At 43.1% G+C, this 72089-nt stretch overlaps 1 protein-coding gene across 1 annotated transcript; it reads right to left on the bottom strand.

The window, feature by feature from the left end:
* Positions 1–13145: 13145 nt before the first annotated feature.
* On the bottom strand, positions 13146–65675 carry LOC149280820 (ubiquitin carboxyl-terminal hydrolase 49-like). Its single transcript, XM_089500054.1, has 7 exons — positions 64347–65675; positions 63939–64147; positions 62699–62803; positions 61532–61734; positions 22010–22107; positions 13591–13695; positions 13146–13178 (listed from the first exon to the last, which is right to left on the bottom strand). The coding sequence occupies exons 1-7, from the start codon at positions 65673–65675 to the stop codon at positions 13146–13148; spliced, it is 2082 nt and encodes a 693-aa protein (XP_089356180.1).
* Between the last annotated feature and the right edge of the window lie 6414 nt (positions 65676–72089).

Raw genomic sequence — 72089 nt, 5'->3', positions numbered from 1 at the left:
GGTGCCTCAGCATCAACCTTACCAGCAGGGTCCACCAAATGTTCTTCCAGACACCCTGGAAGATTATTCGGCTCCTTTTTCTGAATACGACTACCAGTCGAATGACCCCCAGTCTTCGGATGAGGACGGGGAAATTAAAGAGGAAACCTTTTTCTTCCCAGTCGAAGAAACAGGGAAGCTCATCTCTGCAGTCAGATCTACTTTGAATCTACAGGATGACATACCAGTCTCAAAACCAGATCCTTTTCAGGGTCACTCTAGGAAACCGCAGACTTTTCCAGTTCATGATTCACTTTCTGCCATGATCACGGAGCAGTGGAGATATCCTGACCGGAGATTCTTCACGTCTTCCAGAATCAAAAAGCTGTTTCCTTTCGATAGTAAGAATTCTGATGCCTGGGAAGTCCCGAAAGTGGACACCGCAGTAGCCAAGGCTACGAAAAAGACAGCCATTCCGTTGGAGGACGCGTCCCATTTCAAAGACCCCATGGACCGGCGGGCTGAGAATGCCGCCAAAAGGGCTTTTGAAGCAGCAGCGGCGAACTTTCGTCCAGCTATTGCGATGGCGTCAACTTCTAGAGCCATTAAAATCTGGCTCCAACAGGCGGTGGAAGACCTTGCAGCTATTCCAGGGACTGAGCAGGTCGCAAGAAACCTGTCCGACACCTGCTTAGCAATTGACTTCATCGCCGATGCCTCCTTTGAATCTGTCCGTGCATCTGCTAAAGCTACGGCGCTTTCAGCGGTTTCTAGACGAGCTCTCTGGCTTAAATCGTGGTCTGCAGATAATGCCTCAAAACACAAGCTGTGTAGCATTCCGTTCCAGGGGAACCACCTCTTCGGCAGCGACCTCGACACGATTCTAGAATCCACCACGGGCGACAAGCACTGGTTACCTCAGAGGAAAGGACCACCTCGTTTCAGGTCTAATTATTACAGAGCTCCAAGAGACAGGGAGTCTTACAGGCCCTCAACCTCCAATCAAGACTACCAGTCCTTTCGGGGTAAACCCTATGCAAGAGGTAGATTCCAGAGAGGAAGAGGCAGAGGCAGGGACGGTAAAGCAGGAAGGTTCTGACGCCAGCAGGCTTCAGGTCGGGGGCAGGTTAACCGGTTTCATTCATGCCTGGGAAGAGATCACCTCAGACCCCTGGGTCCTTCGCATCATCAATCAAGGCTATGCACCGGAGTTTACTCACCTACCTGCCCAGAAATTCCTGCTGTCCATGCCTCCCGCAGATCCTTGGAAAAGAGCGGGATTCTTCTCCACACTCAACAACTTAATTCACGAAAAGGCTCTAGTCCCGGTGCCTCATCAAGAAATAGGAGAGGGAACCTATTCCCATGTCTTTGTCGTGCCAAAACCATCCCGGAAATTCAGGCTAATAATCAACCTACAGTTGGTAAACGCCTGTATAAGATACAACAGGTTCCGGATGGAATCCCTGAAGTCCGCCACAGAGATTATTTAATCGGGGGACTTCATGGTCATTATAGACCTGCGGGATGCCTATCTACATGTCCTCATCAGGGAGGACCACCAAAGATTCCTCCGTCTGGCCGTTCCATTGCCTCAAGGTGTTCGGCATCTTCAGTTTCGGGCTCTTCCCTTTGGAATTGCTTCAGCACCACGGATCTTCACGAAGCTCATGTCAGTGGTCGTGGCCTTCCTGAGGCAAAAAGGCATAAAGGTGGTCCCATATCTCGACGATTGGCTCCTGATAGCGGCCTCGGCATCATTGCTCCAATCCCATCTAGAGTTTTCCCTCAGGACCCTCCACAACCTAGGATGGCTAGTAAACTTACTAAAGTCACAGTTACTTCCAAACAGACGTCGGACCTTTCTGGGAATGATCCTCGATTCACAACTACAGAAGACTTTTCTCCCGCGGGACAAGATCCTCAGATTAAGGGAATTCACGCACACGGTCCTACAGGACAAGTCAGTGTCCCTCAGATCCATCATGTCATTGCTCGGTCTAATGACCTCCTCTATCTCGGCGGTTCCCTGGGCACTGGCTCACGCAAGACCTCTCCAACAGTTCTTACTGGATCACTGGGATCGCTCCAGGACGTCCCTACACAAGAAGGTCCGGCTTTCTCCCTTCGTTCGGGAGTCTCTCCGTTGGTGGCTGTCAGCCAAGAATCTTTCACAGGGACTCTCTTGGCAGACAAAAGATTGGGTGGTAATCTCCACCGACGCCAGTTTGACAGGCTGGGGTGCTGTCATGGGAAGCTATATTACCCAGGGAACCTGGTCTCCTCAAGAATCACGCCTGCACGTCAATCTTCTAGAACTGCTAGCGGTCTGGAGGGCTCTAAGGTTCTGGTCTCCAATCCTGCGGCACAAGTCCATCAGGATCCTTTCGGACAACGTTACCGTGGTGGCCTACCTTTCCAAGCAAGGTGGCACCAGAAGCAGATGCCTGCAGACCCTGACTGCTCAGATCTGCCGATGGGCGGAGTTCAGTCACTGCACTCTCTCCGCGGTTCATATCAAGGGTTCACTGAATCAGGAGGCGGATTACCTCAGCAGGAACTCGGTATCTCCGGGAGAATGGTCCTTAAACAAAAGGGTCTTCGCCTTCATCACGAGCAAATGGGGTACTCCTCAGATAGACCTAATGGCCACGCATCTGAACACACAGGTAAAGGAGTTTTTTTCTCTTTCACCAGTCGGCCCTGGAAGCACTCTCGCAGACCTGGGATTTCGATCTCGCATACGTTTTTCCTCCGCTTCCCCTTATCTCCAGAGTGCTCCGGAAGATTCGGGAAAACCCTCAAAAAGTCATCCTGGTGGTTCCTTTCTGGCCTCGAAGAATCTGGTTCTCGGACCTTACCAGCTTGTCCATAGACAAGCCCATGCTTCTTCCTCAGGTGAAGGATGTTCTCGTTCAAGGTCCTGTTCTCCACCCAGATCTCTCCCGGTTCAACCTCTCAGCATGGCTTCTGAAAGGGAGATCCTGACCTCTAAAGGATTAGCTTCATCAGTGGTGGACACTATTCTCTCCAGCCGCAAAAATACTACGGCTGCTAAGTACCAGAAGGTTTGGGAAACGTTCATCACCTGGTGCAATGTGCATGAAGTATCCTCTCCGTCCATCTGTGAGGTGTTGCATTTTCTTCAAGACGGCTTTGATAAAGGTTTACAACCTGCTACTATCAAGGTCCAGATTTCGGCACTGAGCAACTTCTTGGACTCCAATCTGGCTTCCCATCCCTGGATCTCCAGATTTTCTAAGGGGATGTGTAGACTTCGCCCTAGGCTCCGTCCGTCGGTTCCTCCTTGGGACCTTAACCTCGTGTTGCACCAACTCACCACGTCTCCTTTTGAGCCTCTAGGGGATACCTCTCTAAAGCTGCTCACCTACAAGGTTGTCCTCCTAGTAGCCCTCACCTCCGCTAGGAGGGTGAGCGAGCTCCAGGCTCTCTCCAGAGTGGAACCTTTTCTCAGGATCCTGCCGGACTGCATTATCCTTCGTTTGCCACCAGAGTTTCTCCCTAAAGTAGTCTCTCCTTTCCACTCGGATCAGGAGATCGTCCTACCTACTTTCTGTCCGGATCCCAAGAATCCCAAAGAGCTGGAACTCCACTCGCTAGACCTGCGGAGGTGTATCCTGTCTTATCTCTCACGTACGTCTGCCTGGAAGAAATCCAATTCGCTCTTTCTGTCCTTTGCGGGGACCCGCAAGGGCAGATCAGTATCCAGGGCTTCCGTGGGCCGGTGGCTTAAGGACGCAATCTCTTTATGTTACATCTCCGCGGGAAGAGTACCTCCCTCCGGCCTGAAGGCACACTCGACCAGATCCGTCTCGACTTCCTGGGCTGAACTCTCCGGGGTGTCTCCGTCTCTCATTTGCAAGGCAGCAACCTGGAGGTCGATTCATACGTTCGTAAGGCACTACAGGCTGAATCTTCATCTCTCAGACGAGTCTCAATTTGGTCGTCGTGTCCTGCAGACTGGAATCCTTCCCTCCCCATCTTGCTAGTTCTTCTCATGTGCCACCTGGAATGGCAAGGAAAGAAAGAATTCTTACCTGGGAATTCCTTTTCCTTGTCCATTTCCAAGGTGACACACTTTTTCTCCCACCCATTAAATTTACTTTTGTTTGGCTATTATTTGTCTGAGTCTTTCTTTTTAACCACACTGGGGAGGAAGGGGGAGGTCTCCTTTTTTTATAGTGTTTCCTGCCCTACCTGGTAGGCAGAGCCTTCTCATGTGTCACCTTGGAAATGGACAAGGAAAAGGAATTCCCAGGTAAGAATTCTTTCTTTCCTGCTGATGGTGAGAAGCAAACATGATTTTTATTTGAATGTCTGTGGTTGTGTTAACCAAAAAGGATAGTAAAGCCAGCCCACCCACCCACAAGCACATAAATTTACATGCAAAGGGAATCGGTAGCATATAATTTTGGCTGCTTGGGAATGGTGTTCTATTTGTGCATCTTTTCTATAGGGGCAGGCTACCGATAACACAAGCAGATTAGGAGTAAAGTTCTAAATGCTACTGCAACCCTTACTGGACATACTGAAGAAATACATTTTGTACTTTCAAGTGGTTCTGTTTTTTGAACTGTAGGTGTTTATAGTTTTATAACAATGTTATATTATTTAACATGTTATTAGAATCAAAATATAATATACTCATCTTTATTAATAAAGACCTACTTGCTTTTCAAGAGTAATAAAAAGATCCATCCTAGGGAAAATAAAAAAAAAATACAATCCTTTAATCTTATCATATTCATATAAAGATTTGTACTTTCTATTAATTTGACACATATATGCTGCAAACAATGTCCAGAACCACTGATAAGGAACTTGATTGACATTCAATTAACAGCGAAGTATCTAAAACTAGCAGGAATCATCGCTATAAACCTTTGCTCAGAGATTATCCAGAACTCTATACTCTTTAGGACAGGCCAAGTAAGTTAAGGCTTAAACTAACTGCATGGCTCAGCTGACTATTTGAGGTGTAAGTCGAGATGGAGTGTAGCCACTAAAAGCCTGCCATGCTGTAACCATATGTGTGGACAATCACAAAATGCTCAAGAAAGAAAAATGAGGAAATATACACTATGTGGACAAATATATTAGACATCTGACCATTACACCAACAGGGTGTCAGGCTGCTTATCTCTAGTTTACTCTGTGTCCCTACAGCTCCCCCTTTGCTGTAATCCATTCCTGGATTTCCCTGTGCTCTGCCGTTTACTTCTGATACTTTGTTTCAGTCCTGCTCTTAGCTTCAGCTTCTGTTTCCTTCATAAGGTGTGCCCCACCCATTTGTGATGTTTGTCAGTCAGCAGACTAAAGGTATGTCCTTCTCGGTTCTGTGTTTAGATTAAATGTTCAGTTTCAGTTTATTAGTAATGGCTATGCATACTATGGCCATACGATGTAACTGAATCTCCAATTGTTATTATATAGTCCTTGGCTAGTCCTGTATTTTTGTGTGTCAGTATTTTATGTTAGCTTTGCCCTCTCTTCCCTTTATCATCTGAGGATCTCGGTTCCTCTCTCCTCTCCCCATGTCCCATTTTCAGCTCTAATCATTACATCCAGCTGCGCCTTGTTTCCGGGATTGAATCCTGGCTACTTCATCCAGCTCTGCCCTTCAGTCAGGGCCTTTGCATTGAAGTCTGTGGACCGTTTCAGCAACCTATTGCTTTACTGTGCGTTTGGCCCTGATTGTGCAGGAGATGCGGAGGCTATGGGCACACTCAGGCGACCTGCACAGCCGACCCTAGTCCCCTATGCAGGAACTGTGGAGAATGGGGCCACCTCACCGCTAGCTGTGACAAGTCCAAGCTATGCAACGGATGTGGAAAGCCTGACCATGTATATAAGGACTGTCCTAGTAAGCCCCGGCGGTCCTGGGCAGATATGGCTGCTAGACGGCCTGGGAAATTAAATCCAGGTCCAAGTCAGCCCTCTGCTACAGCTGACCCGAAGGAGCCTGTAATGGTGATGCCGCCACTGGATGATCCTGCTGTGCTGGTTGCAGTGGCATCAGTAATCTCAAGTGATCAGATGAAGGAAAAGGCTGTTTCGGGTCCAATGGATCCCTCCCCAGTGGGTGTTTTTAAATCCCTGTGCAGGTCCTTCTACCAGCCATAAGAGTCGTGTGGGAACCCCTGAGAGCAGTCCTGATGACAGAGGTGTAAAGTCCAGCAGTGAGATCTCGCCATCAAGTCCGGAACAAGCATTAACTACAGCTGTTGTAGAGGAGACCGTCCAATCCCCACTATCCATTAAACCTGCGCATACAATTGCTCTGATGGAAGCGGATGTGGCGTATCCAGCTGGTCCTATGTCTAAGAGGGGGAGGTCTGCTGTTTGGCACCCCTTCTGGGGGCTGATGTGGAGGTCCTAGGAGACAATGCGGAGGAGGAATCCGAAGTAGAGTTTTCCGGGAGCCCTGGAGATGACACAGTTGATTCATCAAAGCGGAAGTCAGAGCAAGGAGACCTTCCGGAGTTATCTGTCCGGAAGGTGGCTCAGAACATACAGAGCTGTGCAGGTGATGCTTTCTCTGTCTGATCCTTTTTTCATCATGGATTACAGCAGTTTATCAGAAGTTTCGGACTCCAAAGGTGAGAGGGACGTTGATAAAATGCACTAATGCTCTCACTGTTGCCTCACTTAATGGTTTTATCGTTGGGGGAATAAAGCAGGCAAGTTAGTGGCCATAATGGCGAACAGTAGACAGGGGAGGCGCCATATTGCTCATCTTCGATCCTCCAGTGGCACTGTTGTTTCTGATCCAGGGGGGATTATTCCGTGACCATTTTCAAAAGTTCTATCGGGCTGACCCTGACGATAAGGTGGATGGCTTGTGAGGAGTATGAGGAGCTCGGTCAGAAGGACATCATTTTCTCACAGGAGTGTGCAATACATCATGGACTATTTTATGGACATTTAAAGAAGGACTGGACCGCGGGGCCCTCTTACTTGTCTGGGTCAAATAATACTAAAGCAGCTGGGGTTGGGATCCTTTTTAAGTACATGTGGTTTTAAATTCTATTATTGAAATTGCTCCCGGGAGAGGTTTTAACCCCTTCAGGACCGGGATTTTGATACTAACGTGTCGCTAAAGGACCGGAGCCGTTTTTGTGTTTTTGCCATGTCTTTCTTCAACTGTAATTTCTCTCTTATCAATTGGTGCACCCACACAAATCATATATTGTTTTTTTCAGCACAAGTAGGGCTTTCATTTGAAACCATAGTAAGCTGGGTAGTACATTGTTTTGTTTGAAAAAAACTGGAAAAAGTGGGGAAAAAATGAAAAAAAACGCATTTTTTTACAGTTTTGTATACATACAAATTGTACACACATTAAACCAATGGGAAAAAATTATCCCAAATATATTCATTAACTTGTCCTGATTTGGAAACCACCCAACATGGCCAGGATTTTTATCTATTTTGACCAGTATAGGGCAAATATTGCAAGGCATGCATCACGTTTTTGAAATGTAATTTTTTCAAATTTGGCATGGTAGTCTAATAACTGCAATAGTTGTCACAGATACTGATTACCCCCCCAAAATTATATGTTTATGAACAGTAGATAAGTCAAGGTGTACAACTAGGGTCATTTTGACACTTTTCAAACAGGGATTTTATCGCCAATTGCTGCCAAATTTTGAGGTATTTTTATATTTTTGTTTTTTTTTTGCATATGTTGCAATGTTGCTTTAGATTTTATATTATATTTTGTATAGAATATGTGCAACTGCAGAACAAAACACCAAATTGTGTTCACCAACATCCCCCGGTTCCAACAAGGCCTCACATGCATGGTTCATGCATTTTTTGAGGAAGCTATGAGGGCAAAACTGGAACATGCGCATTTTCGTTTTCACATTTGGAATTTTCAGAAATTGGTTTCCTGGGCCCATATCCCATTTGGGACATTTTGGAAGCCCCCTGCTGTAAATTACCCCATAAAAGTATATATTTATGAACAGTAGACAAGTCAAGGTGTTCAACTAGGGTAGTTTTGACAGTTTTCAGCTAGCCTTTTCTTCACTGATGTCTGCCAAAGTTCACAGAAAATATATTTTATTGCGTTTTTAACAAATACATTTCAATGTTAAAATTTATTTCTTGCACAGCATATGTGCAACAGTGGAAGAAAAACACCACATTTTGTTCACCAACACCCCCCGGTTCCAACAAGGCCTCACATCCATGTTTCATGTATTTTTTGAGGAAGCTATGAGGGCAAAACTGGAACATGTGCATTTACATTTTTTTAAATATTTTTTTTCATCAGATTACTTGTAAGTGACAGGTTTAGGCCGCTGACATCAATCAGGGAGACCGATCAATAATCAGCGACTTAAAATGTCACCGACAAGTGATCAGGTAATAATTATGATTTTTTCATTTATTAATAATTTGTGTTTTTTCATAATTACCCTAGATGACCCCTATCTCTTTGTAGAGCAGGGTCATCCGTGGGCTGCCATAATGATCCGATCACTCCTATTGGCCAGGAGCGATCTGATCAGCCCAGCATTTGACCTGGAAGCACCCTGGACTTTCAGGTCAGCGCTGTTATTTTTTTTTTAATTATTATTATTATTTTATTAATTTTTATTTATTTATTTTTTAATTTTTTTTTTAATTATTATTATTATTTTTTACATTATTTTTTTTAACTCTTTCAATGCTGATGCTCCATTGAAGCACAGCATTGATTGATATTTAGTCCCCACAAGCTTGTGGGGACTAATATTAACCCCTGCAATGCTGCGATGGGGGTCATACACAATCGCAGCATTGAAGGGGTTAATTGAGGAAGAGGGGGGTAGGGGTTAACTGAGGAAGGGTGGGGGGGGGGGGGGTCTGGTCTCCACACTCATGTGGAGACCAAAGAACCCTGTCTCCCTGTCCCTGAAGCTGCCTCTGGCAGCTGGGACACAATCTCCAATAGACTGGAGATTGTAGGGGAGGAGTCTCTCTGATCAGTCCTACAGGACTGATCAGAGGACTTCTGGGGGCTCGTTTTTGCTGTTGCTGGTCTGCCTGACCACCAGCAGCAGAACCCCCTAAAAAACGGGAATTAACCCCTTCAATGCGGCATTGAAGGGGTTAACGCTGCACTGACGCTCTCATGGAGCGATCAGGCAGCAGGGGGGGTGTTGGATCAGGCCCCCACACTTGTGTGGGGACCCATTCAATACCCCCCCTTCCCTGAAGCTGCCTGTTGCAGCTGAAACCGCGATTGCAGATTTTTCTGCAATCGCTGTTTCTGCCTACAAAATCACTCCGTGGGAGTGATCGTGGGCTTGGGGGCGGGCTTAGACAGGCTGTGCTGTCTGCCCAGGACTCCTGGGCAGACAGCAGCAGCAGCGCCCCCACGATCACCGCGATTGTGGTGATGTGGGGGCGTTTTTTGGAGGAGACGTACCTGGTACGTCCCGGTCTACCGGTGACTGTTAACCAGGAAGTACCAGGTACGTCCCGGTACTGAAGGGGTCAATGTGCGTCTTATGAATGTATATGCTTTACCAGTTAAGAATGAAAATACAGAATTTTTAGAGCATATCTCCTTCTTTGCCACAGGTTCTTCCCTTCTGATAGTTGGAGGTGATTTGAATTGTATACTACCGGGCGAAAACAGAAGTGGAGGGGGTGAGAACCAGAGGGTAGATAAAACTTCTCGCCAGCTTAGAAATGTTATCATTGATTTTAAATTGAAAGATGAGTGGAAACAGTGGATGCCCCATATTGCAGCTTATCCTGGTGTTGGCCTTTCCTTCACAGGCCATAGGTTAAACTGTCCAGTCCTCTTTATCCCTCACCCAAGATTATCCAACAGGACCGTACCGAAGTGTTAACGGGTTAAACACTCCTATTAAACGTAAAAAAGTACTTAACCGGTTGTCTCAATTGAAACCCTCTATTGTTTTCCTCCAGGAAGCTCATTGGAAGGCTGGCGATACATGTACATTACTGGGTAGTTGGATTGGCCAATGTGTTGCTGTGTCATATAAATCAAATTCTCGGGGGTGGCTATCATTTTTCATAAATCCTTACATTATATGATTGAATCCAGCACCGTAGACCCGGAGGGTAGATTTGTTATATTGGAAATTATTAATGTGTGTAAATTTTTGTTGGTTAATATCTATGCTCCCAATGCACCCAACAAGACTTTTTTTGGCAGACTTTTGGAGATAGGGCTGAAATCCATATTTCTGACCATGCCCCGGTGTCGATGTCGGTCTTTCCCTGCTTACTTGTTTTCTGGAGACGATGTGGGGCAATTATCTAGATGACAATGTGCAACATGTGCAGGATCCTCTTCTTTTCTGGGAGACGGTGAAAGCTGTTCTAAGGGGCTCATATCATTTCTTATATGGCGAGACTTCGCAGGGAGTGGCAGCAGAAGTTTGAGTCCCGAACAAACTAGATTAGGATTTATCCAATCCAAGCAGCTGTTAGAAGCTCATTTACTGGAACGGGCACAAGCACAATTGGAATTCACAAGGAATAGGTTTTATCATTGGGGGAATAAAGCAGGCAAGTTAGTGGCCATAATGGCGAACAGTAGACAGGGGAGGCGCCATATTGCTCATCTTCGATCCTACAGTGGCGCTGTTGTTTCTGATCCACTGGAAATGGGGGGATTATTCCGTGACCATTTTCAAAAGTTATATCGGGCTGACCCTGACGATAAGGTTGGATGGCTTGTGTTTACTACAGGCTGCTGCCCTGCCGAAATTGAGTAATGACCAGCGGGAACTGTTAAATGCTCCATTAGAGGTTGCGGAGGTAACTAAGGCCATTGCACGATTGAAAAATGGAAAGACTCCGGGCCCAGATGGCTTCCCGGGGGAATTTTATAAGGTACTTTGATCACATATAGTGGGCGTTTTGTCAGATTTATTCAATGGAATTTTTCTGGGGGTGATACGGACAGATACTTTGACGGGGGCTAGGACTGTACAGATTCCTAAGCCAAACAAGGACCCGAGTGCCCCAACATCTTGTAGGCCGATCACATTATTGAATCGGGACATTAAATTATTAACTACAATCATAGCAGACAGACTTCAGCTTATTTTGCCCCATATGTTGCACAACGCCCAGAGGGGTTTTGTTAGGGGACGACACTCGGTCGTAGGGGTGAGAACGGCCATTGTCTCTATCGCCTTGGCCACACTGGGATCCTTGAACTGCCCGATGGCATGGGTAAGTTTGGATGCATCTTGAAAGGATCCTTAAATTTCAGTATTTTGGGGCTCCATTCCTGCAACTGTTTCGGAAACTGTATTCTAACCCTGTTACCACCATTCACGTTAACGGTCTAGATGCCGAAACAGTTATCATGGAGCGTGGAGTTCGTCAGGGCTGCCCGCTGTCGCCGCTTTTATTTAATATTGCTCTTGATCCTTTGATTAGGGTTTTGCAGCACTCGGCTAATTACAAGGGTGTATTGGTGGGGGACAGAGATGTGAGAGTCTCTGCCTTTGCCGATGACCTGCTGCTGTTTTTGGCAGATCCGCAGAGTTCCCTCGGGGGAGTGTTTGACGTTCTGAGCAGATGGGGTGCAGTCACGGGTTTTGCAGTGAATATTTTGAAAACGTGAGCTTTGTACTTGGGGTCAGGTAGGGCGCCGCCAGGTGTCCAGTCCTTGGACATAGTGTAGGAGTCTGTTGCGCTTACTTATTTGGGAGTCAAGCTGCCTAGGGATCTGTCACTGCTTTACGCCCTTAATATTCCTCCAAAAAATTAGGAATTAATTAAGTGGCTGGGAAGGCTTGTCTTTCCTTTTCGGGTCAAGCCGTGTTGATCAAGATGATCAGCTTATCTAGACTGCTTTATCCTTTGTAGATGCTCCTGATTTGGTTGCCCCCTTCTGATGCAAAGGAACTAGATAGAGTGTTTGCTAAATTCATTTGGCGGGGGAAAAAAGCTAGACTGAGCACGTCCTGGTTACAGCGGCCCATGTCCTCCTTGGGTCTCAATGTGCCTTCTCCAGGGAATTATAATTTGGTGGCATTGATGAGATATGCGGTGGACTGGGTCAAACGTGAGGGTCTGTATACGGACCCTTGTCTGGAACAGGCCATCTGTGGGGACTTGTCTCTCGCGGCGGCTTTGCACACCCCTGTTTCTCAGCTCCCCGACTCGGTTAAAGCTAATCCTCTTTTGTTTGCCACGATCAAGGCCTGGAAGGTGACTAGGCTGCGCCTCCGCCTTCAGTGGCAACATACCCCATTTCTGCCATGGGTGGGTAACCCGGCCATTCAGGAGGCTAGACCTGGTCGCCCTTATACTCTTTGGGGGAATAGTGGCACACCTCGGACTCCTCCTCCGCACGTCTGCGTCGCGGCCCGACCTCTGACGCAGACACACGCCGGCATCACGTACCGGCCTCAATGCCCTCGGCCATGGCGAACAAACACCCGCATTCCGGCAGCAACGGCACCCGACACACGCATCGGCAGGGCCCATGACGTGAGTACCTGTTTCCTATAAATTCTTCAGTCTTGCTGTGTCCTTTGCCCGTTATGCTGCTTTTGGGTATGCTGTTTTCTTGTGCTTTACATTATATTTTATCTTGTGTACCGACCTTTGGCCTGTTCGACTACGAATCTTCTCTGCCTGCCTACTACCCGGACCGTTTAACCGCTTTGCTCCTGTTCTGCCTGCCCTGATCTCGGATTTGTTCAACCTCGCTGCCTGCTATTGCCCTCGACCACGGACTGTGTTTTTGAACTGTCTCTTAGCGGAGCCTATTGCGTCCCCCTGTTGTTGGAGATCAGGTCCCTGTCTGCATAGTCGGATCCACCTCATCTACCTATACCATGACACATACTCACAATGGATCCATTTTGGGACTATGCGGCGCAGACGGTACTCTCCTATGCGGGGATACAAGCTGTGAGACCAGAGTTGCCGATGCCCCTCTTGGTTTACTTTCAAGTTCGTAGCTATATTTTGGCTCAATTATGCCATTTTACTCCTGAGGATTGGATGAATCGAGTTACATGTGCTCTACAGCGATGGTCTACTCTATGATGAGAAGACCACAATACTTGCCTGCTTTACGAGGGGGGCTTGTAGGTGGCTTGAGTGTATGCCCACCTTGGAGGTGAACGATATATACGAGGCGGCTTATGCTACCGGTAGGGCGTTGCCTGCTGCGCTTTACACTGACACGTTATTGAAAATTACACATCATGCGTAATTCTCCCCTGCGTCTCTTTCGTATGGGACTTAGAACTGATACGAATTGTATAAAATGTAATGCCTCAGGCTGATCTGTACCACTGCTTCAGGCAATGTCCGCGTCTCAGGGCTTTTTGGGCAGCTGTGCTTACCTATTGTACACGATTAAAACTCCCTTTGGGACGTATCATGGCCGAGTTGGCAATTTTGGCCATAGTCCCACCAGAGTATAGGGGAAATAGGACTCGACTTCGAGTTCTGTTGGCGGCTGCGAGGAAATCGTTCTTGCAGCAGTGGATCCTGACATCCCCGCCGACTCTGGTATTGCTTAAGTCCAAACTTTTGTATCTCATGAGAATGGACTGGCTGGAGGCGAGCGTGGCAAAGGAAACCCACGTTAGGAAGTTTTTTGATCAGTGGGGTCCCAATATTGGGGATTTGGACGATGTCGCAAAGCTTAGAATCAGGGATGACCCGGTAAGGACTGCTGCCAAGCCGTGACTGTGTGGAGGGTGTGGACATGAAGGGGTTAATAGCACCAGGCCTCTGAATTGACTCTCTCTGTCTCTGTCTCTGTCTCTGTCTCTGTCTCTGTCTCTCTCTCTCTCTCTCTCTGTCTCTCCACATGGCCAATTATATGACACCTTCCCCAAGAATTGGTTCCCATCTTTCATGTGCCAATAAGTTATGGTGGGGTAAAGGTGATGGAAACTACTCCACTTAAGATAGGAATGGAATTCCTATAACTAAGGCTCCTTATCTGTTAGGCCATGAATCACCACAGGGGTCCTGGGAAGATGACACCTCTTGCCAGAACAGATACAGAGGGCATGCACTAAGAAACACATTTAAATCAACCTTCTGGGCACACCTGGGTCCTGTTGGAAATGAAAGTGGGGATTGTTGACGGTGGACTTTAGATGGACTGACGTTTTAGTGCCATGACTCGATGAGAGGGAAAAGGTGAGACTGGTTCTCTCTCTCTCTTTTTTTTTTCTTTATTATTTTCGGTTTATGTTTTGTTTTGTTTTATTTAGTTATTTTTGGAGAAAAATATGACTCTCACAATATGTCGCACTTTATTGGAACATACTCCGTATATTGCTGTTCTCTTCATATTTTTTGTCTGTTCCGATTGCTATATTGCTATGCTACTACTGTAAACCTTGAGTCTCAATAAAAATGTTTTTTTTTTAAAAAAAAAAGAAAGATGCGTGGAGGCATTTAAAACCATCGGACCTTGGATATACATAGTTTAATGGCCAGGTCAGCTCCCGCATTGATTTATGGACATGTTTTTAGAAGATAATATATTCTCAGACCATAAGCTTTTAAAAACTAGCTTTTTAATTCCTAATGAATCCAAAACTAGGAATGGTCTGTGGATACTCAATGTATTATTACTAGAGAATGAACAACTCCGTAATAATTTTAAGGTCTCATATGGGCGATGGCGGCGCCAGAAAGACCCAAGCCAGAATTTTTTGTCCAAGATTAAGAACTTTTTTATTGTTGCTGGCAAGAGGAGGAAAAAAGAGAGCAAACAAGTTTTTTTTATATTTAAAAGGTTTTTATTGACAACCAGGCACAGCATGTGACAGAATAAGCAAATACAGATAAATCAGATCAGACAGGAGCTGCGTCTGGACGCCATTTTTTTTTCTTTCATGTGGTAACAAATGTAGCACATAACAAGTGTAAATACAGTGGAACATCAACAATACCAGTACCTCGAGTGATCAAGGACCACAGCCACACGTGGAGGCGAGGAGAATAAAGAATGAAGGCCCGGAAGTGGTGACATAGCAGATACTGGTACCATACTTGTAAAACAAAAGCATGGTGGCATCTAGTGTAAAAACTAAGGGGAGAGGGACCCCAACAAGTAATAGGTAGTCCCGCAGGCAGAAACCCCATGTGGTCGCGGATTAAGCCGCTAGGCTGCGAGTAGTAGGGGAGGATCGCAGATGACAGGGGACCACCCAATGGGAACGGGAGAGGAAGAGAGTACCATGGTGCAAGGCGAGAAGGGCCAAACAGGTGACATAGTCACAGTAACAAAAATTGCATTGAGCCCCATCGGAACCTCAATCCCCCCCCCCAGATGTGGACTCCCCCAAAAAGATGACAAGAAAGAGAGAGACAGGAAGGAAGAAGAAAGAAAAGAAAAAGGAAAAAAAAAAGGGGGGGGATCCCTCGAAGAGGGTCTAGAGGATACTTCACAGAGCAGCGATCCTTCCTGTGGAGCCGTCAGCGTAAGCGGAAGACATCCAGGGGGTCCACACCTTCAGGAACCGCTCAGTAGTGTTGTGTATGTATGCGGTGAGTTTTTCCATGTGTATAATATGCCAGATTTTGGTCAGAATTTGTGATCGGGAAGGGATGCATGTATTCCAATTTTTAGCGATAGAGAGTCGCGCAGCCGCACAAACTCTGTGAATGAGACGGTGAGTGCACCAGGGGAATTGAAGGTTAGGGTGGTTCTTGTTGAGTAAAGCTGTCAAAGGGCATCTGTCTACGCGTGTACCTCCAATTTTGCTAAGAAGGTCAAAGACCCAAGTCCACATATCAACAACTAGAGGACACGTCCACCACATGTGAAAGTACGAGCCCCTCTCTCCACAATCTTACATTTTACAGTTTTTTTTTTAACTATTTCTTTCTAATTATTATTATTTTTATTTTCTTTTTTTATTTATTTTTACTAATCACACTGTGATTAGAAAGCTGGGCTCCATTGACTTGCATGGTTGAATGCAGTACCTGTATTCAACCTGCAAATGGAGCCAGAGTTCTCTAGAGGGTCTAGAGGCCATCTAGCAAACTTTTTCAACTTTATTCTTTTTTTACAGGGTGGCCGCCATCTTGCGGCTGGCAAAGTCACACACTTACCGTCCTGGGGTAAGTGTTTGGTGTCGCTGAATGCCTGATCGAGGCATTCCAGCGACACCATTGAAGTTTAGGAGGTGATCGTTGATCGCCTCCTAAACTCTTTTAAAACTGGTGTCCGCACCATACAATGTATGGCGGATGTTGACGCCCTGGGGACGGGCCAGACATGGCCTCTAGTGCTGATTGTGGTGTTGCTGAATGCCTCGAGGTCTAGGCATTACAGCAACACCGTTTAAAGTCATGACGGTGCCCGACCGTCAATTGTCATTAAGGGGTTAGAGAAAACAATACAACTGTATCACATCCAATATTTTAGCCCGGATATTTTAACAAATTCTGAGAGGGATCTTGCGTGGCAGGTAGTCCTTTAACCTGTTTTAAAATATGTATTTATTGTACAGTGGCATATAGCTAATAAAAATCTCTGCACCTGTACCGTTCCTGGTTACCTGCTTTGTGTCCTTATCAAGTGGACTACTTGCTTTGTGATCTTATCAGGTGGACTACCTGCTTTGTGTCCTTATCAAGTGGGCTCCCTGCCTTTCGTGCCCTTCCAAGTGGGCTCCCTGCCTTTCGTGCCCTTCCAAGTGGGCTCCCTGCCTTTCGTACCCTTCCAAGTGGGCTCCCTGCTTTTCGTGCCCTTCCAAGTGGGCTCCCTGCCAAAAGACTTATTACCAGTATTTACTTATCCTGCCATACATCCGGTTTCTTGCTAATAGACTATTTAACCCTTATTTGCTTGTCCTGTCATAATACATACAATACATTGCATTACCTAGATTTCTGTTTGTGGTGTCTTTGTTTGTACAAACCGAACCCCAAGTATCCCCTGCACATGGGCTCCTACCCAACCTGATTACCTAAATCAGGTGTGTGGGGAACAATACACACAAAAAATACTACTGCAAACTTTGAAAAAATGCTGGTGATAAAATGTGTGCATGCAAAGAGTTAAAATAGTTTTCAAAAACATATGGCTTTATTGGGCACACTGAAGTTGTCAAGCTATAAGATGTACCAAATAGGGCATGGGCAGTGGATCACCAAATGCCAAAGTTTAACATTGAAAAATGTGCATGCCCCAAATGTGGGGTATCGTTGTACTCAGGAGATGTTGCTGAACACATATTGGGTTTTATGACAGTGACATATACCAGAACCTGGTAATTCATACCTGAAGTAAAATGTATGTGAAAAAAAAATGACTACCGCAAAGTTTGACAAAGACTTGGAATGGAAAGAGTTAAAATACTAGCATTTGAAATACCCTGGGTTGTCTAGTTTTCAAAAATATATGATTTGATGGGGTAAATTGCATTGGCTGGCTTCAAAGATACCCGAAATGGGGGGAAGAATAACCAGATTTGGAAAAAATGGTTTTGAAATAGTAAAACGCTTCCTCTATTTATTGCCCCATAACGCGCAGAAAAAAGCAAAAAAAACCCCATAAAAACATTGGGTATTTCTAAACTCAGGACGAATAGTAGAATCTATTTAGCGGGTTTTTTCATTACCATTTATAGATGAGTGAAAGATTTTTCAACTAAAAGTTCAACTAAAAAATATGCCCCCACGTTGACACAATTGTGGTGATTGCGGGGGCACTGCTGCTGCTGCTCTCTGCCCGGGTGTCTGAGACAGTACAGCCACCCAGAGCCCGAGTCTTCAATCACTCCTACGGAGAGATTTTGTCGGCTCAAAATCCGTTTTTCATAAAAAGTTTAAAAATTGAAATGCGCACGTTCCAGTTTTGACTCCACAATGTCTGAGAAACATGACTTATCTATGCATGTGGGGTATCGCTGTTCTCAGGGGGTGTTATTGACAATCAAGACCTATTTTGTTTTTTTCACACATCTACTCAGAAATATGGTAAAACAGATGTGAAAAATGGTGCCAGTGTGGAATCAGTTGCATGGGACAGGCCAATATGCCCCTAACTAGATTCCCTGAACCGTCTAGTTTTAGGAAATGTATAGTTTTAGGGGGTTAAAATGAAATATGGGATGCCTACGTGTCTCAGATGAGACCTGGACCCTACAAACTGATCTGTCAAATTTCCATGTTTGAAAACTGAAATGTGCCAATTTTGAACCCACGGTGCCAAAGAGACATGCCTTACCCATGTATATGGGGTATTCCTGTACTCAGGGGGGTGTTTCTAAATACAAATCACAAGTTGTTTCAGTCATTTTATGTACCCATGAAAAAAAAATACTGAAATACTGTGTTTGGATTGAATGGGTTTGTTAAAAATGAAAATTTACTGCAATGTTTAGGACAGACTGGCACTAAAATGGTTAAATAAAAAGTGTCAAAATGCCCCTAGTAAAATACTTTGGGATGTCATCTTTCAAAAAATATATACTTTTGTTTTTCCTTTTTCTGGCCGCTATTGGGGCGCATTTAAAAAAATCTTGTTTAGAAACAGCGATGCGCGTATCGTTCATATTTAACCCTGTAAGTGCCAAAATAAATGAAAATACTAGGCATATGAGGTGTTTCCAAAAACAGGACAAATACCCAAATACACTTTTGGAGTTTTTTTTTTCCCATTTGCACTGGTTATATTAAGTTTTTATAGGTGAAACTGTGAAAATATTTCCTTTTTCCTAATTTCCCCCACATTTTTAGGTATTCAGTTAATGATGGTTTATCTATATCATTATTATTTCAAAAGAAAGCCCTACTTGTACTGAAAAAACCCAATATATGTGGGTGCAGGTGCACTAATTGAGAAGAGAGAATTTACTGTTGAAGAAAGGCAAAAACTGCTTTGGTCTTTTAGCACAAACTTAGTAACAAAAACCCGGTCCGGAAGGGGTTATACTTTTTTTTAATAGTAAATAATATGTTACAATCAAAACAATGTCATCTAAAGAAAGCCCTTCTTGTCCTGAAAAAAAACAATATATAACTTGTGTGGGTTCAGTAAACGGGAAAGAAGAAAATTACAGCGAAACACGAGCAGCGCAGAAGTGTTAAAACAGCCATTGTCACGAAGGGTACAAAAAATAAAATCAGCCTTTGTCAGGAAGGGGTTAAAGGAGAAGCATTGGAGGATCTCAGCTCCTCACTCCATCCCCTGTGTTCCTTGCCTTGTTCCCTGCCCTATGTTGTGTCCTGTACCATGTATGCTTTCTCTCGCTATGTTTCTTGCTCAGTCTCCCTATTCCTTCCTAAGTCCCCCTTGCTTGCTATGTTTCTGCTGTTACTCTGCTTAGCTTCCCTACTCGCTGCCTGCACCATCCTGCACATTTCTCTGTTGAGCTATGTCTCATGCCTGCTCCAGGGTGCCTGCAGGATATCACTTTATTTTGAACTGGACAACATCCGCTGCTACGTCAGGGCCCTGGTTGTGGTCGCACAACCCTAGGGGGAGTGTAGTCACCCGGCACCAGGCCCTGTCTGACTTTGCTAATGCGCAATAACTCCTAATTAGCATCATTGGGCACTCTGGGTCTTTACAGTCATCTGTATGGACCCAGGACCCTGACACAGGGACTGTGTTGACATAGCATTCTAAATACATAGACATTAATATGAAGATGCCTCCCCTTTTGCAGCTGAAAGGTTTTTCAGAAGATGTTGAAGTATTTCTGTAGGAATGTTTGCCCATTCATGCAGTAGAGCAGTTGTGAAGTCAGACGCTGATGCTGGACAAGAAGGCCTGGAAGCATAGCATTGTCTAAAGTGTCTTGGTATGTCCCGTTCTGCATACCAAGAAATATTGGACAATGCTATGCTGCCAACTTTGTGTTAAACAGTGGAGGGCCCTTTTGTATTTTTTTGTTTGCTCTCTAGCTTGATTGCTATGATGTTATTGTCCAACCAGGTAGTGTCAATGATCTCCACCTTTTTAGTTTGTGAATCTCCATATCCTAGAGAAAGACATGTGAGCTATTGATGGGTGTGTATAGTCAGCATCAGTAGAATCTACCCACCAGATATCATAAAGTGCTTCTTTGTTTAGAGCTTTACCTAGTTGTTTAGCTTCTTTTATAATTTTTAGGTTAACTTGTTTTTTTTTAATTACTTTTTCTTATCTATTTCGAGTTAGATGAATGTTTGGGAGAAATAGGTTTACCAAGATGAAGAGGTCGCTATTTAATTTGCATGTCAATATAATAAATCGTTCTTGGGGATCTAAAGATTGGTAAATATTTTTAAATTGAATATTAGATAAGATCATCACTACTCCTTTTATTTTCTTAGATTGATCTGATGCGTGTATTATGGTTGGGAATCTCTTTCCAACCCATGTAATTTTGTCGGTAGCTCTCCAGTTTCTTGTGCAAAGTTTAGATCAATTTTTTTTTCTTGTGGAAGCGGTTATAGCTGCAAAGGAGGGGACCAACTTCATATTAATGTCTATGTATTTAGAATGCAATGTCATCAAAGTCCCTGTTAGTGTAATGGTTTCCCAATACTTTTGTCCTTAAAAATTATTCGTGGCATACTTTCTACAAGGGGCTGTAAATTTTCCTCAGAGATGGTATTCGGCATACCTTGGTTATAACGAGTGGTTATTCGAGTTACCGTTGCCTTTATGTCATCTCGAACCACTCTGCCCATTCTCCTCTGGCATCATGAAATTCAGCAAGTTGTCTTGACCACGTCGAAATGCCTAAATGTAGGCATGAGTTGCTGCCATGTGATTGGCTGATTAGCAATTGAACAGGTATAACCTAATAAAGTGGCCAGTGAGTGTGTGTGTATGCAGGGCTGGCCTTAGGGGTGTGCGACCTGTGCAGCCGCACAGGGCGCCATAGCAACAGGGGCGCCTGCCTGGGACTTAAATTAAAACAGTTTTTTTTGTCTTGTTTTGTTTTAACTTTATTTAAATCCTCCATGTTAAATAAAGTTTTTTTTAAAGAGGGGGGGAGGCAGTGAGAAGGGGCAGAGGTGGTAGATAGTGAGAAAGGGGAGTTTTGTGACAAGATTTTTTTTCCTTTCCTTTTATATATATATATATATATATATATATATATATAGCAAAAGAAAAATGTATTGTTTGTATAAAAACTGACTGTTCCTGCAGCAGAAGCTTATTGTGGATGGACCGTCATTATGCATCAACTTCCCCTTTCATGAATAAACCTCATTGTCTTTTGGATCTTAAAAGGTTCCTATATACGAGCTAAAAACTTAGTCCACAAAGAAAGTGTTCCATACCAATTTGTTTTATATTTTAAGTGATGTGCCTGGAATGCTGAGCAGTCTTTAGCTTAGTGCAGAGTACAACTTTGCTTCATTTAAAACCCCAATAAATAAAATGAAGCACTGCTGCAACTACACCATGAATAATGTTAAGCTGCACAACATGAAGACAGACAGTAACTGAAACTTGTGAGAGCATCAATGAAGGAAGTAACTGCTGTGTTAACAGATTAAAGTGGACAGAGTCTGGTTTCTTTTTTGAAATAAACCCTTTATTACTTGTAGGACTGCTATGAAAAGCAGACCCCTGAAACTATCCACCAATGGTAGGCTACTTGATACAGTCCTTAGTTAGGTAAACATTCAGATACGGCTTATAATGCAGCTGCTGTAGATGTGTTTGTAAAACAACAGATCTTCTGAAAAGTAGTTGTCACACTCCAGTTATAATAAATTCATACTGAGCTAGATATAACCATACAGCGCATCCTTAGCAGTGACAAAAGTGGGGAGGACAGTGCTAGCCAATCTCAATTTGCCCTTGTGAGGGTCAAAATACAAGCCTTCTGTTGCTACTAACAAGATTAATAAACCACAGCTAAGAATTGGTCAAAAGGGAAAAAGACTAGTATATATTAGACCACTGCTGGAAATATCAAAGGATAATATTCTGCTGTCTGCAATCTTGGGGACTGCATGGAGCCTCAGATGGGGATGGGAGCTCAGGGATCCCTGCATTGCTAGTGTTGTGGTTTTGCACAACACTCCGCTGAGTGTAGAAAAGGATGTAAGCCTGCGTCCTGCATACTTCCTCCACAGTGCACATGTTCAATTTGGAATCATTGCAGTGAACCCAGAACCCTGGAATGAGACAGAAAAGAGAACACTTACTGCACCACTATCATCTGTCAAAACCATTAAAAAAACAAGAATGTTTCAAACACAAAATTAAGCAAACATACATAGGGTACTCAGTTTTTTTTGAGCAGCAAATATGAAATTTGACAGTGGATCAACCAGTGAGCACTCAACTCAATATTTTTATTCCAGATTTGAATGTACAAAATTCTAAATGCCAATACGTTTTTGTACAATACAATTAGTAAGACATTAAAACAGAATTGACAACTGTTACACAGTCTTTGCAAGTTATTAGATGCACAATCCAGTTGCATAGTCTTCCAAACTTTTATGCCTAGGTGTGTCGCAGTCACATTATCTCACCAGTATCACAGGCACCTGTCAGTACCAAAATCAAATCTCCATTGGATAAAGAATCAAAATTTAAAGAAAAAAAGAAGAGAAGACATCACTCAAAACTTTAGGAACAACAACCTGGACAACACAAAGTTTGCCATGGTACTGATTCCCTCCAGCCATGTTCTCCCCAATCAGCTAATAGTAAAGGCCCAGCTAAGTCTCCCCATTCTACCAGATTCTCCTCCACTAGGAGCCTTCCCATGTATTATGAGGTCTATTCAAATTTATAATTAATCTGTTGAGGGATATGTAATGTAAATTCATGAATTGGCATTTGGTACGCAATATAATGTGTTTTTTGTTTGCTGTTATAGTCATTAACAGCAAACCACTGGTTTGTAACACCAGGCCTATGCCATAAAATGTACTTAGAAGATAAGGATCACCAGAGCCAAATGTGTGGGGGGGTGTAAAGTATGACCCAAAAGTCAGAGCATAACCACATAAAATGAAATATTGAGATCATGTGTATGTATTGTGAGAGGGTCCAATATGAATGTATATTTAGATTGCCCAGGTCGTATCCTTTTTTTGGGTACCAAACATGCCCAGCTGGTGTATTTCTCCCCTGGGAGATGAGAATGGCTACTTTCCAAAATAGATAAACCAAGCGTGTTTGGTATCTAAACATTCACAAAGATATGAGAAATATGATCATATCAAAATTAGAATGGTACATTGTAAATGGCTAGTTTTGGGAAGACTTCTGCATTCTCAGGTAGAAGTCTGCACTGGGCTCTTGACAGGTATGATGGAGTGGACCATAAACTGTGAAGGCCAAACCCCTCTGACCCACCTAGGGGGGCTGGTCATTTTAGGAACAACAAGGTCCAATATAAGAAGATTGTAGATCTTGAGAGAGAGTTTTTCTTTTAACAACTGCAGGGAGAACCTGAATCTCCCACAAGGATTATATATATCGGTAATTATATATATATAAGGATTTCTTGTGTTTTCTCCTATTTGATTTATGGACTGTTTTGTAACTTGTACTCTAATTATATCAACTCACTCTTCTGTGGGATACGTTACCAAAGGATTAATTGTATATATGTCTGATTAGTAAAGTAAGGTTGGTATACTATATTCTAATGTGTTTGGGGTAACCTAAGACACCCGGATATAAAGTATTGGTGGTGGGAGCAAATACTAGGGGTATAGTGTAGGAGGGATTGCTGGGGTTAATTTAGTGGTTGCTGGGACTAGCAACAGGTAACCAGGGATCTGGTGTCATTAACCCTTTCACTTCTACACGCTCCCCACTGTCTCAACCGGGCCAATAGCTTGTGTTCGTGACAGGATAGTTCCATCTAACGTTCTTACATAAGGTCTCGAGAGGTAAAATAATTTCTTGGTTTTGACTTTTTAAGCTTTGGTATACTACAACCAGTCTATGAAATAATTTAGCCTTGAATAAGGCCAGGAATGGAGGTTCAGGGTTCACTCAGTGATGAAGTATTTATTTCCTAGCTGCAGCCAGTATGATTAAGAAAGTTCACTACCTGTTGTGTGTTATGACGAAAGGCCAAAGACAGCTGTGTGTGGCTGCCATGGCAAAACCTCCAACATCTATTAAAATACGTTTATACTTTCCTACCAAAAGTTTTAACACTAGCGCATACTCACAGTTGTGCACAATGTGGGCAATTGTTAGTGTTTAGTGTACAATAAACATCATGTGATATCTTATACGCCATTTTTGTATATCTTGCTTGTTTGTAGGTGACCAAATACTTATTTTACCGAGGAATTTACCAATGAATTCATTAGAAATCCTACAATGTGATTTCCTGTATTCTTTCCCCCCATTCTGTCTCTCATAGTTGAAATGTACCTATGGTGAAAATTATACAGGCCTCTCTTATCTTTTTAAGTGGGAGAACTTGCACAATTGGTGGCTGACTAAATACTTTTTTGCCCCACTGTAAATCAAGGATGGCAACACCCTATTAATCATTAACGTGGCTTTCATAATTTATTTCAGGTAAATATTAGGGAAGCACTGGGCCCATAAATGAATGCCTAAAGATGAAGTGATTGTTTGACATTGCCGGCGAATAAAATAATACAGTATACTGGTAGAGCTTGTCCGTCCTTGGTCTTTAATAACAAGGGTGACTAATGAATAAATCCAGGCTGGGTAAAATGTTTAATAACTTGACACCTACAAACATAGCATTTGTATGGTAGAAAACCTATATTGTTTCAATATTAAAACACTTTAGAGATGTTTAGAAAATGAGGAAATTGTCTGACAGCCCATGTTATTCCACTGTGAGAAGGGAACCTAACCTCTAGGTTGTACACAAGGTCCAAAATAATTTCACAAATGTATTGTTTTGTTTTTTGCTTTTTCATTTTTGACAACTAATGTTGTTTCCTGCCCTTTTGGTTCTGAGATTCGGGGGGAAAATGTCTCCCCCAGTCCTGTCTGTGCCCCCTTCACACTCCCTCTGCCTTGTACCCCTCTCCTAACTGCTCACTTACTTTCTCCAATCATTTTCTGGTCTCAAGAAAGAGGAGAAGGGGGTGTTAGTATTCAGTGTCCTGCTGCATAGAAAACCACAAGAGAAAGGGGAGGGACGTGTAGCGCCCACATGCACTGTGCCTGTAATAGAAACTGCCCTAAATTATAATTCTTACTTAGTCTGTAGAAGTATAATAATGCAGAGCTTTCCTTACAGGCACTGAAATGGTTGTCATTTGCATATTAAACTCCTCTAGAGTATGTGGAACAGCATCCTACCAGAAGAAGCTTGAGGTCCACAGAACCCTTAAGATTTGTACGGTTATTTAATCCCTTCAGGACCATGTATTTTTTTGGAGAGGGTTATCATGTTTGGGCTAAACAGCCAGAAACGTTTTCGCTATATCTTTATTCAACTGTGATTGCCTACTAATTTATTTAGTGCAACTCTACAAAATTTTTTTTTTTTCAGGGCCAAGTAGGGCTTTCTTTTGAAATAATAATTATATACACTCACTGTCCACTTTAATAGGTACACCATGCTAGTACCAGGTTGGACCCCTTTTTGCCTTCAGAACTGCCTTCATTCTTCGAGGCATACTTTCTACAAGGTGCCGGAAACATTCCTCAGAGATTTTGGTCCATATGGGCATGATGGCATCACGCAGTTGCTGCAGATGTGTCGGCTGCACATCCATTATGTGAATCTTCCACTAAATCCCAAAGGTGCTCTATTGGATTGAGATCTGGTGACCGTGGAGGCCATTGGAGTACAGTGAACTAATTGTCATGCTCAAGAAACCAGTTTGAGATGATATAAGCTTTGTGACAGGGTGCATTTTCCTGCTGGAAGTAGCCATCAGAAGATGGGTATACCGTGGTAATAAAGGGATGGACATGGTCAGCAACATTGTCCAATTTTGGTGAGCCTGTGTGAATTGTAGCCTAATTTTCCTGTGGTCTTCTGCTGCCGTAGCCCATCTACTTCAAGGTTCGACGTGTTGTGCGACAGGAGTGGCACCTGGTGTGGTCTTCTGCTGCTGTAGCCCATCTACTTCAAGGTTCGACGTGTTGTGTACTCAGGTATTCTGCATACCTTGGTTGTAATAAGTGGTTATTTGAGTTACTGTCATTAACTAGTCTGCCCATTCTCCTCTGACATTAACAAGGCATTTTTTTCGTCCACACAACTGCCGCTTCCTGGATATTTTCTCTATTTCGGACCTGTTATGAAAATGATTTTCCTAATTTGTGATTTACGTCATAGACAGCAGAATGACAGCAGAATTAATTTAATATAAAGGCTGAACTATTGACCTACTGGTCAATAGTTGTCCTAGGATCCCAACAACAACAACAAAGTTGCTATACAAGCTATCCTAGCCTGAGGCGATAACAGCCAGTTCTTGTGTGATTGGTGTTGCTTAGTTACATATAGGCAGAGGCACATTTTGTTTTATTCACATGTGTGTAAGTATAGGATGTGTTAGTGATTCCAGTGTGCATGGTTACAACCGAAATATTGTGCACCTTTCAACCGAAAAAACTGTTACTAGTTTACAATTGATACGGTTGCTATTTACATAGCAACCTATCAATACTATAGTAAAAAACACCTTAAAAAGAACCATACATCATGTGCTAGGGGAACTTCAATCCAGGGCTTGATGGAGCCTGGATCCAGAGGGCTTCACCTGTTTGTAAGCGCCCTGGGTTATAGACCGGAATCCTTCCAACATTTCATCAAGTAGTCGTTATGACCAACGGAGTTCCACTTGATATTGTTTTGCTGGGTTTCTTCATCATCTCAAGTATTATTGTTATGTTATTGCAATCTATTAAGACTGGTGTGTGACTTTAATTCTGCTGATCATTCACCACAGTATTTAAGTATTTCTCACCATATGATCGACTGGAATAAATAATTTAAAGTTAGAATCAGGCCACAACCACAACAATTGGCGTAGTCGGCAGGATTCACAACAATTGGCGTAGTCGGCAGGATTCACAACAATTGGCGTAGTCGGCAGGATTCACAACCATTCTTTGTAAACCCTAGAGATGGTTGTGCGTGAAAATCCACAGTAGCAGTTTCTGAAATACTCATACCACCAACAACCATACCATGTTCAAAGTCACTTCCCCATTCTGATACTCTGTTTGAACTTCAGCAAGCTGTCTTGGCCACGTCTTGGCCACGAGTTGCTGCAATGTGATCGGCTGATTAGCTATTTGTGTTAACAAGCAATTGAGCAGGTGTACCTAATAAAGTGGCCAGTGAGTATATATAAACCATCATTTAGTATGAATAATATCTAAAAATATGGGGAAAATTATATAAGAAATACAGTCAAATCTTTCATGTTTTCACCTATAAAAGCTACATATATAACCAGTGCAAGTGGAAAAAAAAACTCCAAAAATGTAATTAGGTATTAGTTCAATTTTTGGAAACACCTCATAGGCTTGGTATTTTAATTTATTTTGGCACTTACAGGGTTAGATCGCCGTTTCTAAACAAGATGTTTTTAAAAAATGTGGTATGCTATGAGCTGCGCCCCTGTAGCGGCCAGAAAAAGAAAGAAACCCTAAACGAGTATATATTTTTACAATGTGGACATCCCAAAGTATTTTACTAGGGGCATTTTAACACTTTTTATTTAACCATTTTAGAAACTGCAGGTTCAAAATGGGAAAATATGCACTACAGTTTTCAAACATGGAATTTTGATGACACAGTTTGCTAGGTCCACATCTCATTTAAGACACAGTAGAGGTTGCATATTTCAATTTAACCTCATAAAACTATATATCTGCAGAAACTAGACACCTCAAGGAATCTGGTTGGGGCCTATTGAGCTGTCTCATGCAGCTGATTCTACACCAGCACCTTCCAAAGTTGGTGTAACAGCAATGCCCTACATGGATGGATAAGTCATGTTTCTCAGACATTGTGGAGTCAAAACTGGAATATGCGCATTTCAGTTTTCCCAAATATCAATTGTACCCCATTAAACTATATATTCAAAGACATCCTACTTTGCTTTCTAGTTGGCCCACAGCAACCACAAATCTAATGGCAACACAGGAGTTTGAGGTTTTTCACACGCCATAAACATTTTGGGATAGGTGCTTCACATTGGGTTACCTGAAATAAAATAAGAAAACACAATAAAATAATTTTACATTTCCTCTGAGCACATAGATACCACATGTGTGTGGTATGTCAGCATTACACAGTCACGAGAGACCACCAAATCATGAGAGTGCAAAGAGATTTCAACTTTCTTACAGCTAAACCAGGAAAGTGCCCCTAAACACCAAAAAACCCCTGTATATTAGGCACATCACCTAAGCATTTCAAAGATACCCCACTTACCCTTTTCACTGTGGGAAAACAGATTTTGTGATTTTTCCTTTACTTTTTCTGATGTCAGGCATATTTTGGGACGGATGCTGCATGCTAGGCTATCTAAAACAAGAAATAAAACACAAAACAATCTCCCTCTTTTCCTGACATGTAGATACCACATATGTGGTGTCACAAGACACCCCCAAATCATGAGAGTGCAAAGTGTCAACACCTCATGCTTTTGGAGGTAAAACTACACCTAGACAACAAAATAACCCCATAAACTATATATCCCCTGAAAGCGCAAAGCCCAAGGACCTCAAGGTCACCCTCTTACCTTACAGTTTAGTGAAAATACCTAGGGGTTAGGATAGGGGTTAGCTGATGGCATAAGGGGTAACACTAGGATCCTGTTGGTGGATAGGTACCGTCAGATGTTAGGTATAGTGTTAGTGTATGGATGATGATCAGTGACAAGTTTAGGCCACTGACATTTATCAGGGAGACTAATAAGTAATCAGTAACAAGTGTTCATGTAATAATTATGTATTACATTTTTTATTAAAAATGTGGGTTTTTTGTTTTTATTATTATTACCTTACTATGACCCATCGCTCTTTCTAGGGCAGGGTCATGCAGTGGCTGCCATAATGATCAGATCCCTCCTACCGGCCAATAGTGTTCTGATCATCCTCAGCCCACTTTACGGAGAGACTGGTGGATATGTGGAACTGTATCCCAGCAGAAGTAACCTGAGGTCAACAGAACACCTGAGATTTTTTTTTATTTTCCTCATATTTGCACCTGTTTTTAGTTTGAGTGATCTAAGGTAGGATTTCTTTTCAGTATAGATAACTCTGGCATTTCAATGGTTAACTTTCTTTTGCTCTATGTAACCTCCTCATCGATTTGTACGAATCCAAATGCACGAGTCTACCAAGCTATACCTGCCTGAAATTCCATGTTGCGTAAGAATGATAAGTGTATTGAATATCTCCAGTGGAGTGTAAGTCTTAGTCTAGTGACCTTCCTGGCTTTGAGTGTTGAGTACATTAAAGGGTTATTCTTTCATTAAAGCATATGGTGTGTATATGGTAAAACAGGGTCAGAGAATATTGTAGGTTCCAATGACATGTTGGAAAATTTAGTGGAACCTTTAATCAAACCTTGGAGATGTAAGCCCAGGTTAGATATTAGTTGTTGCATCTTATACAGACTAATTCTAGATTGTTTATTGTGCCAAATAAATGACCCGAGACATTTCTCATCCACGCGGTTAAGTATTAGGGTAAGGGTTGTATCATGAAAAGTAATTTCAGGAAGCTAATCCTTTTGAGTAACTGGCTCCTACCTGTGAATCTCAGGTGCAAAGTGTCATATGTCTTCAGTTCTATTTAAGATAACTTTTGAGAGTACTATTTATGGAGGGGTTTTGGCCAATTTCATGCCGAAATAATCAATATGCGAGGACACTGTAAATTAAAATGAGGGGCTTCAGGCAGTCATAGTGCTGTGCTCAGATAAAGTGCCCTGGATGTTCATTAAATGTATTTTGAAACTGATATTTCCACATTTGTTCGGTAAATTAGGGGGTAGAAATTGTCTGCTTTGAAATGAAAAGGAGAATATTGCCTGCAAGTGCTGTATTTTTTTTATTCAAACTGACCAAGAGGAATTCCTGTGAAATTTGACAAAGAAAAAAAGCAGCCACAACAAGTGTTTCAAAGTCAGAAAAGAATTGGGGATGGTGGGCAACCCTGTCCTTGCTCCAATATCACTGGACTGTAGTCTACGTCATTGTCAGGACCCGGGCAAGCAGGTCTGGTAGAAGCCCAGTTGCAGGGGGTACTAGGGGGTCTGTACCTACCTGCATCAAGGGGTACAGACAGGCATACAACAGACAGAAAAGCAGGACTGGATTCAAAGAATAAAGGGGAACTGTAGCGAGGACAGGGGAACTCAGAATGGCAGGGCACACGGCTGGTATGCAAATCTTGATCGTGAACATAGCCAATGTCAAAATCAGGAGATCAGAATGTAGTACACGAAGCTTTAGCTGCAAGCAGACTAACAGGAACCCAAGCCAAACAATGCAAAGTCCCAGACTGAAGGGCAGAGCAGGTTTATAAGGGCAGGGCTAAACTCAGGTAACGTGGCTCAGCTGTCCCAAGTAATTTGAAAGGGGTGTTCCAGAGAGAGAAGGGAGGCCACTAGCGCCTGCAGGTAGACATGGAAATGTTATGATTATCACATAGTCCAGGCTGGTAGGGTGGAATTAAGGATTACTTAATATAATATAGGGTGGAGCAACATCATGCACCACATGCACAGCCTCTCCCCTGTGGGAAACATAGCTGTGGGAAAGGAGACAGAGACATGGATGCATTAGGTGGAGAAGATAGGGAGAAAGTGTGTGAGAGAGTAAGAGTGTGATAGTGTAAGTGGTTGTGTGTGTGTGTATGAATAAAAATCAATGAAATGCAAACAAAAAATATTATGGGATATGGGCATTATGCTTTACAACCATCAATGTTTAGCTCAGTGTATAGCAATGGGAGTTATGGTATACCACCATAAGTGGTATATATAGATAGGAGCTGTACCACCTTCTGTGTCTGGATCACTATATAATAATAGGCATTATAATGTATACCCATCTGTGTGTGATTCATTATATAATGATGTGAATTTTGGTCTACTACTGTTATCCCCTTTAAATATTGATGGTATTTATACTGTACCACCGGCAGCCTCAGTATATAATCATGGGAGTTATGCTGTATCAGCCTCACTGTCTGGCTTACTATTTATTGATGGGAGTTATGCTATACCATTGTTAGTGTCAGGTGAGTTGAATTAGTGGTACGAAAAGAGGCTAATGTCATATGTGCATTTGTTTTCCTTTTGCTCTCATTTTGGCAAATTTCATTTGCTTTTCTATTATTCCAATCTGTACACTCTTGTTCTATATCTTTTATTTATCAAAAAATATGCTTTTTTGGTATATTCACTCCTCAATGTAATTCGTTTTGTGACAATGTCTGTTCTGTGGTGTAGACAAGATCTTAATATATTTGTACTTATTGTGACAGAAAGCAGGGGGTGATAATGGAAGGAGTGTATATATCCCCTTATATTTTGCAGGGTGGTTACCCACAATAGGTTTTCTAGCCCCAGGGAAATGTACTGTTAATATTGGACTTATTAACGTCTGTTGTTATTTGTGTGTTTTGGGTCCCTGGGGTGGAGCATTTGGAGAGTAGGGCGGGCCAGTGCTCCACTCCACAGTTTATGAGCAGCCGAAGACCAGCAGGTGGGAATCCAGTCCGGAGATTATCGTATACTCTCCTAGTACTCACCTGGTTCCACTAATTAATGGGAGAGGCAGTTAAGTAGCCTCCTGGTCTCAGTGCAGGGGAGAGATCATTTGGCTCCCTGAGAGAGAGGGAGAGAGCTACCAAAAACACTGACTGCTGCTATTATTGCATATACTCTGTTGTTTTGTTTGTTGGGAACGGATAAGCCGTCCAACTGTAGTTAGGTTGGAGAACCGTGTATTAGTTAGTGCTCACAAGAGCGAGGTTTTTGTTTTGATTTTTTTATTTTTCCTGTTATGCCTGTGACGAAAAATAAAAACAGGCCCAGCCTTTTATTTTACCCTCCTCGTGTCTGAGCCGTCTCTGCAGCCTGGAAGACTGTGTGTAGGTAAAGATTCCCGGACAGAGTACCAAAGTGAAGGGGTATTCTGTCACATTATACTGTCACCGCTAAAGGCGATAAAGTTCACCTGCCTGATTTAGATGTTGTGCTACAAATGTATCTACCGCACACCAAGAATGTATGGTAGTGTTGGTGGTAATTTGGTGATATAATGCATTCCTTAATAACTAGGCGTAGCTAAATTATGCTGATCATGTGGGTTAGACATTTGGTGGAGCTAGTGTTGTAAATTATCAAGTAAGTAGTCAATCTGTGCTGCAAAGCATTCCTGGGAATTTTAGCAAATGTTCGCAACTATGTATGAATACTACTTAAGTACACTACTTAAGTATGAAGATACATATTTTCCCCCGGATACTTACTTTAACAGACCTAGACAAAAAAAAGTATACCCCTTCTTCACTAAGGGTATTTTGTGACCCAAAATCTGAGACTTTTTCAGCATTTTTACACTGTTTCCTGTCAAAGTCCACCATATACGCCCAATTTAAAAGAGCTTAGGAGGCGATCAACGGGCACTCCAGAGAGCGGTTACAAATGCCAACGCGAGAGATTTTGCCTCTCGCAAAATGGCGGCGCTGATTAAAAAGTAAACATGTTTCCAAGAGGGTCTCAAGTCCAGAAATATAAATAAAAAAAAGTTTATTTTTATGAGCAAGTGCTAACATCTGCTAAAGCACTGAATCTTCCCAAAAATTCTGGCATGGAAAAAGTTAAAATACTAGCATTTGAAATACCCTAGTTATGGTTTGATGAGATAAATTCAATCCCAGGTTCAAAGATGTCCCAAATAGGACATAAGCTTCTCACCTATCTGAACCTCCGTAGCAGCTGCTACAGAGGAGAGGAGACCCCCTCCATCAGCCAGCAGCCGCCACAGAAGAGAGGGATACCACCCTCCATCAGCCAGCAGCCGCCACGGAGATAAGGGAGACTCCCCCCTTCATTGGCCAGCAGCCACAGCAGCCGCCACGGAAGAGGAAGACCTCCATTCGCCTTTAAGTGCCCTCTGGTGGTGAATCATAGTAATGTAGGTTCCTATACTTATAGGTTATGGTCATGCCACACACAAGATGGCCACCGTAATCCCTGAACAGGAAGTGACAGACTTTTCAAATATTTTGGCGCCAAAACCTGTAACTTCCCATCCTATATCAACCCTCAATAGACATCAGAGTATGCTCTGATGGTCTTGCCTATGCTACATTGTGTCCATTCCTCACTGCGTGTTCTGTTATTTGACTTCAGCTTGAGCCGAGGTCAGAAATCCAGGAGTAAGAATAAACAAGGGTTTATTCTTACTCCTGGATTTCTGACCTCGGCTCGTTACTGATTTCTGGCACCCCAACCTCGGTTTGACTTTGACCTTGTTCCAGCCCACTCCTTTTGGTCCTACCTGCATCAGTGTCTCCAAACCTCGCTGTGTGTGACTGGACTGTTAAGACAAAAAATGTGCACCTCGCAAATGATCTTTTAGCCCCCAAACAACCTGACAAACCCATGCATTGGTGGTATCACTATACTCAGGAGATATTGCTGAACACGTATTGGGGTATTGTTTTTCAGTGATGTATACCAAGAGCTGTAAATTCATACCTAAAATAAGCGTGTGGAAAAAAATAAAACGAGTTACTACCACAAACTTTGACATCATGACTAGATAGTTCACAGGATCTGGGCCCTCTTCTCCTGTTGTACCAGTTTGTTATTGTTGAAAAGGTTAAAAAATGCTAGCATTTTTTAAAATATTTTATTATAAACATACAAAACAAAGAATGGATTATGCATTCAATTTCTGTTCCATAAGCATGATCTTAAAATTACAGTGAAGACGTTAAACATACATCTTGTTGTCTGGGAAGGGCAGAGAACAGGTATTTTCATCCACATATACTTATCTTTGGATAAATGGAAGAGCTTTATGAATTTCTACTCAGCTTCGGTAATTTCTATAATTTTCTCATATTCATTATCTTCGATATTTTTTATCCAGTTATCCATTCCCTTTTCCATCCTCAATTGAAGGATAACTTGTTGCTTTATCATTCCCCAGTCTGGGGTATTTATGGTGTTCCAGTTTCTTGCTATTGCTAATAAAGATGCCATAATGATATGTGTTGCTATCTTGTCTTGTTCCCGGGACAGTTTGGGCCACTTCGTCTGGATTAATACTACTTCTGGTAGCTGATTGATTTTTTTCCCCTATTATTTTGTATATGTTCTCTAGAACCCTACTTCACATAGATTCAATCATTTCACATTTCCACCATAAATGTAAATAGTCTCCCTCAGATCTATCTCCAACATTTTGGTGAACGCTGCTGGAACATCTTAGCTAGTTTTTTTGCCGTTAAATACCAACTGTGTGTCACTTTATAGAAGGTTTCTAGAATATTTAACCTATGTATATGTTTCCTTATTCTATTCATTGGTTTAATCCAATTTAATTGTGATGTTTCTTGACCCAGTTCCTCATCCCATACGCGTATAACCGGAGATCTTGTGTCTGTATTCAAACTTGATATAAACTCCTCGTATTGGAGGAAGGAGAGGTCTATAAACTATTATCCAATAGTTGTTGTTTTTTTATTCTGATATAAGGTATATGCCTTATACCCCCTATATGCCACTGTGTCCCTTGATATGCCTTATACCCCCTATATGCCAGTGTTCTCCCTGATATGCTTTAACCCCCTATATGCCACTCTGCCCTTCAGATATGGCACTCTGCCCCCAGATATGCCTTATATCCTATATGCCACTCTTCCCCCCAGATATGCCTTATATCCCCTATATGCCACTCTGCCCCCAAGATATGCATTTGTGCCCCCCAGATATGCCTTATTTCCCCCATATGCCATAGTGCCCTCTGATATGTCTTATACCCCAGATATGCCACTCTGCCCCCGAATATGCCTTATACCCCTTATATGCCACTGTGCCCCTGATATGCCTTATAGCCCCCAATATGCCAGACTTCCCCCCCCCTGTGCTCCAGATTCTTTGGTGTCTAGTAGGGGCAGCCGGTGAACGTCTGCACGATGCGCGTAGACAATCTCTGCTGGTGACCGGCACTTTCGCGTCTATAACTGAGCACCGGAAGATCATGTGACGCCGGTGCTCCATCATAGAAGCCCCGGTGGAAGGGCTGGCAGTAGTGGAGGATATCTGCGCATCGCACAGACGCCCACCGGACACCAGAGAGGAAGATCCAGGTCCCCTGCAGTGCTGCAGGGTATCCTCCTCTCTGGCAGCCGGCGAACGTTGCACAATGCGCGCAGAAAACTGCTGCTGTGCTGGCCGATACTTCCGCTGGGGAGCACTGGAAGGTCATGTCACGCTGGTGCTCCATCATAGAAGCCCCGGCGGAAGTGGAGGACAGTAGCGGAGGATGTCTGCGCACATCACCTCCGGCTGTCAGAAAGAATGGTCCAAGTCCCCTGCAGCGCTGCGGGGGATCTGGATCTCAGTGTTATTATCCAACCTCTATAAGACAATGGGTATTTTTCAGAGCATTTGATAAAATCGATTCAACTAATCAATAATGAAATTTGTGTCAACGATTTTCGTTATCGATTTTATTGATTAGTTGTTGCAGCTCTAAACTGGTCCCTGATAGATATTTGGAGGGTGTTTCATTATTATTATTATTATCTACTAGAACCAAACTTCACATGTTTCTCTAGGACACATCTGTCGTACTCAAGGATAGACATGTTCCTGGGAAATAGATCTCTAGCAAACGTAGTCAAAAAGGTTCTTATGGGTGATATCCCCTGGTCGGTTCACAATATGCTAATTATGGAAATAGAACCCACTAAAAAGAGTTTAAAAAGATCGAATTGGAGACTAAATGGAGCACTATTAAAAATACTAGATCACCTGAGACAGACCACAGGCTTCTTTTTCAAATAATATTATAATGGACAGGTACCAGATATAGTCTGGTGCACATATAAAATCCACAGCCTGAAGTGCACCCATCCAGTAAATTCACCAATGAGACTCTATATTCCTCAAATTCAGATAGAGATTAGGATCTCCAGACGATCTGGTCTTTCCAAAGCAGTGGAGGTGTTGGAAGACTCCTTCTTCCCTGTGGATGAAGCCGGTACAGTTATGCCTGCATTGAAGTTGGAGGAAGAGAAACCCCAGGACAAGGTGGGTTGTTTCTTCTTGGGTGCAAATAAAAAGCAGAAAACGTTTTTCAGTTCATGAAGCATTGCAAAATGTTATTTTAGAGCAATGGAAGACCCTGGAAAAGAGGCTGTGTATATCAAGGGTTTTTAAACCTTTTTTCTTTCCCGAGGGAGTTCTCAAATTGATCTAAGGGGCACAGCATGTTCCAGTAGCCAGAGCCACGAAGAGATTCGCTTTTCAATTAGAGGACTCCTCGCATTTTTGGGATCCCATGGACAGAAAAGCGGAGGGGTGCTGCCAAGAGAGCCCTTGAAGCATCCTCTGCAATTTTCAAGCCAGGCACTGCAGTGGCCTCTCGCTCTGACCGGATTTGGTTACAAGTGAAAGAAGATATTGCTGCCGCGAAGTAGATATCCTGAGGGGCCTTTCTGACATTAAGGGGGAGCTGATTTTTTATACAATGTGTTTTTTAAATTTGAATCGTGAATCAATTTATTGTCTACAGGAAATTCAAGATCATTAGATCACAGGTAGAGATCCTCTCTCAGGGAGATTTCATGGTGACACTACACTAGGATGCCTACCTTAACATACCCATACAGAAATCTCAGAAATTCCTAAGGATGGCAGTTTGTTTTTCTGCGGGGATCCTCCACCTACAGTTCCAGGCTGTACCCTTCGGACTTTCATCACCCACAAGAGTGTTCATCAAAATCATGGCAGCAGTTTTGACTATTCTCAGAAAAGAGGGTATAAAAGTAATTTCCTATTTGGACAACTGGCTGCTGACAGTGAGCTCTGTATAACACATACAGAGGGCTGTGCCCCTTCTTCAGAACCTGGGATGGATTATCAATTTCCAAAAATCATGTCTACACCCAGCCAGAACAGTAATCTTTTTAGGCCTTATGATAGATACAACCCTAGAGAGAACTTTTCTCCCAGAAGAGAATGTACAAAAACTGCACAGGTTTACAGTTGCGGTTTTTAACTATTGCAATTGCCGTATGAGTTTACTAATGAGACTATTAGGTCTAATGGCCTCACCCAGGCAGGCTCTCCCATGGGCATCACCTCATATGCATCCTCTTCAGTGCTTCATCCTTAGGGTATGGGACCGGTCGGTTACCTTTCTAGAAAAGAAGATACTCCCAGAGGTGGTGGTTGCACAGAAGATTCACGGTGGACCAAGCCTAGCTGGTCTGTCATGTACATGGATGCCAGTCGCCGGGGTTGGGGTGCATACCTAGAAGGGCAATTCCTACTAGGTCAGTGGTCTCTCAAGACTCACATTTTCACATCAATTTTCTGGAACTGCTGGTGATCTGGCGGGACAGGCTTTGTGGGAAAGCGGTAAAGGTACTATCCAACAACCATACCGTGGTAGCATACTTGAACCATCAGGAAGATACAAGAAGCCTTCTTCTGGAAAACCTACTTCAGAGCACAGGAAGTTGGGCAGAGGTCAATATCTCTCAACTTCTGGGAACAGAGAATATATCAGCTAATTATCTCAGCAGACAACCTATCCTGCCAGGCGAATGGAGTCATACTACGGCTTACTAGAGATAGACCTCACGGCCTCTTCAATCATCAAGAAGGTGGATCATTTCTCGGCCCTTAGCCATAGATGCATTTTCTCAGCAATGGATTCTAAAGATGGGCTACATCTTTCCCCCTCTACCTCTCATAGCCAAGGTTCTGAAGAAAATCATCGATTGACCCAGGAGGATCTGTTACCCAGAGCTCATTCGTCTGTCAGCATAGGAACCCATGACCTTGGAAGTCACTCCAGATCTTCTTTAACAAGGTTTGGTCTCTCTGAAAAAGTCATCAGGACCTTCATGCAAAGCTGGAAGAAAATTACCTACTTATGTTACGGTAAAGTATGAAAGAGCTTCAACTGTTGGAGTTCTTTGAGGCAGATTCAGCCTGAGGGAGTTTTTGGAATTTTTACAGAAAATATTTCAAGACTGTCTCTCTCTTGCCTCTCTGAAAGTTCATGTGGCAGCATTGAGTGCCCTTTTCAATAAGTGTCTGGCTCTTAATTATCGAGTCAAACACTTCTTACGTCAGCCTTTAGAGTTCAACCCTTCAGAAAAAATCTGATTCCTTCCTGGGATCTGAATTTGGTCCTTAACAGTTTAGTTAAGGCTCCATTCGAACCTTTAGAAGACATTCCTCTGAATCTTGCTAGTAGTCTGGACATCAGCCAGGAGAATCAATGAGATTTAGATCCTGTCAGCCGTAAATCCTTACCTTCAATTTTTTTGTTGTTCTACGTACCCCACCTGAATTAATTCCTAAAGTTTTCTCGCCTTTCCATATGCAACATGATTATTATTATTATTATTATTTATTGTTTTATATAGCGCCATTAAATTCCATAGCGCTGTACAACAGGACATAACAAGTAGCATGCAATATAACAAATTGACTAACAGAGACAAAAGGTGAGGAGGGCCCTGCTCAAACAAGTTTACAATCCATAGGGATTTAGGGTGTATTACACAATAGGTAAAAGGTAAAAGTGCCAATGTAAGGGATAGACCAGCCACACTAGTAAAAGTATTGCAGGAGAGGGACTAGGAAAGGTGAGCTAAAAGAATATGGGATGACGTTAATGTGCAATGTTGTAAAACGTCCTTAAAGAAGTGGGTCTTGAGGGATTTTCTAAAGGAATAAAGGTACGGAGAAAGACGGATAGGCTGGGGGAGAGCATTCCAGAGGATAGGGGCAGAAATCTTGTAAGTGTGCATGAGAGCAAGAAATCAGAGGAGAGGATAGAAGGAGATCACTGGATGAGCGGAGAGACCGGTTAGGAAAGTATTTAGAGATGAGTGAGGAGATGTAGGGAACCGCTGTGAAGGGCTTTGAAAGAAAGAGTGAGGATTTTGAAATGAATCCTGAAGCCCACAGGCAGCCAGTAAAGAGACTGACAGAGGGGAGAGACGTTAGTAAAGCGATGTGAGAGGAAGATAAGTCTGGCAGCAGCATTCATGGTGGGTTGTGGAGGGGTGAGACGGTTAAGAGGAAGACCAGCTAAGACAGAGTTACAGTAATCAAGACGGGAGAACGTGAACGTCGTGAGGAGCGAGTACTAACTGGTGCTACATGCTCAAGAGCAGAAGTGAGAGTGGAGTTATAGACAGAGGTAGCGTTGTTAGGGCACGACATGTTTGAGATTGGAGAGAGGAGAGGGAGTAAATTAGTTGAGAAGTTCTGAAGGTTAATAGAGCTGAGGTCTCTGGTTAGGCGGGGTTGGGGTGCAAGGGAGCGAGTATGAGGCAAGGTTAGAGTTTAGAGAGCAGGAAAGGAAGTGGTGGTCAGAGAGGGGCAAAGGGGAATTAGAAAGGTTAGTGAGCACATGCTCGAAAAAATAAGGTCCAGTGTGTTACCAACATCATGAGTAGGGGAGTTAATATGTTGTTGGAGATCAAAAGAGGAGGTAATAGAAAGAAATTTTGAAGCTATGGGACTCAATGGTGTGTCAACTGGGATGTTGAAATCCCCAAGGACAATAGCAGGAACATCAGAGGAGAAGAAGAGAGGAAGCCACGAGGAGAAGTGATCAAGAAAGATGTTAGCAGGGCCAGGGGGGGGGCGATATATAACAGCAATGCATACGGAGATGGGATGAAATAGTCGGATAGCATGGACTTCAAATGAGAAGAAAGAGAGTGATGGGGCAGAGGGAATAGGTTGAAAAGTACAAGAAGAGGAGAGTAGGAAGCCTATTCCTCCACCCTTCCTGTCATCAGGTCTGGGAGTGTGAGTGAGGTGTAGGCCACCATAGGAGAGAGCAGCGGGAGAGGCAGTGTTAGAAGGGGATAGCCAGGTTTCAGTTAGGGCGAGAAGGTGTAAGGAACTAGAGACAAAGTGGTCATGTAAGGCTGTTAGTTTATTACAGACAGAACGTGCATTCCAGAGTGCAAAGGTAAACGGGGGGGGGGGGGGTAGGAAGAGCAGCAGGGTATGTGGACAAGATTGTTCAGGTTTCTGGAATGTTGAGTGGGAGAGGAAGCGGAAGAGAGCACCAAAGGAGGCCCAGGGTTTGGGGAGATATCCCCAGCAGCTAGAAGTGAGATTTGTGGGGGAAAGGGAGGAAGTGAAGTTGAGAAGTGCTTGGGATGAGAGAAGGGGAGAAGAACAATGATATTGTCTTACCTGTATTTTGCCCCAATCCCATGAATAACAGGGAACGACAATTTAATTCTCTGGATCTACACAGATGTTTAAAGATCTACCTTCTAATCTAATCTTCTTCTGGGAGAAAATCAACCAATCTGTTTGTGGCCTTCGCTAGACCTAGAAAGGGGTCAGCAGTTTCCAGAACTTTGATCGCACGACCGTTTGTTTTTCGCTATTTCAGAAGCATACAAGGCAGCTGGGAAAGAACCTCCCAGAGGACTTACAGCTCACTCCACACAAGGGCTATCTCGATATCTTGGACAGAGGCAGCCAGGGTTTCGATGGATCAGAGCTACAGAGCGGCGGTATGGAAGAGCGTGCACACATTCATTAAGCAATATAGGCGCCAGATTTCCTTTATGGATGATGCTAAATTCGGAAGGAGTCTTGCAGTATGTGTTTTTTATTTTTTTTTGCTTTATATTGATTTGGTCTTGATATTCACTGGTGAAGCGGGGGAGGTTCTGGGAGTTTTATTTCCTGCCCTACCTGAAAAGATTGAGCCTTCTACCGCGATACAGGAAGTGACCAAGAAATGAAATTCTCTGGTAAGAATTTGCTCTCTTTCTTGAACATCCCCATTCTCCTTTCCAAACTTGAGATTTTCAAATTTTATAAAGCCTATGTTTCATTTGGGACTGTTTAGCAGCATACTAGCTCAAAATATCCCCACAAAAGTATGTACTGTTGCAGAGAGAGTAACCCAGGGTATTTAACAAGGAGCATTTGGACACTAATCATGCAACCAGTTGGTCATCAATCCCGTAATGTTCATTTTTGTTGCTTTTATCACCAAACTTTCCATGTTTTTTATGATTGTTTGCACAGATTACATGTACAGTGGGGCAAAATTTTAGTCAGCCACCAATTGTGCAAGTTCTCCCACTTACAAAGATGAGAGAGGCCTGTAATTTTCACCATAGGTACACTTCAACTATGAGAGACAGAATGAGACAACAAAGTCCATAAATCACATTGTCTGATTTTTAAAGAATTTAATTGCAAATTATGGTGGAAAATAAGTATTTGGTCAATAACAAAAGTTCATATCAATACTTTGTTATATAACTTTTGTTTGGCAATGACAGAGGTCAAACGTTTTCTGTAAGTCTTCACAAGGTTTTCACACAGTGTTGCTGGTATTTTGGACCATTCCTCCATGCAGATCTCCTCTAGAGCAGCAATGCTTTGGGGCTGTCGCTGGGCAACACGGACCTTCAACTCCCTCGAAAGGTTTTCTATGGGGTTGAGATCTGGAGACTGGCTAGGCCACTGCAGGACCTTGAAATGCTTCTTACGAAGCCACTCCTTCGTTGCCCGGGCGGTGTGTTTGGGATCATTGTCATGCTGAAAGACCCAGCCACGTTTCATCTTCAATGCCCTTGCTGATGGAAGGAGGTTTTCACTCAAAATCTCACGATACATGGCCTCATTCATTCTTTCCTTCACACGGATCAGTCGTCCTGGTCCCTTTGCAGAAAAACAGCCCCAAAGCATGATGTTTCCACCCCCATGCTTCACCGTAGGTATGGTGTTCTTCGGATGCAACGCAGCATTCTTTCTCCTCCAAACACGACGAGTTGAGTTTCTACCAAAAAGTTCTACCTTAGTTATATCTGACCATATGACATTCGCCCAATCCTCTTCTGGATCATCCAAATGCTCTCTAGCAAACTTCAGACGGGCCCAGACATGTACTGGCTTAAGCAGGGGGATGTCACGAACGCACTCTACTCCAAGCGTGCACGTGACTTGGTTCTGGTGGCCCTAGACCAGAAATAGTGATAAAAATACAAATATCCACCCTTAATACCACCCGCAATTAATTCTAATGATATAACTAATATCAAAATAACGCTGCCACCACCAAGACAATTTTTAAATGGGGTGCCTTGGTCCCCCAAGCGAATCAGACTAAAAACCCACACAATATATTTTAACACAATAATTATGTGATTTTAAATTACCGATAAAATGGTCTAATCGGGTAACGTGAGTCTTTACCAGAACAAGGCAGAACTTAATAAAGGAATATTTATTATGAACAAAAAAATCACAGTGCATACAAAAAAGATGATAAACAGATTATTTACACCAACAGATAAAATAAAAAGGAGAAAATTACAGAAAACCTAACTACTCACTTGAATGGTAAAGTAACAGTTTTCCTGTGCGTAGGGCTCCGGCAAGGAAAGATGGCGACTTACTCAAAATTAGATCTTGGCCCCTAGTAAGCACAATGACCAATCTTCTTCATTAACTTTATACTCTTTCCCAGTTCATCTCGAGTTTCCAAGCCGGCCCAGAGGTGGTATAAGCGGAGGGAAGGTGTACCATAAAGTGACCTCCCCCTTGTGTGGTGGAAACATGTCAGTCCAAATAACTTATTTTCATTTTACCGTCCCTCCTGTGCTTGCCACAGCCATAATTCATGCATTTATAAATTTCCTATAAATTGTGAAGTCCATAGATATGTCACACTTGCTACTTATGACTGAACATCATAGACTTCACAATTCCTTCCAAACTGTTTAAGTGGCGCCGCCATGTTTGTACTCTTTTTGTAGGGTGCGCTTTCCCCATTCTAGGTATGCACACAAGGAGGTATGATAATGAATATATGAGTTATTATTAATATGTGTTGGATATGACCTGGATATGAAATGCTTTTCCTGACTGCTAGTGGTCACTTAGCATATCAAAGAATCCAGTATCTATGAGGGGATACAGGCATATGGTCATCTACACTTGATCCTAGACAAAGCGGCACCTCCACTGTAGGATTTCACACCTTGTAGAAGGCCCTGGTTGGAGTCCGAGCTTCAAAAGACAAATTTATCTTACAAGACCTTTTGGCACCACATGCCTATACAATCAAATTAACCCCTCTCATACTGAAATTGGCCATACCATCTCTACCAGGTAGAAAGTCCATGTATGCACTACACAAGTTGGTGTGACGGGGACACGTCTGGCACTGCATGATTTGAGTCCCTGGCGGCGTAGTGCGTTACTGATGGTAGCCTTTGTTCCTTTGGTCCCAGCTCTCTGCAGGTCATTCACTAGTTCCCCCTGTGTGGTTCTGGGATTTTTGCTCACCATTCTTGTGATCATTTTGACACCACAGGGTGAGATCTTGCGTGGAGCCCCAGATCACAGGAGATTATCAGTGGTCCTGTATGACTTCCATTTTCGAATAATTGCTCGCACAGTTGATTTCTTCACACCAAGCTGCTTGCCTATTGCAGATCCAGTCTTCCCAGCCTGGTGCAGGTCTACAAATTTGTTTCTGGTGTCCTTCTACAGCTCTTTGGTCTTGGCCATAGTGGGGTTTGGAGTGTGACTGTTTGAGGTTGTGGACAGGTGTCTTTTATACTGATAAGTTCAAACAGGTGCCATTAATACAGGTAACGAGCAGAGGACAGAGGAGACTCTTAAAGAAGATGTTACAGGTCTGTGAGAGCCAGATATCTTGCTTGTTTGTAGGTGGCCAAATACTTATTTTACCGAGGAATTGACTAAATACTTTTTTGCCCCAATGGTGATTTAAAGTGAGTTGGTATTGCATGATGCATTTGCAGGCACCTTATAGTGCTGCATCGGCAGACATGCATGGTTTTTAATGTGATTTATTTATGTATTTTAATAATAAAAGTATATAATGTTTATGTTAGGGGTTAATACTTGGGAACATACTTGTACTGTCACTTTAAATTTTGCACATTTGCCATTTGCAGTTTGCACATTTAACTTTAATTGCACATTATTAGCACTCTTTGATAGCATGTCTGGCAGACTTATATTTACTACACTGCACATTGTAAATATTTGTAATTGTTTGCACATTATAGCATTTAATACAATGAGGGGCGTGGTCTGCTTGGCGTTCTAAGCAGACGTGTTCGGTGTGAGCTCCACCACTCGAGAGATCTCTTGCCCGCTATCTACATTGATCCGCAGCATCACTTATCCTTTTTTCCTCACGGAAAGATTCCCGATACATGGCTGGCTCTCGCTCCCGCAAATTGATTGCGATGCCGAATTTTTTGGAGCCGAAGGCCCGCAAGAAGCACCCTCCTAAGGCCTCGGGCCTACCACGTGCGCCTGACGATGATACCTCCGTGGGCCTGCACTCTCCTTCATGGTCTGACCCTCCATCACACAGACCATGTCTGACGAACAAGACGAACAGGGACTCACCTCTCGAGTATTCAAATCTCTTCTGCAAGAAATGCGGTAACAGATAAAGCAGGACCTGCAGGACATTGCTTCTTCTCTCCGCCGAGATGTCGATGATTTGGGTGAGCGCACAGACCATATAGAAAGGAAAATGGACGAATTTTCAGAGGCCCATAATGCCCTTGCAGACGGTTATATCTCTCTACAAGCTGATCTAGAATTGCTCCGCACTAAGGTCATGGACCTCATATCGCTGGGGATACCCTGTTCGTCTAATTGTCACCAGAAATGGTTCCACGTTCACCATTTCTTCACCTGTGGAGGGCCTTACTCTACTTAATTCCTGGGATCTTTCCCCTGAGCAGTCCCTCGAATCCATGCAACATACCACCACACGCAAACACACATCCCCGCCGAGGTTTGGATACCAGTTTAGAAAACTTGAACGCCTATCAACACTACTCACGTTACCAATCTCCATTTGCACTCCCAGCTACATCAAACAGTTTTTTTTCTTTCCCTCCACTTCCAGTCTTCTTGCAATCCATCGACTTGGAGCTCATCTGTCGCTCTCCGGAATGCACACCACATATCGTCCGGCACACAACTACTTTTGCCGATTCTCTCCCCGCATAAGCAAAACCTCCTATGGGGAGAAGCTAAGTCTTCCAATGCTGATATCATATGTGCCCAAGAAACCCAGGGGCGGGTATGTCGTCCTGACCTGCATTATCAACTCCTTACCATACACCCTTGCAGCCTTTTATGCTCCTAACACTGACCAACTCTGTTTCTTTCGGTCCTTGTTGGAGAAACTTGATCAGTGTAAACAGGGCCAATTACTCTTGTGCGGTGACCTCAACGCTACCTTGTACCCACCTTGATAACTTGACAATCCCTACGTCCACTCATTCTAAACGCATTCGAAAACTTGGCCTTGACTTAACCTCTCTACTCCATTCCTATCAACCGTTTGACTCATCTTGGCTACTCCTTCACCCATTAGACAAAGATTACACTTATTACACTTTCTTTTCCGCCCCTCACAGATCATATTCTCGCATAGGTTATTTTTTTTAGATAAATCAAATTAGACCACCCAATCGCGGGTAGGGGCTCTTGGAGACTGAATGACTCACTCTTCCACTCTGATGCACACAAAACCCAAATCAATATTTTCAGGACAACCAGTCCCCGGACAGCTCTATTGAGACTCTCTGGAACGCTCATAAGGCAGTTCTCCGTGGATGTCTGATCAGTTTAGCCGCACACATCAAAAAACAAGCCACTACTTCCCATGCTGATCTGCTTATCAAACTATATGACTTGGAAACTCAAAACAAAATTTACCCCACGGATTCACTTATTGCTGACATTAAATGACTTCGCCTACGTCTTAACGATCTCGACTCCCAACGCACTTCTTCTTTGTTAATGAAACTTAAACAACGCTTCTATGCCAAAAGGCAACAAAGCGGACACACTCTTGGCTAGGAAACTGCGCCAAGTCATGGCGACTTCTAGACCCCAATACGTCCATGACAGTGACGGTCGCAAAATCTCTGACTCTTCCGGTATCGTCGAGGTTTTTGCAGACTTTTATACCCACCTTTTATAACCCCCGACATGACACCACGAAACATCACCCTTCCTCCTCCCACATTGACTCGTACCTTTCCTCGGTCGTCTTCCTCTCTATCTCTCCCAACGTAGCGGAATGCATTAATGCCCCCATAGAACTTAAGGAAATTGAGAAGGCTGTAGCTCAGCTTCGCAAAGGTTCTACCCCTTGCCCTGACGGCTACACCGCCTCCTACTACCAGACTTTTGTACCCACTCTTGGCCTGTTCATGCTTACACTTTTTCGCTCCTACATGTCCTCTGGTTTCATCCCTTCTGAAAATCTCCGTGCCCAAAACCGGGCAAACCCACTGATAACTGCTCCAACCACCGTCCCATTTCTCTCCTCAATAACGATCTTAAAATGTATGCTAAAGTTCTTGCAAACAGATTGAATCCCCTTCTACCCTCTCTCTTGCATTCCGAACAGGTGGGTTTTGCCTTGGGCAGGCAGCCTTCTGACAACACACGCAAATTCATTAATGTCATCTGGGATGCAAACAGACGAAACTTACCCTCTCTATTAATTTCATTTGATGCGGTCAGAGCATCTGCTCTGACCCTCTCATCTTAGGCTTCCCCCTTACCACTAACTCTTCTTGCACCTTGGGCCTCTTTGCAGATGATATACTGGCTTCTATAACATCGCCCTCTACTACACTACCCGCCGTCCTAACACAACTAGACCATTATGCGTTAGCTTCTTATCACAAAATTAACGTTTCTAAAACTCAGGCTCTCTGTCTTAATTTAGACAGCTTGCAGAGGCACCACCTCTCCACAACCTATCCTTTTGACTGGAGAGACTCTTACCTAACTTACTTGGGAATTAAATTACCCAAACACACACACACACTCTTAACACAGTCTCTACATGGCAGCAGATCAAACAGGAAACGCTTTGAACTCTCATGGTTGGGACGCATTAATGCTTTGAAAATGACCACACTCCCAAAACTTCTTTATGTCATGAGAACTATACCTGTCCAACCCCCTCCTTCCCTATTACAATCCATACAGACATTTTTGTTAACTTTACCAAAATTCGATCTTGCGTCGCCAACTGCACTAGATTCACCCCTCGCTTTAAAGGTGGACTGGGGATACCCCACATCCACTCATATCACAAAGCCTGTAAACTTTAGCAAACCCTGATGTTCCACGCACACTCAAATCAACCGGTCTGGGTTTCTCATGAAAATGGCCTTCTCTCCCCTTACACGATTCCCCACTTTCTTTGGACTGAGCGTACACATCATCCTCCCTTACCCCCTCTCTCCCACCCACGACATGGTACATGCTCTTTACTTGGGCTAAATGTCAGCGACGGTTCCCTTCCCTTGCTCGTCTTTTCCCTTTCTTACCACTGGACACGTTAGACTTATTCATACCGGATTTACATATACGCAAATGGCTCCGTCCAACTATGATGGTGATGGGGACCTATATTACGAAGGTGCTCTGACGTCCTTCTCACATCTACCCATCACATCTCACATCACGACTTCTTTAAATTTTTACAAACCATATGAGATACATCCGATCCTCTCCCTGTTTCGTAAAGTTCCGGATATCAAGGGAGCGACCTCTCACTGGTACTCTCTCTTGGTTTCCAAATTTTCCGCTCGCAAATTGCCCCACATGCGGGCCTGAGAGAGAAAGTTACAGCAAACCTTTCCATCAGACTCTTGGTTTGAATCTAAAACTATGATGAGAGGAGTGTCTGAATCATTTAGAACTTAAAAAAAAAAATCAGCTGTAGATGGCACTTGACCCCAATGAGACTCTCTTATATGGTCTTTGTTGGAGGGGATGTGGACAGGAAGGATATATGCTACACATATGGTGGTCCTGCCCAGTTCTATCCCTGCTGTGGCAACAAGTATTTTCCACCATACGCCTCATTCTCCATCTCCGATTGGACCCAGTACCCGAAATTGCATTACTACATATCTTTACAATAGATATTAGGTTCGCTCAGTATGTATCTATTGACAGAGAATAAAAATTGTATATATACACAACCTGTGTGTGATTCTGAATGATATCTTGATGTAATATATCTTAAAATGAGACAAAAAACAAAGCACATAATTGTGTAGTATGTCGGAAAACGATATATTGATCAGACAACCATTGCGCTCACATGCTTCATGGTAAAAGCAGGCTCCTCCTAAGGTCTTTTTCGGGGGCTTGGTCTCCCAACGGATTGTACAGACTCCATTTCGAAGAACAGCTTCCCACATCTCCACACCTCTGTGGTAAAAAGGAAGAAAAAAGACCGTACTCGGGAATAAAAAGTAAATAAATATTTATTCCGAATTGTTTAAAAAGTTTAAATTCCGTCCGCTACGCGTTTCACTCCGTTGAGCTCCTACCAGGCGTTGAAAACGGAGTGAGACTTGCTGTTCTATCCTTGCTTGGTCTCGCACACAGAATGTATTTTTATTGTCGCGGATGTGCTCCTCATTGTATGACATTTGCGGTTATACCCTTTGTACCCGCTGTTTTTTTACATTCGCTCCTGCCAACACTGTATGCCATCCTCTGTTTCTTATTGGTTGATTTTGTTTATTGGTTTTGTTATTATTTCCACTTTACACTACACATACTCATAAACGCCTGTACGGCTGCACATTTCCACTCCATTTTGCCTTATCTACACATAGGCGTTCTCTTATACAAGATATTCTGCATCCAGACAACTTAAACATAAAACTCCGGATCCTTTTTTTCTGCCGCTTTGGATCTCAGCCCACCATGACATATAACCCGCACTGCTCCCTGCAGGTCATGTTCACCATATTTCCTTCGCAGAATCCCATGTATTTCTTCTAATGGCTGCTATCCACTCGTCCAGATGTGTTTTCTGAATAAAAATCTTTTTTACCTTCGGCTCTGAGCCTTCATACACTCCAAGCTCCGCCATCGAGAGTCACCGGTTGGAAAGAGTGACACTAAATCAAAGGAGAGCTTACACACTCCAGCCGCGGCTCAGTCTTGAACCTCCGATCCCTGCTTCGCGCGGATGGAGTTGGATGCCGGCCGGGAGCCCGTCAGCTCCCTGTGAGAGTCCGGAGGAGACAGGCCTGGAATCGGCAATCCCGGGTCCTTCCTGCTGCAGCCAGCCCTTCGAGGACGCCCAGAGGCCGGTAATGCTTACCCGCACTCCCCAATACCATCTGTACCATTTCGTGAGCGGATAATAGGGGTCCCTCACATCATCCACAACCCCAGTGGCCTATTGCGGCCTAGTCCAGGAAACACACAACTCACCATACTCCTTTCGCAATTATTGTTCTCTTTTTTTTTTTGGGAATACTTGATAACCACACCAACACTTCCTACACTATTTTTTTTTCATTAATTTTTTTATTTTTCTCCATTTTTCCTTTTTTTTTTTTCAAATATCCGTTTATTAAAAAGTAACATTGCATAGGCAAAGGACAGGATACATCAGGCATCTCAGTAAGGGAGTATACATCAGGCGATATGCATTCAGGGAGGAGACATAAGAAATATACTGCATAAGCTTCAATTGATATCGACCGATACAAGGAGTTACATAGCGATGAGTATCACGTATACAACATTACAGGATATATGAACATACAGTTCTGTCTCGGAGAGTTGCCGAGAGTAACAACAAGTACCAAAGAAAATAAAACAAACAAAACTAAGATAACAGTGCACGGTAATATTTCAGGAATTGTACCAGAGGATTGGAGGAAGGCAGATGTGGTTCCTATTTTCAAAAAGGGTTCAAACTCTGTGCCCGGAAATTATAGACCTGTGAGCTTAACTTCCGTGGTTGGGAAAGTATTTGAAGGGCTGTTTAGGGATAATATTCAAGAATTCCTTGGGAAGAACAGTATTATTAACAAAAATCAGCATGGTTTTATGAAACATAGGTCCTGTCAAACTAATTTAATTGCATTCTGTGAAGAAGTAAGTAGAAGTGTCGATCAGGGTGTTGCAGTGGATGTAATCTGCAAATTCTTGTTCTTGGGTAGAACATTGGCTTAGAGATAGCGAACAGAGAGTTGTCATAAATGGTACATTTTCAAGCTGGTCAAAAGTGGTAAGTGGTGTCCCTCAGGGTTCTGTTCTGGGACCAATTTTATTAAACATATTTATAAATGACCTGGCAGTAGGCGTTGAAAGTCATGTTTCTGTGACACTAAACTAGGTAAAGTTATACAGGGCGAGCAGGATATTACTGTGCTGCAGAGGGATCTAGATAGACTGGGGGACTGGGCACACAAATGGCAGATGAAATTCAATGTAGATAAATGTAAAGTTATGCACTTCGGGGTAGCGAATGCACAAGCAACCTACACCCTAAACGGTAGTGAATTAGGGGTAACGACAAATGAGAAGGATTTGGGAATTGTTATAGACAACAAACTAGGCAACAATGTGCAATGTCAGACTGCGGTTGCTAAGGCCAGTAAGGTATTGTCGTGTATAAAAAGGGGCATCAAGTCGCGGAATAAAGATATAATGTTGCCTCTGTATAAATCAATGGTAAGGCCGCACATTGCATATGCTGTGCAATTTTGGGCACCTAAAGAAGGATATCATAGCACTAGAAAGGGTGCAAAATTAATAAAAGGAATGGAGCACTATAGTTATGAAGAAAGGTTAACTAATTTAAATCTGTTTAGTTTAGAAAAAGGGCGCCTCAGAGGGGGATATGATAGCATTATATAAATATATTCAGGGCCAATACAAACCATTGTGTGGAAATCTGTTCATAAACAGGACTATGCATAGGACACGTGGTCATGCGTTCAGACTGGAAGAAAGGAGATTTAGACTAAAGCAGAGGAAAGGGTTTTTTTACAGTAAGGACAATAAGGATGTGGAATTCTCTGCCTGCGGAGGTAGTTTTATCGGAGTCTGTACAGACGTTTAACCCCTTCAATCCCAGGGGTTTTTGGTACCTCAAAGCCCAGAGCAATTTTGCCATTTTTGGGGTATGTCGGTTTAGCGATTATTCTCTGTTCCTGTGAATAGTGTACCCATGTAAACTATATATTCAAGGAGAGATAGAGCTTTCGTTTGATACCATAGTTGGATGATTAGCTGAAAATTTAGAATGAGAAATTTAGTAAAAACTAGCGAAGATTAGAAAAATAAACTAATTTTTTTTTTACATTTTCCCTCTGAATCCTCACAAAATTAGGTAAAGTGATGGAAAATCCCCTCCAAGTTTATCAATTCAGGTGTCCTAATTTCAGAAATACCTAATTTATATAGATTTTCCAGACTTTCCCAGCACCAGGGAGCATACTATTAGGTGTACAATTATGTATAATTTTTATGCCTATGGCTTAACGGGTTTGGGGGTTGTGAACGGGGGCAGGAGGGTTATACTGGCTAGATGTTATGCTAGGGCAATGGGATGTAAGGTTTTTTAAGAATTTTTTTTATTATCTTTTTTTATATATTTTTTTTTATTTACATTTTTTTACATTTTTTTGTATTTTTTATATATTTTTTTTTTTTACACAGTAATGGTAAGAGGTCCTCCTAGGGACCTCCTGAACATGCCAGTGATATCACAGCTCACATTATAATTTTTTTTAGTATTATTTATATTATTATTTTAATGATTTATTTAATATTATTTTTAAATCACTAACAGGTTTTTTTTTCCAGCTTTTCTGTTACAGGACGGGAGGGGGAGTGAGAGAGATGGTTTCTCACTCCCCTCCCCGTGATCCCCCTGCACCGATCACACTGTGATCTCTATGCAGGTCCTCACAGACCTGCATAGAGATCGTAGCGCCTCTGTGCCTCATCGGAGGGCAGGATACCCCCGACAGCCGGCTTCTGCTGTCAGTCGGGAGTCCAGGCTGTCAAACGACAGCCTGGTCTCCCGTGCAGCAGCAGGGATGTGTCCCTGACGCTGCACGAAGGGCTGGACGTACCGGGACGTCCATAGGGGTTTCTTTGTGGGCGTTTTTTGGACGTCCCGGTACGTCTATAGGGGAATGAAGGGGTTAAACTGCAACTGGATGGATACCTGGAAAAACATAATAATCAGGGATATAATCTTTAATTATGGGGAAACAGCTTATTGATCCAAGGAGAAATCTGACTGCCATTTTGGGGTCAAGAAGGAATTTTTTTCCCTGGTTAGTGCAAAATTGGAAAGAGCGAAACCGCAACAACAGCAACAAATTAACAGATATAGGAAAGGCTGAACTTGATGGACGCATGTCTTTTTTCAGCCTATATAACTATGTAACTATGTAATGTATGGATGGATGGATGGAGCGCCGTCTAACGAGTCACTCAAATAGGAAGAAAAAGGAGGTCGGTGCGAGTAATAAGACTACTGAGGTTGGTGTCAAAATGTATGCGTATCATTCAAGACGTGATGGCTAACTGCCAGGTCAACTGCCGTCAAGGTCGGGGGGGTGTGATGAGGGAGATTGGGCAGTAATTGCCGCAAATTTCAGGGTCCTTGCCAGGTTTCGGGATGACCGTGATGTGAGCGGTATTTGTTTGGGGGTCAAGGGGCGTCCTGGCAGCCAAGGCGTTAAAAAGGGTCACCATGTGGGGACCCAAGGTCTGTATAAATTTACTATAGTAGAGCAGGGTGAAGCCATCCGGGCCAGGGCTTTTACCCTTTGGTAGGGATTTAATTGCTCTCTCCACCTCTTCCAAGCTGATGGGTGAGTCAAGGCAAGCCCTATCCTCCACAGTTAGCCTAATTTTAAGGTGTTTATCAAGGTATTCTGCCATTCGAGTGAGTGTCAGTGCATCAGGATCTTTCCCCTCTTTTAAATTGTAGAGTTTATTATAATAGGCAGAAAAGCAGCGGGCAATATCTCTCGTGTGGTGGTGTAGTGTGCCGGACGCGTCCCTGACCTTGGGGATGTACGTGGCTGACCTCTTGGCCCGGAGAGCTCTAGCGAGTAATTTCCCAGGCTTGTGCCCCAGTTCATAAAAGTGTTTCCTGGTAAGGAGAAAATTTAGCTTGATCCTGGAGTCCAGAAGAGCGGATAAACGGGTGCGAAGGGCCTGAAGTGTTCAAGGAGTTCATGGGATAGAGTCAGCTTATGTCTAAATTCTAGAGCAGCTATTCGGCGTGTCAGGGAAATGAGGGAGAGGTGATCCAGACGTTTAAGTTTGGCACCAAGCTGAATTAGGTGGCCTCTCATGACCGCTTTGTGGTCCTCCCAAACAGTCGGGACCAGGGTGCCACAGGAGGAATTGTCGCTAAAATAATTCTTTAAATGCTCCTCCAATTCCGGGAGGAAGGTGGGGTTATCAAGTTGGCATTGAGATGCCAGCACCAAACCTTGGGGGGATGTGAAGGGAGTCGTAGAGTCATGTGGACAGGGGCATGATCGCTAATTGCTGGGGAGCCAATGGTAGTGGATTGCAAGTAGGAAAGGTGGTGGTGGGATAGGAATAAAGCGTCAATACGCGTGTAGCGATTGTGAGGGGGGAGTAAAAGGTGTAGTCTAGAGTCGTGGGATGTTGGGCCCTCCATACGTCCACTAGTTGGTTAAGGAGGATCATTCGTTTCACTTTTTAATCTTTATATAGGGGAGATGGGACGTGCCCGTCGAGCAGTCAAGTCTAGGATCTAGTACCATATTAAGGTCGCCCCCCGAAAATCGTCACTCCCACCTGAAAGTCTGCTAATTTGGAGAGGAAGCGGACCAGAAAAGGGATTTGGTCCCTATTGGGCGAGCATAATCTTGTGCGAACCTAGATACCCCTTAACAATGAGACTCCTGCCCTCCGTGTCCCTGCAAACATCAAGGAGCTGAAAAGGAAGGCTTTTGTGTAATAAAATGGCAACCCCCTTGGTCTTAGTAGTAGCAGAACTGGAAAAGTATGCGGTTTGGAAATGTCTGTTTGCCAAGTTAAATTCCTTCGTTGCGACAAAATGTGTTTCTTGAAGGAAGGCGATATGGGTTTTGAATGAGTGGAGGAGGAAAAGTAATTTTGACCTTTGCTGAGGTTTATTCAAGCCTCTGACATTCAGAGACGTACATTTAAAGTGAGTGGCAGCCATAAGACAGTAAAATCCAGAAAGAAGCATTAAATGGTGACAGCGCACCATACCATCCAAGAAGACACAATACGGCAAAGACCATACATAAAGTCGTGTGCAATAAAACAAGAACAAATTCGAACTGGGCAGCGCTAAGCCCGATGAAACAACATCGAATATTGAGTGGTCAGTGACCTAGTACTCATGCCCAAGGGGCAAGGTAGGTAGGCTCTGGTGGGGGTGGTGGAGTGGCGCGATTGGCGGCGTGTGAAAACAAAAGTAAAGGTTGTAACGTTGTGGGTGTGTGGCAGAGGAGCAGGATGCCAAGGCACCCTCTCCGTGTCAGAGAAACAACGATAGTGTGTGTATTAGCGTGTGTGGGTAAAGGAGAAGAGTCCCGGGAGGAGGGAGTCTATCTAAAGTGGAATTAGGACTGCGGAAGGGGAGTACGCCTGTCAGTGTAGTAGGAATGCGACAGCGTGGCGTAGAAACCGTGCCCAATTCACAGGCATCGGGGAGAACGAAGAAACCGAGAAGCACCGCTGGACGGTGGTGTGTGTGGGGGGGAAATCGACCGCAGGGTGTGGTAGAGATAAGTGTTTAGGTAGTGGGACAGGGGACATCGTATGAGGGACATTAGTTTAGCTATGGATCATAGTAAAAGTCGCATGCAGGGCGAGGAATGTGTGTCAGTGTGGGAGCTCAGAGGGTGGGGCAGGCACCCCAAACGTAGGCGGCTTAGTGATGGCCATAAGAGCTAAAAGGACAGGGCATCACAGGGATGTCCGGTGCCCTAAAAAGGACATGAGGGCGTAAGCGAGAGGTCCGGGGCGTAATGTATGTGTTGGTGTGTGAGTACAGGATGAGAGAACCTCGCAAGAGCAGGAAGAATGAAAGAGAGGATGGCCCCGGAAATAGGAACGGACTGAGGTGAGTGAGGATTTTTCTTTGCTCCCTGATGGCTTATGAGTGCCAGGGGCTTTGTTTGGTTTGCCCATTTTAGTAGAAAACACGCTAAGTTGAAGAAAACACGGAGAGGGTCTGCAGAGCAGAAAGCCTAAGCAGCCATCTTCGTCAGATTTTAGACATCCTCATTTCCGATCACGCTCCAATTTCATTATCACTCACATTCCACCCTCCCATGCTCTCCTCTTTCATTTGGAGGATGAACCCTCTTCTATATAAATAAATAAGATTTTTGCACCAGCCTTAAGTCGGCATGGGCAGAATACGAAGAGAATAACAAAAAGCATAGGAATATGCCGATTCTTTTTTGGGACGCAGCGAAAGCCACTCTTAGGGGTCACATAATCTCCTATGTTACACACACAAAAAAAAAAAAAAAGAGAAACTGACCAATCTCAATAAACTCAGTGTTAATTTGTCTAAAGCCAAGAGGCGGCTTATAGTTGACCCTTCTCCCTCATCCAAGGGTCCTTACACAAAAGCCAAAATGGCCCATGACACTTTATTACACACCGCTTCACTATTGCGAATATTGCAGGAACACTTCTATCTAAACTGGTTAAATCAACAGCGGTTCATTCAAACATAGCAGCTGTTAGGCTTGTCGATGGCTCCTTAAGTACCTCCTCTCAGGATATTAATCGAACCTTTGAGGCCTACTACAGGATGTTTTATTCCTCCAATGCAGTTACATCTGATTCAATAGAGGCCTTTTTACACCAAATAGACCTCCCCTGTCTCTCACAATCCCAACAAGACCTCCTAAACAGGGACATAGTGCAAGAGGATGTTGACAGGGCTGTTGGGGGACTTAAGTTGGGTAAAGCCCCTGGCCCGGACGGGCTCCCCGCAGAATTCTATAAAACATTGAAAGAACAAATTACCCCCGATCTTACCATGGCTTTTAATGCCTCTTTCACTACACCAGAGATTTCCCCCTACCCTAACATTGCTCGTATAATTGTTCCCCACAAGGAATGGAGGGATCCCTACTCTCCAGCTTCATACAGACCAATCTCATTGTTAAATTCTGACTTTAAAGTTTTGCACAAGATATAGGCGGACAGGCTTGCCTTCCTTCTCCCAACATTAATTTCTCCAGTACAAAAGGGATTTGTAAGGAATAGACATTCGGTCACTAGTGCCAGACATATAATCGCTGCCATTCATGAAGCAAAATCCACTCCGCGTGTCCCTCATCTCCTCTTAAATTTAGATGCGGAAAAAGCATTCGATAATGTAAATTGGCAATATCTTCTCTCTCTTCTCCGGCACCAAAATTTCGGCTCACTCTTGAATATATCACGACCATTTACTCCACCCCCAAAGCTTTCATAACGACCAACAATTTAAATTCCCCCCTCTTTACTCTGGGCAAAGGCACCAGACAGGGCTGCCCCCTATCCCCACTCCTCTTTAACCTTGCTCTAGATCCCTTTCTACGTCTCCTGTTAGATTCACCATTTTATCAGGGAATAATGGTGGGAGATAGAGAGATGAGGGTGACAGTATTTGCAGATGATATGTTACTCTTTGTGGGGGTCCCCAAATTATATTAAATACTTGGGGATTATATTCCTGACTGATTTGACTAGATTATAGGAATTAAATATGCTCCCCATCATTGTCAAAGCCTCGACTGATTTAAAATCCTCATTAAAATGGTCATCTTTCCCAGATTCCTGTACAGCCTCAACATGTTACCGCTATTATTGTCAACAAGTGATATACGGAAAATACACAACTCATTCTCTTGTTTTATATGGCGAGGGGGGCGGCCTAGGATTAGCTTTCAAAAACTAACCCAATTGAAATCAAATCCAGATCTCAGATTTGAAAATTGGAAGGCCAAAGGAATCAAGATATTAGCGGACATATACAACCCCACTACTGGAGAATGTCTTCCATTCCCGATCCTTAAAGCAAAGTATTCCTTACCCCCTTCCCACTTATGGCCATATATGCAAGCAAAACACTATCTACAAAAGATGTTACGCAACGTGCATCCCACTCAAAGGAACCATGTTTTAGAATTGTTGCTCAATCCCACATACTCGAGTAAGGTATCAATTTCAACATTATATAGGGCGCTATTTCAACCCTTAGATTATTCTACCTCCACAACGGGCCTTGCGAAATGGTCTCTTATTCATCTTATTCATATACCCGTAGGCTGAAAAACCTACAGGCCTCCTGGTTCCATGATACCACACTCAAATTACTTCACAGAGCATATATCTCTCCCAGTCAGCTATCCGCCTATCTTCACGATGACATCACTTAGCTCACTTTATTATTTTTTTAAATTATTATTATAGGTCTTCAAGATGGTGCTGACCATCCTTTGAGAGTGTTTTGTATGGAAACTGCTGGTTACTAGCACCAGATTTGGAACATTTGGAATGGTGTGCAATGGACATTTATATATATATATATATGCTCAAAATAATAAAGGGAACACTAAGATTACACATCCTAGATCTGAATTAATGAACTAATCGTATGACATACTTCCGTCTTTACATAGTTGAATGTGCTGACAACAAAATCCCACAAAAATTCTCAATGGAAATCAAATTTATCAACCCATGGAGGTCTAGATATGGAGTCACACTCAAAATCAAAATGGAAAACCACACTACAGGCTGATCCAACTTTGATGTAATGTCCTTAAAACAAGTCACAATGAGGCTCAGTAGTGTGTGTGGACTCCACGTGCCCATATGACCTCCCTACAACGCCTGGGCATGCTCCTGATGAGGTTGTGGATGGTCTCCTGAGGGATATCCTCCCAGACCAGGACTAAAGCATCCACCAACTCCTGGACAGTCTGTGGTGCGACGTGGCGTTGGTGGATGGAGCGAAACATGATGTCCCAGATGTGCTCAATCGGATTCAGGTTTGGGGAACGGGTGGGCCAGTCCATAGCATCAATGCCTTCCTCTTGCAGGAACTGCTGACACACTCCAGCCACATGAGGTCTAGCATTGTCTTGCATTAGGAGGAACCCAGGGCCAACCGCACCAGCATATGGTCTCATAAGGGGTCTGAGGATCTCATCTCGGTACCTAATGGCAATCAGGCTACCTCTGGCAAGCACATGGAGGGCTGTGCGGCCCCCCAAAGAAATGCCACCCCACACCATTACTGACCCACTGCCAAACCGGTCATGCTGGAGGATGTTGCAGGCAGCAGAACGTTCTCCACGGCATCTCCAGACTCTGTCACGTCTGTCACATGTGCTCAGTGTGAACCTGCTTTCATCTGTGAAGATCACAGGGCACCAATCCTGGTGTTCCCTGGCAAATGTCAAACGTCCTGCACGGTGTTGGGCTGTAAGCACAACCCCCACCTGTGGACGTCGGGCCCTCATACCACCCTCATGGAGTCTGTTTCTGACCGTTTGAGTGGACACATGCACATTTGTGGCCTGCTGGAGGTCATTTTGCAGGGCTCTGGCAGTGCTCCTCCTTCCACAAAGGCGGAGGCAGCAGTCCTGCTGCTGGGTTGTTGTCCTCCTACGTCCTCCTCCACGTCTCCTGATGTACTGGCCTGTCTCCTGGTAGCGCCTCCATGCTCTGGACACTACGCTGACAGACACAACAAACCTTCTTGCCACAGCTCGCATTGATGTGCCATCCTGGATGAGCTGCACTACCTGAGCCACTTGTGTGGGTTGTAGACTCCGTCTCATGCTACCACTAGAGTGAAAGCACCAACAGCATTCAAAAGTGACCAAAACATCAGCCAGGAAGCATAGGAACTGAGAAGCGGTCTGTGGTCACCACCTGCAGAACCACTCCTTTATTGGGGGTGTCTTGCTAATTGCCTATAATTTCCACCTGTTGTCTGTACCATTTGCACAACAGCATGTGAAATTTATTGTCCATCAGTGTTGCTTCCTGAGTGGACAGTGTGATTTCACAGATGTGTGATTGACTTTGAGTTACATTGTGTTGTTTAAGTGTTCCCTTTATTATTTTGAGCAGTGTATATACACACACACACTTTTTTACATACATATTTATCTATACACACTTATACATTTACATTCATTTTTATAAATAATTTCATTGGTAAATCGACAGAAAAACTTCTAAATTCTAATCACTAAATTACCGTATTTTCTCGATTTTAAGACCCCCTCGTCTTATAATCAGACCTCAAATAGAGGTCTGGCTATGAGACTAGGATCCAGATCCCCGCAGTTCTGCAGGGGACCTGGATCCCCCTCTCTGGTAACCTCAGCTGTCTACAAGTATCTCGCATACCTTCCCCGGCTGCAAGAGAGGAGAATTCCCCGCAGCACTGCAAGGAATTCTCTTCTCTGGCAGCTGGCGAACGTCTGCTCGATGGACACAGACAACCCCCGCTACTGCTGGCACTTCCACTGGGCCTTCTATGACGGAGCACCGGCATCACATGACCTTCTGGTGCTCAATTATAGACACCAGGGAGTCAGAAGCACTGGTTAGTTGGGGGGGGTGTTATATGGGGGAGGCATAAGGCTTTTCTGGAGGCAGAGTGCCCCACGATATATGCCACTCTGCCTCCAGAAATGCCTTTTACCCCCCTATATACCGATCTGCCTCCAGAAATGCTTTATAACCCCTTAATGCCACTCTGTCCCATGATATGCCCTTTAATCCCCCCTATATGCCATATATATGTTTTATATATTTTTTGTCAGTTGTCTAGTAATTTACTTCATGTCAGCACACAAATTTTTTTTTTTTCATATAAAGCAAATAGTTTCCATACCATGGGCACACTATGGTCCAAAAAAAGCTGATTTTGGATAGGTCTTTTATGTCAATTGTTTAAACTGTACATTTTGTATTGTTACATCATGGACTATATAAAGTGTACTGTATTATTACAAACAGATATTCACATGATACAACAAAGTGAAGCGCAATATTCTAATTAAATATAAATACTACACCTTCTAGTGAGGTGGTGCTGCAAAGACACAGGAACAAACTCCCCAAAATGTTCCAAATTAAATACCATCAAAACCACACAAGTGTCTGCGCACCCAAATAATAAGTGAATAAATGATATGTTCCCACACAAAGTATCCTAAAGTAAATGGAAAAAAATAGTGTAGGTCTCAAAAAAAACAAAAAAAACACGCTATGAAGCAAATCGGACCCTTAAAATTTAAAGGGCATAAATATGCCCACATTTAGAGTATGATGATCCCAAACTGGTACTTGTAAATAAAGAAGGTAGGCAGAGGAGGGGAGTAGATAAAAACGGTAATTTTAATTTATAAAAGAAAGGCATACTTGTCCTTCGTTTCAGATTTGTTACAGAGTCCAGGCTTCAAACTTCGTAGCAGCGCTACCACAAAGACGCCATCTTAGTCCTCTGATCCACTTCAAACTCCTCCAACAGCACCAATCTTTTGGGTCTTGGTTGTGATGGGTTAAAAAGTGAACAGGAACACTATGTTTATCGTATCGGTTTCTGATTTTTCTCTGACGTTCTTCCACTCTCTTTCTTTTATACATTAAAATTACCGTTTTTATCTACTACCCTCTTCTGCCTACCTTCTTTATCTACAAGTACCGGTGTGGGATAAAGAAACTCCTAAGGAGATCATCATACTCTAGATATGGGCATATTTATGCCGTTTAAATTTTAAGGGTCCGATTTGCTTCAATAACGTTTTGTTTTTTTTTAGACCTACTTTGATATACTACGCCATCATTTTTTCCACCTTTCTTTTATATATGAGCCTTTTGGATACTTTGTGTTGCACATATAATTTATTCACTTATTTTGGTGTGCAGACACTTGTGTGGTTTTGAGTTATTCACATGAGTCAGAATGGTTGTGCTTCAGTGTTATGGAAATAGCTTACAAACATTTTTTGTGGCAATAACCACAACTCATCCTGTCACAATATCATGCACCACCATAATGTGTGGCCAACATATAGATTGCCATCTGTTGTGGAACATAACCTTCCATATTGCCATAGCGCAATCAATTTCAGAATACTAGCTGGGCATTACAAAAGTTGCGCTATTACAACATTAGAAAAGAAAAAAGAACTGTCAGTTAAGATTATAGCATTACCTAGGACTATAATAGAACAAATACAAGTAGAGGTACATTGTAGGGGTATTCTAAACATGCTGGGTCTTTTTAATTTACATGATGTATCTTTAACTATTACAGTAGCTATTAGAAAACAATTCATCTGTATATGGTGATACATGGTAAAGTTAAAATATTGTGCAGTGCATTCATGCTGTGAAAAAAGGTGTCGAGCGTGCATACTGATCCATACAACTGCTGGCAAAATCAAATTTAAATGTAAACTTTTTGAATGCGCTACTAAGCTTGAAGGCTTGCTTACCTCCCTCTGTGTTATAACAGAATGCAGTGTAGTGCCCTGAGCCAAAGCCTTTACCGTGATGCATCACTACTGCAGAGAGGTCATAAAGGTAGGACCCTGTGTCCGATGATGGCAGCACACCTTTACAGTATGGCTCCATGTTTAGCACCTGGTCAAATAAAACATGGACTCCAATCTTCTCTCTGTGGTTCCGTCCAGACCATCTGTATATTAAAGTGTAAATTCAGGGCTCACAAAACATGGTTTCATCAAATTAAGTGCAGTATATTGATGAGGGACATAAAAAACATCATTATTCATTTAACAGGACTCAATCCTGTTATAGTATGGTTTGTTCGTGTTATGAACAGTACGTTGTATCACTTTTCACAGTATTGTTTTTCCCTACTACCTGGTCATCACATTTAAAATTTAGACTTCTTTCTAGTCACCTACCTTCTGATTATGTAGATATTTGTTGTCCTAATCTAAATGGTCAATGTATATTGGTTATTGTTCTTCACTGTGAGTTTAAATTGATTTGTCACCAAGTATCCGAAGCCAGTTGGCTGGATGTAGCGAAAAGCAATTCAGTTTCTAGGTTTTTCCATAGATAACATTGTTTTGCTGACCACAAAAGTACTGGTTTTCCCCAACAAAGTGTGTTTGTGTTCTGCATACCGACTGGCATGCTGTGTCGTTTTTGGTGACTTGGTTTGCAGGAAACTTTCTTCAGAGAACCAAAGAGGCAACCCACTTTTAGCCACCTGTCGCTAAGAGGAATCCAACAACAAGCAGGGACCGCCCAGTCGACCTCGTTCCGTTACAATATATATAAACCGACTCCGTATCTTAGACAACAGCTTTTGTAATGGTAATAATATCTAATTTTGGAGAATCCCCCCAAACGCATTTGCCCTTTCCCCCACTCCCAGCCAAATGTCGTGATGTACTCGCTTCCAGTCAGGTCCAGCACGACTCCCCTGCATGCAGCATTTAGCAGTCTGTTTAGACCCCAGTGAGGAAGTTTAAATTAATACTGATTGATGTACTTTAATATGCATTCTCCTAAAGGGTTGTCAGGGTCATTAGGCTGACCTTTTGCCTTATAGCAGAAACTGCTATTGTATGTCTTGATCACTGTTGATTTCTAAGTATGTAGACTAATAGATTAATCATTATGTTTACCTGAAGCGCTTCAGATGTAGCCGCAAGACCTGAGGTAGTCTAAAGATCACAAGTTGTTTCTTTGCTTCACTCAGCACTAATGGTTTCTGAGATGACTTTCGCCTCCTGCCTACAACAGAAAGATTCCATTTCACTTGGTGTTTGGCCCTTGAATGCTGTTGTGGTCATACAAAACTACTAACTTTTTGATAAAGGAAAATTGAATCTTGTGTGCACGTGACCCCTGAATAGACTGCTTAAAAGTGTTTTATTTCAGGTTACAGCATTTTTTAAGGAAACAAGTGCCATAGATAAGGGTCAATACGAATCCTGTACTTGCTTGAAGAAAACAGAATTAAAAAAAGGGAATGCTTATATTTTAGAACAATGAGGAGACACTTCATAAAGATACATTGCTTATGGATTATGAATACCGGATATAATCCTACTGTAAGAAATGAAGGGTGCCTTTAAAATGTGATATTACATTTTTTGCATATTGTTTTTGGGCAGATTTGGGTTTCTGTAAGGTGAGATATCTGGATTTACAATGTAAAGAGGGGTCGGGTGAATCACTTTCTGGGAGGAACAAGGAATTCTGGAATGACTAGTTTGGGGCTGCAATAGTCAGAAGACTAAGAAAAGAGAGTGCTGGGTCAGGAGACTCAGAATGAAGCTGCGCAAGATGACATTTAGGAGAAGCCTGTGAGCTGAGACAGGTTTCCCAAGAATGTGCTTAAGTATCCCCTTTGTTTTGTATTATTATCAAATGTTTTGTGTATGTTACATGTTTTACAGCCTGTAACAGTGACCTAATTAAATATAAATATCCATTTTTCTATACACTTGTATTTGTGCTTTATTCGTCACACATTCCCTAAAAGAATAACCCTGTAAGAGGGTCATAATTTCTTACACTACCACCCAAATTTCCACTGTGTAGCACAAAGCCATCCATTGAGAAGAGCAATAAGTGAAAACCTAAATACCCAATAGGGTAGTCTGCCTCCAGTAACATGGCACAGTGGCTGTCACCACTACAGACTTGCTGCCCTAGACCACAATATGCCACAGTGTGCATACACAGAGATCTATTATGTCCTGACCATATGTAAGAGGGTTAAGGAGAAGAGAACAGTTTATCTAGTAGCAGGTAAAATCAGTATGCCCAGATACCAGATGGTAAAGGTGAATAGAAAAAATGCATCAAATAGATCCAACATTAGTGGGTGTATGCACCCAACACAATCTACCCTTAAACTTACTGTTACATTGATCACAAGCATAGATTCTTCCTTCCAGTGCCTCTGTCTCTGTAAACTTGGCAAGCATTTCTGTAAGTGTGCATTCAGTAGTTATAAGAGGAGCTATCCCCTTTTCTAGACTGTGGTAGCGTTCAGGGAACTCTAAAGACAGGTCCCAGAAGGGTTCTATTGTGTCTGACTTATAGCTGCACGTAAGACAGGTGACCTAGTGGAGAGAAAACAATATAAACCCATCCACATAAACCACATATATCATATGTATTTCTTAGTTAACAGAACTTCTAATTTAAGCAAAATGTCTAAAAGTATGACCAAATTCTTCCCATTCCCATACAGCGACATGTTTCTAGCAGTGAAAACTGTAAAGTGTATTAACCTACAGAAGTGTCAAACTGGCTTCTCACCTGGCTAAGAAGCTGTCCATGGAATATTGTATTCACTACCTTCAGCACCTGTTTAGTGAGCTTCCTCTGAGATATAGGGATAAGTATCCTACGTTTGCTGCCTTCTGACTCTAGTTCTTGCTGCACCTTGTCTAACAGTTCGCAAAGAAACTCCTGGGCATCTTGCTGATCATAACCCCGGAAAGCAGGGATCAGACTCCAAACAGAGTGCAGCATGGCAAATGGTGAAACCAGTGCCCATTTTCCTGACCACATCACCCGGAAAAGGGTGTGTAGCTCATGGCATAGGGAAAGTTCCTTGGTACTGGGTTCCTTGTCTTGGATCAATTCAAGACTTTTTTTTATGGACGACTCCCCGTTTGATTTTGGTGCCATGGGGAGGTGTCCTCCTCTACCATCATGCCATCCCACACAGTTCTTGCCATTGGTGCTAGTTTTTGCCAATAGCTCCTCTTTCTCGCAGGTGTCAAGGGTGAGGAAGCACTCCCTAAATTTCTGAAGATGACTCAACACTTGCAAGATAGAGTTCATATAGCATGTATTTCCCAGATTTCTAAGCCCGGTCACTCCTGGGGTCACAGTTGGCTTTATGGAATACAGTTGATTGAAGCATCTGCGTGCCTCTCGCTTAGAAGTGGGGCTACTGGTTGTCATGTTTCTGAACTTACGGGGAATAAAGCTTTCCCTGTTCATGTGTGAGAGCAAGCGGGGACTTTTCCTGGGTGGTGTATTTGCAAGTTCTTCAAGGAGACGCCTTTTTACCTCCTGTCTCTTTAGCCTGGCCTCTTCTTTTCGTCTCTCTATTTCAGCCCGATGTCTCTTCTCCTCCAGCTTTATTTGCCCTTTTGAACTCCTCTCAAACCAAAAGTGCAATGCCTTGGCCAACAAAGCCTGGCGTCTGTGCCGTAGTGCTGTGACCATCATCGAATGCCCCTGCGAACACCTGTGAATTCCACTCCTATACCCTGCTGTGGCCTGTGACCTCAAGCTTCTCCGGCTAGTGGCTTCCTGTTTTTGGCTGCACACAGCAGAGAGGGCACCCCTCAGAAGCTTTAAGTCTCCCTCAGGGTTGTCATTTAATACATAGTCCTGGCACAGATAGCAAAAAACATAGAGCTCATGCACCTCCATTACTAGAGGATGGTTGCTTTCCTGGAAGTGGCGAAGGGTGTGCTCCTCAATATATCGTCCACAAGCAACATGAGAACACTTAAGACATGCCCAAACAGACTCTTGTGTGTCACAGTCCACACACCTCCATTTCTGTGGGTTAAGGATAGAGTGGTTTTGGGATAGGCGCAGGCGTCCAACGTGTTTGCATCGATCCATGTTCACAAGAAGGTCTCACACAGCAACCTATATGGACAACAGAGGGAATCAAACACATGGCCTACTAAGAATATTCATTATACCAAATAAATACTTAAAAAGCATGGACAAGCAATAACAAACAGATAACCGTTCCCTGATTTATGCGGTTTCATGAGGTAACCATAGTTGGCACTGTAAAGTAGGTCTTTTTATATTTTTGGAACACTCATTTATGGAGCTCTAATACTTTACTCTCCTTGCTTTTATAAGGGGTGATTTTGTTTATTCTTAATAGTAAACACAGCCGGGCACTTCTGCAAAAAATATTATGTTTAGTATTGAATCTTTGAATTGGATATTGGAATGTGCTACAGTTTTGCCACTATTGGGAAGATTAAATATTGGTTGGTAATTTTTTTCACTTATATACTGTTTTTGTCTGTTAGATACTCAATGATAGACCTGCAGTTTCAGCTTGCTGCTTTATGTTACACATCACGCAAAAATGGTCACTTAACGACCTATGACATGCCACTTTCTTCGCTTAAACGGTGCTGCTGTAATGCCTCGATGTCGTGGCATTCAGCAACATCGAGATCGGCATCAGGAGCCATGTCTGGCCCCTCCCCAGGGTGTCAACATCCGTTTCAAGAGATCATGAGGCGTTCAGTGACACCGAACACTCACCCCAGGGGGCACACTGTGACCGTTCAGGAGAGCGCATCCTTTAAAAAAAATGACAAAGTTGGAAAAGTTCACTCTAGAGAACTCTGACTCCACTTGCAGGTTGAATAAAGGTACTGTATTCAACCATGCAAGTCAATGGAAGTCAATGGAAAGAGTTAATGTAAAACATAGAAAGTGACGGCAGATAAGAACCATTAGGCCCATCCAGTCTGCCCAACTTCTGAGTACCTGGCCTTATCCTATATCTAGCTTGGCCTTATGCCTATCCCATGCTTGCTTAAATGTCTTTACTGTATTAACACGAGTACCGCAAAAGTGTTAGCACAGCCTCGGTCCCAAAGGGTAAAAAGGTAAAACACAGCCTGGTCCTTAAGGGGTTAAACCACAGATGGTAAACCTATGGCACACATGTCAAAGTGGCAAAGCCAAGTGCAGAGATATGATTCCAGTACCACAAGAATTAAGCAAGGTAACGTACGATGAGAAAGACAGATAATGAGAAAGAGGTGAGAATAAGAAAATAGAGATAATGAGGGGATATATAGGGGAGAGATAATGAGGAGAGAGAAAGTATACTCTGTACTGTAAAGCCCTATTTGCTCCAAGCTTGGCAGAGATTAAGGTTTATTTTTTATTGGAATTTAATAAAGAATACATCTTAAATTATTTTTTTAAACAATATTTTTTTTCATGTCAAGCAGTAACAACCTAATCAAAAATAATGTAGCTTTATGATAAAGTACAATTCCATAGTTCAGAAAGAAAAAATGATGAAACTACAGACTTTGCAATCCAACACAATGCTCCTTTACCTGTTCATACCCAAATTTCTCTTACAGGTACACTGTCAAAGACTGCATTTGCAGTAACAAAATGAATTAAGAGGGCACTCCCAAACCGTCAGGATAATACCCAATATCAGCAATAGTGCAGGTGCTCCTATGGAAGAAAGGGAATCAATTTCCCTCAAACAGCTAAGAGAGAAAAGTACACACTCCATTACCAGGCCTCGTGGGAACAGCTTTAACAAGCCTTAATTTGGATAACTAAATCCCGTTTTTTTATAGTCTGTCAATTCTTGTCTTGTCATACCCCTTGAATTTATATGTATTGTATTAAGTACTGCGTAAACTGTTGGCACTATCTAAATAAAAGATAATAATAATTAGTTATGAATCTATCACATTCAAAAGGAAAAAAACATGGTTTCCAGGTAAATCTTGTAACAGCAAAAGATTGGTTTGCAAATTGTAGTTATTACCGTATTTGCTTGATTATAAGTAAATGCTCTGAAAAATACCCCTCGTTTTATAATCCAGGTCGTCTTCTAATCAGACCTCAAATGAGGTCTGACTATGAGACTAAGATCCAGATCCCCCACAGCGCTGCAGGGGACCTGGATCCTCCTGTTTGGTAACCTCAGCTGCTGCCGGCACTCACACCGGCCGTCTATCACCGAGCGCCGGCATATAGGGGTATAAGGCATTTCTGGAAGCAGAGTGGAATATAGGGGGTTAAAAGGCATTTCTGGAGGCAGAGTGGAATATAGGGGGTTAAAAGGCATTTCTGGAGGCAGAGTGGCATAAAGGGGGTATAAGGCATTTCTGGAGGCAGAGTGGCATATAGGGGGTTAAAGGAATATCAGGGAGGCAGAGTGGCATATAGGAGGGTGTAAGGCATATCAGAGAGGCAGAGTGGCAAATAAGGCATATCAGGGAGGCAGAGTGGCAAGCCTGAGGGCAGGTTGGCAAATAAAAAGGAAATAAACAAAAAACAGTATATTTTTCTCAATCATAGCTTTTATTAAATATGAAAAACTACTTTACATGAATTAATATTTACTAGTGACACTTTTTTCTTATAGGGTAGTCCTAAATTAATTCAGATTTTGGGGGTCGTCTTATAATCAAATATGATACTTTGAGGTGGTCACAATCCTTCAGCTGGCAATTAAAGGGTTAAACAGGAATGTGTATTCTTAAAGCACTAATTACTAGTAGCTCCAAGCTCACAGAAGCACTAATTGCCTCTTGCCTTAATTATAAATGTGGGGAGCCCCTTCAATTTTTATTGTTCCCAACTTGTGCATTAACCCCTTAAGGACCAGGCTGTGCTAACACTTTTGCGGTGCTCGTGTTTAGATGTAATTTTCTCCTCACTCACAAGTTATATATTGGTTTTTTTCTGGACAGGAAGGGCTTTCTTCAGATACCATTTTTTTTATTATATTATCTAACTTGCAATATAAAAAAAATATGATGAAAAAGTGAAAAAAACAACTTCTTTTTTTTGAAAAATCTTTTACTCATCCAAAAAATGAAAAAGCCTAATTAAAAAACCTGCTAAATAGATTCAACTATTTGTCCTGAGTTTAGAAATACCCAGTGTTTTTTTCTGCTTTTTTCTGCTAGTTGTTGGGCAACAAGTACAAGTAGCGTTTTGCTATTTCAAAACCAAAAAAATTCACTTTGCCCTATGTCTGGGGCGTCCAACGTGCGGCCCTCCAGCTGCTGCAGGACTACATCTCCCATAATGCTCTTCCAGCTAAGGGGCAGGCTGAGGAGTATGGGAGATGTAGTCCTGCAGCAGCTGGAGGGCCGCACGTTGGACGCCCCTGCCCTATGTGCTATTTTGGGTATCTGAAGCCAGCCGATGCAATTTACCCCATCAAAACCATATATTTTTGAAAACTAGACAACCCAAGGTATTTAAAATGCTGGTATTTTAACCCTTTCCATGCACTAATTCTACTTCCACCCTTTGTCAAACATTTTTATTTTATTTTTAAATCACAAAATTGCGCTTCAGGTATGGATTTACAGCTCCTGGTACGTCACTTTCAAACAAGACCCCAATATGTGTTCAGCAACATCTTTCGAGTACAGTGATACCACGCTGGTGTTTGAGGGCTTGTGACGGATCGACCTGTGCCCCAGACTGGACACATCCTCCCCGTCAGCTCCTTCCCTATCCCAGTAAGCAGACACGCTGTGGCTGTCCGAAGACAGTAGTCACAGACCAGCACTTCGCTCAATCATGAGACAGGACTTCATGCTTTGAGGTTAAAAGAGAACCCTCTTTATTACAATCTCAACTCAATGCGCACCGAACCCAACCCCCAATCCCATCAGCCACATCCCATCACAAATTCCATCAGTATACAGGGGATGTATCAGGTGAGGAGATTAACCCTTTCAATCTCCTATGGACGTACCAGGATGTCCAAAAAACGCCCATTAAGAAACCCCTATGGACGTACCGGTACATCCACCCCTTCGTGCAGCGTCAGGGACACATCCCTGCCGCTGCACGGGAGATCAGGCTGTCGTTTGATATGCTGTACCCCAGTCAATGTGTGCCTCAGTATATAGTGATAGGTGTTATGCTGTACCCCTGTCAATGGTATGCAGTTTTTCCCGATAAAAAAATAATAATAATATATATATTGATCCTATGCAGCCCGGAGCCCCCGCTCATGATTCGCTCATAATTAATTTTTGCGGTGAGAATTTCACCTTTAGAATAGACCATGGGGTTAAAAGGGTTGGAAATATATAGCTCCACCCTCTTGCAATGTGATTTTTTTTTTCAGCTCCACCAACTTTATATGGACTGTAGAAGCATATTGCGCGCACAAAATTTTGGCTCTGGGAAAAATTTTGCACAACAGAAATTTTATGCGCACATCACCCAAGAAAAATTAGAGGGAACATTGGTTGTGGACTACAACTCCTATGATGCCTATGGAATGTTGGAAGGTATTCTATTATATATAAAAAAATCTTCTACAAGTACAACTGCTAAACAATGACCAATTTCACCTCCTGATGACAGTAATACCACGCAAATAGTTGTCTGTATTGACAGTTACATACGTCCATTAACAGTTTACATATTACACTGCATTGTATTTTTTTTTTTTTTATACTACTGCCTTAAGGGCATGGCCGTAGTGATTTTGTTTCAATAATCTTTCCTTTTTTCCAGTGCAATACGGATATATATAGATATATACACACACACACACTGTATCGGCCTGAATATAGGCCGCACTTTTTTCCCCCACTTTAGGTCTTTAAAGTGGGTTTAGCGCAGGGACGCGCAGTTCATACCGCCCAATTATTTTTTTTTCCTTTAGCCCTGCTGCGGGTAAGCAGCAGGGTTAGGATTTAGATCCCCAGCAGCGTTGTATGGAACCTGGATCCTCCTCTCCGGCAGCCGCGGAAGTCTGTGCGATGCACATAGACAACCTCCGCTGCCGACACTTACATAACCTTCTGGTGCTCCACCATAGAAGTCCCGGCAGAAGTGCCAGAAGCGGAGGTTGTCTGTGCGCATAGCACAGACCATAGACACCAGGGAGTCTGGGGGGGGTTGGTAAGCATTGGTAAGTCGGGGTCGGGGGGGTTGCACTTATAGAAAGCAGAGTGGCATATCAGGGCGGCAAAGTGGCACTTGTAGGGGGCATAAAGCATTTCTGGGGGGGGGTGTTCATGTTTCACATTATGTTTTTCACTGCACCAATGCATAAAGCAAGGTCCATGAAGACATGGTTTGATGAGTTTGGTGTAGAAGAGCTTGACTGGCTTGCACAGAGCCCTGACCTCATTCCATCGAACACCTTTGGTATTAACTGGAATGGAGATTACAACCCAGGTCTTCATGTCCAACATCAGTGCCTGACCTCACAAATGCTCTACTGGATAAATGGGCAAACATTTCCACAGAAACACTATAAAAACCTTGTGGAAAGCCTTCCCAAAAGAGTAGAAGCTAAAATACCGTATCTGATCGAATATAAGATAGAGTTTTATTCTGAACAAATTCCCTGAAAAATACCCATTTTATAATCAGACCTCAAATAGGAGGTCTGACTACAAGACTAAGATCCAAATTAGGGCTGCAAGTAACGATTATTTTCATAATCTATTAGTTCGCGGATAATTTTTTCGATTAATCGGATTTTAAAAAAAAAAAATGGAAATTTTTTGTTTATTCAAAATAATTTAATGAACCAACTGGATGTTAAAAACAAACAGCAGAATGAAAAAAAAAACTGAGAAAAATGCATTTCTTGTTTATTTCCCAACCTTCCCCCCAGTTATGCACATCTGAGCCCAGGCTTACCATACTGCCTCCCAAATATCCCACTCCGCCATTCCCAGATATGCCTTATATACCCTATATGACTTATACCCCCCCCCCAATATGCCTTATACCACCAGATATGCCACTCTGCCCCTAGATATGCCTTTATATCCCCTTATACCCCCTATATGCCATAGTACCCTCTGATATGCCTCATACCCCAGATTTGCCTTATATCCCCAGATATGCCACTCCCCCTCCCCATATATGCCTTATACACCAGATATGCCACGCTGCCCTCCCCAGATATGCCTTATATATCCTATATGCCTTATACCCCCTGGTATGCCACTGTGCACCCAGATATGCCTTATACCACCCTATATGCCATAGTGCTCTCTGATATGCCTTATACCCCCTATATGCCACTGTGCCCCCCTGATATGCCTTATAACCCCCTATATGCCACTCTGCCTCCCTGATATGCTTAATACCCCCAGGTATGCCACTCTGCCCCCTCCCCAGACTCCTTGGTGTCTAGTGGGGGCAGCCGATGAGAGTCTGCGCGATGCGCCTAGACAACCTCTGCTGCTGGCCATGAAGGTCATGTGACGCCGGTGCTCCATCGCAGAAGCCCCAGTGGAAGTGCAGGCAGTA

The sequence above is a fragment of the Sceloporus occidentalis genome, unplaced genomic scaffold, assembly GCF_023333645.1.
Source record: "Sceloporus occidentalis isolate IW3139 unplaced genomic scaffold, rSceOcc1.0.p SCAF_146, whole genome shotgun sequence".
Taxonomy (NCBI): domain Eukaryota; kingdom Metazoa; phylum Chordata; class Lepidosauria; order Squamata; family Phrynosomatidae; genus Sceloporus; species Sceloporus occidentalis.
The sequence above is the reverse complement of the archived record's forward strand: the minus strand, read 5'-3'. Positions and strand labels throughout refer to the sequence as shown.

Excerpts from the sequence above, each read along its gene's own strand:
- LOC149280820 (XM_089500054.1), bottom strand. The coding sequence starts at position 65,675 with ATGGATCGATGCAAACACGTTGGACGCCTGCGCCTATCCCAAAACCAC. Across the intron at positions 64,148-64,346 it reads ATGGACAGCTTCTTAGCCAG|GTCACCTGTCTTACGTGCAG; the intron begins GTGAGAAGCCAG and ends TCTCTCCACTAG. Across the intron at positions 13,696-22,009 it reads TTTTCTACACTCAGCGGAGT|TCACGGCTTGGCAGCAGTCC; the intron begins GTTGTGCAAAAC and ends CCCTCCACACAG.